We start from the raw sequence: 70,157 nt of genomic DNA, 5'->3' as shown, positions 1-70,157 counted from the left end.
AGGTCAGACTCCCTTTAATATTTTTCTTTGTTAACTTTTATATGTAGCTTTTATGTGTCGTTGTACTAAAGTCAAAATAAATTATCTGATGTATCTAACATCTTCTATTCAATTACATTTATAAGTATAGCACTTTTTATAAAAAAACAACAAAGAAAACACGAACAAGCTAGACATTTTGTATTAAATTTTTTTTTTCTCAAATTTACCACGGACCCCATTGCACCCCCTGGACCCCAGTTTGAAGGCCCCAGAATTAGTTTTCTTTTTCGTTTCTTTTTTAACAAGCTCTAATGTGCATGAAAAGTTGTATTAAAGTTATTGGATGTCTATTTATGTCTTTCTTAGAGTATAAGCACCCAAAGAGTTTTTCTTGGGAAAAGTACCTTGAAGAAACTGGAACCCAAGCTGCACCAGCTAGAGCCTTTAAACAGGTACGGTTTAAATCATTGCAATGAACCATGAGAGGTGTAGGTAAATCATTTACTATAATTTATAATTGCTAAAATGTCATTTGAAAGGTCCTAGTAGTTGGTGTGGTGCAAAAGTGCAGAGTCAGCCTGAACAACATATCATTTTTTTTTACAAAGAATAAAACACATTTGATCTGGTTCAAAGTAGTGGGCAGTTTGATAAATAAAAAAAAAAACACAGAATTAATGATATTATAATATAAAAGACATGTGTTCTGTTTTATACATATTTTGTGTTTAAACAATTTAATTTAATCTTCTACACAATTCAGATTTATTAGTATAGCTCTCTTCATAATAAATCTAAACAAATAAATGTAGAAAGATAGCAAACAAGCTAAAGGTGACAGTGGTGAGAAACACTCCCTAAAAGGATATTAATTACATATTGATCCTTGGCCATCCAGAGACCACCACATGGCTTCCAAGTTGGGATGAAGCTAGAGGCAGTGGACAAACGTAATGCCGTACTCATCCGTGTCTCCACCATCTCTGATACAGAAGACCACAGAATCAAGGTTTACACACAAATATATCCGTTTTGTCTAATTAGCTTACTCTAATTAGAAGCCAACATGGACATATAGTATTTAATACGCTTGTACAGCTAGTATATCTTCACTAAATCTTTGTGTTTACATATATATAGATCCATTTTGATGGCTGGAGTGACGAGTATGATTATTGGCTAGATGCCGATAGCCCAGAACTGCACCCAGTAGGCTGGTGTCAGAAAACAGGTCATCCTCTACAACACCCCAACGGTAACATACTGTACTACACACAAATGTAAAGTATTTCAGCACATGGCCACACCAGACTCATAATCTAATTCGTAATGGTAATATTATCAGGTCCCAGAGATTCTCCAGTCCCCCCAGGACAAGGCTGCCCAACCCAAGGATGCAACGGAGTCGGACACATTCGAGGACCTCGGTATGGGACACATTACACGTAAGTTATACATATGTTGTTACAAACACAACTCATAATGCGCATTCAAATGCAAACGAGTTTCTCTCCCATTGTTAGGGCGGTGAGTTGTCCATACTCAGATCTGAATTTGAATAAAGACGGGTTGGTTCCAGACAGACTGAGCGGGGAGAGGCCAGTAACGCTCAGTGGACCCCCGCGCCACCGCCGTGCTGAAACACTCACTCAGGCGCAGCCTCCCACACCCACGCCCACGCCCACACCCAGCGCCAGCACCCCAGACCCCCCTGACACCACCACAGACACCTGTCCACAAGCTCGGGCAGTGCGTGAGCACATTGTGTGAGTGTCAGCAGTGATGTACAGTTTAACTTTTCTCTGTCACACACACACACACACGCTCACTTTTTATCTCTTTCTCATTCCTTCAGGTCTGGCAGCGCTCCTAAATGTGTCAAGCCACCCCAGGTGAAGCAGGAAGGTGATGGGAAAGGTATAGATCCTTCAAATATTGTGATATTTTGGCTTAATTTGCTTTTTTGTGGATAATCCATAACCTCTGAGTATTTTGTACATGGGTCAATGAAGCGATGCTTGTTTTTTTGCCTGGATGTGTAATAAGAATACAAAAATTCATAGATATAATGACTTCAATACACTTCATCTATGAAGTGCATATTTTTTATGATATTGAAGTGATATTTTTGGGAGAAATAAAGTAAAAGGAAAGAAAAAAAAAGCTTATTTTTTTATTTTTTTAATTCAAGACATATTTAATAAGTAGTTTGACAGTCAATAATTGTTATTTCTTAGAACACAAAAAAAATCTTAACAAAACTGCTTTACTCACTTTTGTCCACCAAATCAAAGCCATGACAACTAACATGACCAGAAAATGATATCAGAAATGCATGCTGTCATGACTGTCATGGTCAATAAGGTAATTTGACCTTTTTATAACAAGACAAGCTTAGTTCATTATATGTAAAATAACATGTTTTGTGAAATATTTATGAATTAAAAACAAAAACAAAACGTTTTGCCTCGAAATTATACTTGAATTTTTTTGTGAAAATAATGATTAAGATGTATAGACTCGCATGTATTCAGGGTGTAAGAATTTTTTTTATACATTTACTGATGGTTATACTACATTTAAACTTTTCAAAAAATTTCAACCATATAAGAAGCTACCTGAATACAAAAAGCACATTTCTAAGAACTTGGCACCTGTATTTTTAACTAGTAACCTTTTCTTTATCTTGGACACCCTTATTTGCCAATGACTGACATATGAGAACGTTTGCAAGGCATGTCATGAATAAATTCTATTTGTGTTGTAGATTCTCTTCAGCAGTTCCTGCATGAGTCTGTGTTTTGTGGATGGGAGCCACCGAGGTTTCAGTTGTGTTGGGAAAAGCATGGCAAACTGCTACCTGAAGCTTTGGGCCTCACCGCCAAGAGAGTGGCAAAGTGGAACACTGAAGAGGTGGCATTTGATAATTCTAGAAAAGAGGTCTTCTAAACGTATTTAATTTTATTGCATCTTATTTGACAATGTTGTTCTTTCAGGTTTCAAGTTTTGTACGAGGCCTGCCTGGCTGCAGAGAGCATGCTGCCACCTTCAGGAAGGAGGTAAATAACTAAAACATCAACTTTACTTGTGAATATTAATGTAAAACGTACCTTCCCTAAATACACTACCATTCAAAAGTTTGGGGTCGGACCAGGCTGCATTTATTTGTTCAAAAATACAGTAATATTGTACAAATATTATTACAATGTATTAAAATGTCATTTATTCCTGTGCTGGCAAAGGGTTCGTATGGTCATGAAAACCTGGCAAAGTATTTAAAAATAGCAATTTCGTGGCCTGGAAACCCCAAAAGTTTAGGAAAAGTCATGGAACTTTTTTCCCCACAAATATCTGTATAATAGAATATATGCTTAATCAGTGCCTGAATTTCGAGAGGAGTAAATTAATACACACAGAATATCAGATCAAATCATTTGTCATCAGTCATTTGAAAAGAGCGTGAGTGATTCAGTGGTTCCAAGTCTTCTCTCCCTCGCTCTCGCTCTTATATATGGCTTTACAGCAACACATTGCGTCTGAAAAAAACGTTTTAATTATATTTAATTGTATTTATTTGTGCTATTGCTTTTAATGTATTTGTTCTTATTTTACTGATGGTTAGTAAATTAAATTCAAAGTTTGAAATCAAGATTCCTTGTGCTGTGTGTAAGCTATATTGCAGAACAAAATGACCTCATTGTAAAAGCACAAATACATAGAGTGAGCAAACAATTAGTTGAGATAATTGTAATAAAAAAAAATTCTAAAAAATCCCCCCCATAAGAGTAATCCAAGGGGGATTCCCCCCTATTTTCCAAACCGAAATTCAGGGCCTGGTTTAATTGATAATGTTGGTTGAACAATTAGCATTCGAGTATTTTTGTTCTCAGACTAAGTGAATGTTTTTTTTTCCCATTCTTTTTCCTACAGCAAATTGATGGCGAGGCCTTCCTGCTCCTTACTCAGTCAGACATTGTAAAGATTCTGAGCATCAAGCTCGGCCCCGCTCTCAAGATTTATAACTCTATCCTCATGCTGAAGAGCGCAGATGAAGAGTAGACACCTCATGGCAACTGCTGTTCCATCAAACAACACGTTTGAAAGTTGCTCTTGTCTCCACCGATGTGTCCAGCGGACTGACAAATGCTCAATCATTGGTCTCATTTTTGATTGACGGACATTGAAAATCAGCCGATCCAACAAGAACTGTATGTGATCAGAAAAATCACATCTCTTAAGGCTGATAAATATTTGATGTCTCCCCTTCCAACCCTGCACTCGCTCTAAATTAGGTCTGATGTTCTCTTTTGAAATAGATAATTTGATTCATATTAGACTCTTGGAGGGGTGAGTACACTATACTGAGGCACCTTAAAATGTTGAAAGCTTAAAATGGACTGTGTCATTGTTGATATTTATGCTTTTACAGTTGCTAAAATGACGGCTAATTGCATTTGGTGCCAGAGCACGATTGAAAGGCATGATGGTGGAGCTTTTACTTGAAATGTAATTTTTTTTTTTTTATGCAAAAAGACCTTTGTTTGTAATTGAACACACATCCAAAATAATCCAAATGATCCTGTTTGAGACCACTAGAGGGCAGCAGGATTCTTTGTGTGTGTGTGTGTGTGTGTGCGCGCGTGTGTGTGAGAGACTTTTGCAAGCGTGTTTGTGAGAGAAAAATGTATAAATGTGTGCTTGCATCTAATGTCAGGGAATTCTTGCTCTGGGCAAATCTGGAATTGAATGTCTCTTGTATTTACTTCAGATGAAATGTGTGATCTTGTAAAATGCATTTGTAAATTGAAGAAATTGTACATTTGTTGAAGTGAATTGGACAGTGTGACTGACTCACTAGACACTGAAAATAGAATTAGAAATGAGCGGGTGTGTTTGAGTGTGTATTTTAAGCTTCTGAGACCCTGACATTTTGCCTTGTACAAGCATTCCTGAGTACTAAGACATTTTGTTCTGTCATTCACCGAGCAAAAGCTTTTTGTACATCCGTGACCTTCTGTATAATACAGCTGTAATTCTCAGCTCTGCTGCAACTGATTTTACTCAGCCATGTTGGAATCACTACACTTTCATGCATTGGTTGGGCTTTTGCAGTGCTTCTCAAAGTTGTCATTATACACACATGCATATGCAGGTTCTTCTTATAGCATTAGGTCAGGATAATAGATCCAGTTAGGGTCGAAACTGGAGAAGCTGAAGACTCGGAAAATGGTTGTACAAAAGCTAAAATACTAAATAAAATAGATATTAGTCTGTAGATTATTGACTTGATTTCAAGTAGGCATTTGGATGGTGATGGAAAATCAAGATTTAAGGAAATCCTAATCACAGTGGTTTGCGTCAAGGATGAGTTCGTATCAGATTTTGATTGTTTTCTTTGGTGTGTGTGTGTGTGTGTTTGCAGATTAAATGTCTCTCTAAGCAGACTGTTTATGTGTGACAGATTGTGTGTTTCTGAGTTTCAGTCCCGAATGGATGAATGAATAGAGCGAAGGACAATAAATAAGGATTTCAAACAGAACTCTTGTTTATTTTTTGTTTTCATTCATAATGATCTTAAAGGGGTGGTATAATGCCCTTTTCACAAGATGTAAAATAAGTGTGTATGTGAAGTTTTAGCTCAAAATACCCCACAGATATTTTTATATAGCATGTTAAAATTGTCCCTTTTTGAGGGTGAGCAAAAACGCACCGTTTTTGTGTCTGTCCCTTTAAATGCAAATTAGCTGCTGCTCCCAGCACAGGGGGCGGAGCTTCAACAACTTGTGTCCTTTTACCTCACACAGACATGCACTGAAAATTTCTAAACTTTTAGCCTTTTATGTTCAAACCGGAATCAGACAATGATGGAGAGACTCAAGAAGTGACAACATGTAGAAAGCAACAGGACATCTCTGAATGGTTAGTTGAAGAATTTATGCAGCTGATGTGGAGTGATCTTCTAGTCATTAATTAGCATATTGTGTCATAATAATCTAAATCGCGTTCCCGGGGCCAGGGTTTATGTAAATTTTAGGGTTGGTGATGTCACTAACCCGGGAGGAATGTCGTGTAGTCCCTACCAGCTGTTTGTTGTACTCCTTAAAAAACTATTTCTTTAAAAGCAAATATCTTCCTTTGCTTTGAACTTTGAGCTTTGTAACTTTGCAGATGTTGTTTATGCTCAAACAGCAACATTACACACTAACTAAAGTTAGAAAAGTGAAATCATAATCAACCACCCCTTTAACGGTTGCATAAAACTGAAATTTAAGTTCATGCTTATAAACAGAGGCTCAAGCATGGAGTTACTTTTGTGTCTTTTTTATGCAATTATGCATATTGGGTTTGAGAGCAAAAATAATGAAGATTGCAAATGAAATTTAATGAAATTAAATAAAAAGATTGCAAATAAAAAGTCTTCTTAAAGCTGTTTTAAATTACAAAAATAAAGCAACTGCTAAAAATAAAAACTGAACTATGAATAAACTTCCTTTTTCTTTATGCAGTTCCCACACTTTTCATTACGCACCCATATATTTTCTGCTCTGTTCTGCTGTTTTTGTTTGCAGGTCTAAAACTTTTGTTTATTTAGCATAGTATCAATTATTTTTGTAATAAAAAAGCTTGTTTTTTTTTATTATAAAATATAATTATATACAATTACAATATCATTACATTTGCATAATGAAAACGCCAAAGTAACTCCATAAACTGGCCACTTCATAACTTAAAGAATCTTGCATACTGAACTTCCATGATGGCCCACAGTTATCTGGTCATAGAACTATGAATACATATTTAAATAACTAAATATAATACAAAATAACAGTCTGAGTTAGTGAGAAAAAACCCTTGAATTTGGGCCTAAAGACTCCCTATAGACTCTAAGAATAGGTTATTCTGCTCACCGTGGGACCCAAAGGGCTTGCCCACATGTTCCCATGACCCTAACCACAGTATCTCTCTCGCTCGCTCACTCCCACGTCACTGGCCGGTTTAAAGTAAATGCGCCTCCCCTCACGCTCATGATACGCGCGTTTGCTAAGGCTGGAGACTGATGGATTTGCGCGTCTTCATCGACATGGTTATTAGACTCGTTGCAAGGCGCGCGCTCTCACGTCACTGAAGCAATTAAAACGGACCAAAGCCAATCATGTGTTTCCGGTGGAGAAGCAACTGAGGTGAGTTTAAGTGGTACTAACTTCAGGTGCTGATGTCCCGACTTGGTATAGCTCAACGTTCACGATGAGTATGAAACAGTGTGTTCTGAAACAGACATGCTTCACGTACTGCGTTGTACTGCTTGGATACATCATTTTGAAGACACACCCATAAAGTTTGTTACCTTAAAGGTGAAGTGTTTTACAGGAAAACTATAAATAAGCCATTTTCTTGTTGATTTCCCTGCAAAAGTGTAAATGTTGTGGCGCTATTGTAAGATTATACTGTTTGAGAATCTAATCAGCCCAATTCTAGCAACATTGGCCCAACCAATGGCATGTGTTTAGGGCGGGACTATCTGTATGTCTGACCAATGGAAGACAAACTCCACCTTTATTTATTTTTTTTACAAAACGAGGGCCACTTTAAAGTCACCATGATATCGAAATTGACTTTTCTTATTGATTTTATTCAGAATTTCATTATTTATTGTAAATGATTTATCCAGGCACATATTTGTTTTATTTATTCACGTGCATTCGTAATCTTGAATTAATATGACTTTCCCTACCTCTTGCAAAGACATCTCTTCTCTTCTCTGATGAAGTTTACTGGCGTGAGGGCGGGTCTGTTGCACTTTATTCCAATTTAAATGGTTAAAATCAAATCCTGCCCTACATTTTTTCTTGTTCATTCAGATTTACATTCGTCGTAGGTAAGAAAAGACTATCGCAAATGTTGCGGTACACAGAGGAGACCAGAGGCCTTTTTGTCAGTTGAGGAGAGTCTTCACTGTGCTGAATGAACTGTTTTTGTGGAAAAACTGCTTATCATTTAATTAATCGACTGCCTATCAACTTAACATATTTGCCATTATTAGTTTTAGATTAACATATTTTTAGAGTTTACACAAAAAAAAAAAACGTTTTCACTTCTCATTCATTGGTATTCACAAACAGTATACGGAGCCCTCTCTCTGCTTTCTAATCGCTCTTGCGGTACTTGATACACCGCTCGGTCTGCGCAGCGCCGCTTCAAGTCAAACACACTAATGACTGTAGATATGCAAGGCTGTAATGTGATTGGTTGTCAAGGCACACGTGACCAAGTTAAAGCTGGTATCTCCCAATAGAGTGGTGCAGGTATGACGTCACTTTGTAGGCCAACCGGCAGTTCACTGAGCCGGCATCACACTGGTTCCCTCGACAAAAACCCAATAGGATTTTCCAATAGTCTTTTGGATTATCGCTAAAAACAAGCTCTGTGATCAACAAAAGTTTATGATACTTGCATATTTTGTCCATCAAGATAATTATCACAGATGAACACAACTTTTATGAATTTTGAAGCCTAAATGCAGTCGCCAGAAGTAAAAAGCTAAAGGAAGACTATAAACGAACTACACCACGGTCCTACAAATTCAACGTCACCATCACTAAGCTTCCGACAACTCTCAGTTTTTAAAACATTTCCCCAGAACGTTTGAGTTAGAATAGTTTGCAAGAGCACAATTATAACCATAACGATTCTGTAATAGCCTACCTGTACGGCGTGATAATAATAATAATAATAATAAACATTTATTTATATAGCACTTTTCATACATGGAATGCAACGCAAAGTGCTTCACAAACATAAAAACAAATTCACACAATGTCAATATAAAAAGAAAATACATATAAATAACAGTTTAAAATAAAAGACATTATACACAACTTCACATAATATTATTGTACTCATAAGCAACTTTAAAAAGGTGTGTCTTAACCTGACTTTTAAAAATATGAATGCTAGTAGCCTCTTTCACTTCATTTGGTAAAGAATTCCAAATTTTTGGAGCATAGTGGCTAAAAGAAGCACCACCTGATCGTTTATAATTAACTGTATAATGTGCTAGAAGATTAGCATTAGAGGATCTTAATCTACGGTTAGGAGCATATCTTGACAAACAGTCAGAAATGTATAAAGGTGCCAAATTGTGCTGAGTTTTATAAACAAATAAAAGAACCTTAAAATCGATCCTTTGGTGAACTGGTAACCAATGTAATTCCATTAAAACCGGCGTAATATGTTCTCTCCTTTTTAATTTCATTAGTACTCTGGCTGCTGCATTTTGTATCAACTGTAACTTTGCTATAGAGCCCTTAGGTAGGCCAGTGTACATAGCATTACAATAATCAAGATGAGAGAAGATAAAAGCATGAATGAGTCTCTTAGCATCATCCAAAGACAAAAAAGGACGAATCTTGGCTATATTTCTCAGATGATAAAAACACATTTTTGTCACTTGATTGATATGAGACTTAAAATTCATGTCACAGTCCAAAATGACACCTAGGCTTTTTACTTCTTTCTTAGATTGCATGGCCAAGGGACCCAATCCAGCTTCTATCCTCTCCCGCTCATGTTTTGGGCCCACAATAAGAATTTCAGTTTTGTCTTCATTCAATTTCAAAAAATGTTTGTTCATCCACTTTACAATGCTGGACAGGCAATCAGCCAGCCTCTCTAATACAACAGTATCTCTTAGCTCAACTGAGATGTATAACTGTATATCATCAGCATAAAGATGATAATTCATGTCATATTCCTGAATTATGCTGCCCAAAGGGAGCATGTATAATGAAAATAAAACAGGCCCAAGAATTGATCCTTGTGGAACACCATGTGTTATTTCATGCGTCTTTGATATACAGTCACCTATATTAACTAAAAACATCCTTTCTGTTATGTATGTTATGATGACGTTTAATGTCCCAGACAGCCTCTGTAGTTCCATTTAGCCACTTAGCAACCGCATTTTTCAAGACACATAACAGCTTAAAAAAATCTCGAGTGATGTATTTTATGTTGTAGAGTAAAACGTGAAAGTGTCTTGAGCTTGTGTTCCCCACAGACCTTATTTCAGGTCAAAACCCCATTATTTAACCAAAACCCCATTCAAAAAACCCATTGACTGGAAGTGCTAAAATGCTAACTCGCTTGCGTGTTTTGCCCTACAAAGTGAACATGCCTGCACCACTCTATAATAAGACCTGCCATGGTAACAGAATTGTCACACAAAAAAAACACACACACACACACACACACACACACATTTGCGGTATGTTTTTAATTTATGATTTGAAACAGACTGTGAAAGTCTCTTAAAGTAATGTTAATTACTGACCTTATTTTACTGTCTGAGGGAACCTATATGATGAGTTAGGCCTCTGGTTGACCTACAAATGAACCTTATATCAATGAGCGCAGTGGAAAAGATAAATGTAAAATATTGTATCGTAAAAATATGTTTATAAATGCTATCGTCAAAATTTCTATTGTTAAACTGAAGTTGGATTTGTTGTATATCTTGCATGACTAGATGTGTTGGTGGTAGTAAAAACAACCTCCTTCTTAAGAAATTGTTTCCATCGGTTCCACATCCTGATAGCTAAAATGTGCTACCCATGATTTTAACACTTATATTTCAGTAGTAGGCCTACATCTAAAAATGTTTGCCTGTTGACAATATGTGTTACCCATGTGTCTATTTATAGGCTGTAGAGCAGCATAGAAAATGCTTAAACTAGATTATCAGTAGTTCCTGAGCGGACAGCTCTAATTTTTAGAGCAGCAGCTTTCAAATTGGAAACATTTAATAAAGTGGTATTGTAGCCTATTACTCGTTGATTTCAGTTATTGTGCCTATAGAACAGTTCAAATATAAAAAGAAAACAGCTAAAACAAGTAAAGATGAAACTACACAGATTGCCTTACTGAGCAGAGCTGAAATGTCAAACAGCATTTGCAGTAAACCTGTGAGAACTTAAAAAAAGGATTATAAAAGGATTGTCAAGGATTAGTTGTCTTCCCCACAAATAAATGCTTCTGAGTAACTGCTAGGATTACTATAATAACGCATGCATTCAATATGCAAAGACTCTCAGTGTTGTCATTTAAAATGTTTTTTTTTTTTTAACATATATGATTTGCAGGAGATTTGCTTGAGTATTTGGAGTCCATTAGCCTATTTTGCCTTTATTCCCAGGAGAATGTCTGAGGTAAATCCCACAGAAAAAGTCGCTGTAACGGTCCCAGAGTCAAAGAGTCCACCGCCATGGACGGATCCAGGGCCTGCGATTGGTGGACTGCGCCTGCGATCTGCACCAGGGGCTTGTTTGTTGTTTGCTGGTGTTTTGCTGATGGTAGGAATCGGCATCGCTGTGGTGGGGTATTGGAACAGTCAACCCCGCCGACAACAAACACCACATCATGTTTCAACTGGACGCACTTCTTCAGAGAAACTGAAACTGATTGGTCCTGTCATCATGGGGGTGGGGCTTTTCATATTTATTTGTGCCAATACAGTTCTCTATGAAAATCGTGACCAAGAAAAACGTTATGAACAAGACAGAGATAAAGACGACCAGGGGATCCTGCCACTACAAACTAATAGGAATAATCATTCAAAAGGATTCTCACAAATAGAAATGAACACCAACATGCGTACATTGGACTTGTCTGAAATCAACATTCATTGCTTAGAAGAAGGGGTGGGAATTCCCACTCTAAAGTGCTCTTCCCCATCCTCTGGCTCATGTAGCTCCAGTCAGATTAACTTGGAGAATGGATCACCCCTCGGAGATCACAGAAACATGGAAACATTGGCCTTGCCAGTCATTAAACTCAATGACTGCCTGATTGGCGCCTCAGACCCAGAGCCTCCACCTCTCCCTGAACGGACATACCGGAAAAATATAGCAGAGGAAAATATAACAAATGTGGAGCTAACACAAGTTAATCCTGCAGATTCATCTCTTATTACACTGAGCAAAGAAGAGCTAAAGGATCGGTAGTCTTTTACATCTGCTGTCCTCACTAAAGGTCTACATGTGAATATCTATTCAAGTCAAACTAATAAAGATATAAGGGCTGAGAATAGATAGATTTCCAAATTTGATTCTGATTCACAAATTCTCCTATTTTTTAATTCAATTCTAATTCTTTTGGGTATATTTCCATTGTAATAGGCCTATGCATTTTTCTTACATTTCTTTCTGTGCTAATTCTGTCTATTACTGGGCAGTTTCTCAAATGTATTCAACCTGGTAACGTTTTTTGAACACGCTGCAGGGTTTTGATTTACTAAAACCGGCTCACAAGGGTCATTTGTTCGTATATCGTCACCTCCGTCTGTTTATAGAGGCAGTCGCTTCATGCCGTCATGTTATATCATATATATGTTTTTTTTTACTATGGCTCTAAAATTCTTGAGTAAAAGATCAATCAAGATTTTAAGAATCATTAAAAAAAGATCACAATTATTCAGAAACTCTATTTTACCCAGACATAGGCTTCTTGTCACATAAATTTGAAAACTCTTTCTTGTTTTACCTTGTACTGGGGATCAGTTAAGTTGCTAATCTCAAATAGAGATTTTATTTTTTAAGTTTTGAATGAACTGTTTTTATAAAACGCTTATGCAGTGCTGTTGCTATCACGTGCATTTATTTTAATTTTTTATTTTATTGATAGATTGTAATCTGACTTGTGAAAGTGACATAAGGCTTTGTTTGTAGGTTTTTGTTCACATGGATTTTAAGTAGGCCTAATCAATTATATATGATCCTATTTTTTGTGTTCCCACCCACACAAGCTCAAAAGAATAGAGACTGCACTATGTGACATTGTGTTTGTTGTGCTGGTCTTTATAGTTCACATAAATGTCAGATCAAATATGAAAGGCGGCCACCTGTGAGACACATAAATAGATATGTGAGCACACAGACAGATTCTCCTAGTCCTGCTCTTACAAAAAACAAGTTTATTCAAGTGTACTATTTGTATACTTCTTTTAAACTAAAAATAAGCAAGTATAAGTTCAGACTAATTTTTATTTACTCAGAAATATACTTAAAATTACACTTAAGTATACTTACACTGACGGAAAAGTCTAAGTATTTTTGGCATATACTTGTACTCAATCTTTTGATTGAGATACTTAAAAGTATAATTAAGTATTCTAAGTAGCCTTATACTTGGCTAGTGTGTTTGATTAAACAGCCTACTTTTTTTCACATAGTTTTGCATACTATCTTATAAGCTTACATGTCTTGGCATCCAGTACAATAGATTAGTTTGAAAATATTGATTTATAAAGAAAACGGATGTGTTCCTAATTCTGAGCATGTGAATTTTTGTGTAGTCCACTGGTAGTGTACATAAGAATTTACTTAAAATCTACTTAAAGGTGCAATAGGTGATTCTCTACATAATCTGTTTTTGTTATACTGAAATTCTCCTCATATTGTGATAGCAATCATGTTAAACGCTCTAAATGTATTTTTATAAATATATATTGTCTGTGGAAGGCGTAGGACCATAAAATGAAAATCCAAGAATCATATTCGGTCTGAATGAAACAAAACAATATCATACCTGCCTATCAACGTTTGTTTTTACATACCGCAATGCACCCTGTTCGCGCAGACATCATACGTCATCAGCGCATTTCATGCTATGCAGAGTACAGACAGACGTCGGTCACGGAGCACCGCAAACAAACAACAGCCACCATTTTCAGTTCCTCCAAAACACAGAGCTTATTCTTCGTTTATGCCATAACTACCGTAATTAAGAGATGGCAACCTGTGGCGTTCCAACCGGAGCTGTTCTCAGACTTGGAATTATGCGTTTCCATGTCAACAGTATCAAAACCGCAATGAATCTGCAGCAGTCAGGTACAAGTTGTTTGCATTCATTATTATTGTAATGTTATGTGCTTTGAGACATGAGGTAGTTTAACGCCGTCTTTTGTGACGCTTTGCCGAGAGCAGATGTTTGTGTGTGCCTTCATGTGTTTTGGAGGCGTGACTTTGAACGGTGATATGAAGGGAGGGTGGGATTGTATGCTTTCAATGCTAGCAGGCTAACGTTAGCCTTTCCCAGATCACCAACTGCACCTTTAAAAATGTATAAACCTTTATAAATCAGAACTGCCAAACAATACCTAATGAAATGTTGACTTGGGAAGAAGTATAGGACTGACTGTTCAAAATGTTGCTTTTTTATGAAACTTTTACCACATTCAAGTGTTGATAAAAAAAAAAAAAAAAATTTGATCTGATCTTTCTTTTGATATATTATATGTTCAGATATTCGTACAACAAAATATTCTCGGAGCCATGAAAATGATTAAAAAATGCTGCCGCTGACTAGCAACTTTTTAAAAAACCCTGGTGGGGAAAGAGTTAAAATACAATTAAAGGTATATTTCAAGTATAAAAATTAATACCTAAATAGGAATATAGTTGTACCCTTAAAGTGCAAAAATAATCTATAAAAAGTAAACTATAAGTATGATGTTAATTTCACTTTAAGAAAACTTACAAGTATACTTTCAGTATAAAACTACTAATCTGGAGTATACTTCAAAGGGTACTTTCATAAACTAAAACATGTGCTACAAGTATGTAAATAGTAAACTCAGTATACCTATAAGTTCACTTGTATAGTTGCAGTACAAATGAAAAACGTAGTTGTAAACTAGTTGTGTACTCAAAGTATACTACTGTTACACTTAAAGTATACTTAAAGGGATACTCCACTTTTGTTGGAAATACTAAGACCGACGGAAAATGTAAAGTTGCGATTTTCTAGGCTGATATGGCTAGGAACTATACTCTCATTCCTGCGTAATAATCAAGAAACTTTGCTGCAGTACCATGAGTCCAGCAGGCGTAATGATATGACGCAGCGCCTGAAAATAGTCCCCAGCTCGGTAACTTCCAACGTGACCGGGACTAAGTTTGTCTAACCTATTAGACCTATTTTCAGGCGCTGCGTCATATCATTACGCCTGCTGCACTCATGGTACGGCAGCAAAGTTTCTTGATTATTACGCAGGAATGAGAGTATAGTTCCTAGCCATATCAGCCTAGAAAATCGCAACTTTACATTTTCCGTCGGTCTTAGTACACGATGTAACTACAGAAGAGTCAAGTTTTAAATAGGAAAAATATCAAAACTCTTTGGTCATTTTTTTTTAGAGAGATGCTAATGGCCCAGTCCGATTCAATGATCTATGCTAAGCTATGCTAAAAGTGGTACCGCCAGACCCGGAGATCGGCTGAATGGATTCGAAAACGGTAAAACTCAACTGTTTAACTCTGGGGGAGTTGTAAAATGAGCCTATTTCCAAAAAAGTGTAGTAACCCTTTAAATACACTCATGTATACACTCATTAGGGGGGAGGTTCCTGTATTGCATAGCATATTCCTGTATCTGGGGGCGGAGCTATCAAGATGATCCTTTTGGTTAGGGGCGTGATTGTTTTGGTGAATTCAAATCACCAATATTTCTCAGAAATTGCTTACTGCACCTTTAATTGTTCTGCATATGACATGCCTAAATTGTTAGAGACAGCCTGAAAGACAAGCTTCTAGAAGTCACAGCACACAGTGGGTATCAGTCACATGCAGTCATACAGCAGTGAGTAATGCTCTGTTTTGATTAGTGTGGGTTAATCCCAAACTGTACGACTGCTGCAAAACCAGTACAGCTGTCTGGTACAGCATCAGAGCTTAGAAGCATGGATTAACAGACTTTTCAATATCTCAATAGTCAGTAAGAATACAATGAGGGATGATGGTTTGGTTGGTTATCATGATTTAATGAGTCCCTGCTCTGTGGATGATGTAACTGCAGTATTTTGGAGGCAAAAAAAAAAGTACATTCAGATTAAATACATTTTTTGCAAGGAACTTATAAAATCACAAACATCAAAGGGAACAGAAACAATGTTTTAAGAGGTATTCACGTTAGCCACCAAATAATCACAAATTTCATTAGAGCTCAGAGTGTAGACTAAAATGTGCTAGAAAAAAGTTTTTTCTTATTAGTAATTTAGTCTTGTTTTACAGTAAAATATCTAAACATCCTTAAAACAAGATAAATTAACTTTGTTGAATTCTTTTCAGACACTTGAATTATGCTTATTTTTCATATTTCTCTATTATTTTCTTAGATTTATGCCTAAAAAAATGTACAAAAAATTGCTGACCATGCTTAGAAATTGACAGTGTACCACATACTGAACATACTCAGAATAAACACATCTCAAATTTGGCAGTACATATGACAGCTTTTATTCCTTTTGATTATAATTAAATAGGTGTAAGCAGTTAAAATAAACTAAATTGAAGCTTGAGATTTGAATTGATTTTCAGCTTGAAGGTCTATAAAAATTAAATTATGTCAAATGATACACTATTGTGGACATGATTACCAGTGTACAAGTAAACTACTATCAACAATGTTAAATTACACTGATCAAATTGATGAAAACTGCAAAAGAGGATTCTATTCTATAAAACATGCAAAGCATTTGTTTTTTTCCACATATTCACATCCTTGAATGTTTCAGCCGTGATTATATGCAAGTGTGTAGAAATGAAATGTTCAGGCAGTTTGAATTCAAACATATATTGTTTCTTGTTGGCGAAGAAAGACTGTTTTTTCATCATCTTCAATCTGCAAAAGAAGATTTTACAGTCACAACTGGTTCACAGTCTTATCCAAAAAGCATTTAAAAGGGTTCATTATGGAAAGTCTTTAAAGACAGGAGTGTGTTTTAATATGAAAGGTGGAACAATAAAGCTGTTTGAGGTTGGATCCGTCCCTAAATCCCTGTGTTTCTCTCACATCTAGATACTGTAGATTTGACTCCAAGCCCCCTTTGTTCAAGACAATATACAAGCCCTCCTGTCTAAGCTGATATGTACCACTGGTACTTCTGTTGTAATAATAATAATAATAAAAAACACCACATAATGTTGTACATGTATAGAATTTTTTTAATTAGAATTCAATTTAAATAAATTATACTTAATGGGCCCACCTGATGGGCCCCGGTCCTCTGGTTGAGAGCCACTGCTATTTTTTAACAATTCCTTGTTAAGCACATTATAACTATATGTTGTTGTGTGTGTATACATGTATGTATGTAACTCACTAAGCCCATTCTGACGAGTATCTCGCCGTTGAAATGGGGGAGCTGAGCTTTGCCAGAAGGTGAGTATGACGAGAGACGTCTGTCCCATTCAGTGGGTTCGAAATCTTCCTTGACCGCCATAAAGACACGCTTAAGTTCAGTAATGCTGGCGTGGTGCTTTAAAATAATCTCCTGGGACACATCCAAGTCCTAAAGAGAGCATATATTATGATTAATTTAGTATAGGATTACCATTTAAGTAGACAAGCCAAAATAAATTTCACACACTTCACAAACCTCCAGCATCAGAATGCTGTGACGAACGTAAATGCTCTCTCCTTCAATTTTCTTTGCCCATATCTGTGACTAAGAAAAAAAAAAAAAACACGATTATGGATTAATATGCTCTGGATAAGAAGGAACATGACAAAGATGATAGAAATAGATGAGTGTCTCACCTTCCTCATGAGCATGGACTCAGTCTCAGCCTGTTAGTGTTAAGAGAGAGAAAGATGATTTTTAGAGGATTGAAACTTTCACATGTTCTTTTGTGTGTATGTGAAGTTTACAGTATGAGTGTGTGTGTAACCTCAGACTCCAGTGTGATGTTCAGGATGTCTTTTGTCTTCTCCTGACGGGTTTTTGTAATGGACACAGGTTGTGCGGTCGGAGTGGAAGTCAGTGGTTGGTCAGCTGGGATCTGTGGGCGGGGTTTGGGCGGAGCCACTGGGGAAATAACAGGTGTGTGTGGAAGAGTGGGAACTAGAGAAAGAGAGATGTTCAGGAATACATGGTAACAGGTTTGTCAGACATTATAAACTATTAATTTCTTATAATCAAGTGTTTTTGATTCTGTTTGTGATACATACCATAATGTTTAGGGGAACTGCCAATAAGGGTAAACCAATCGTCCTCCAATTCTGTCTGCAGCTGTACTGGTCTTTTCTCTGGTACCGATGGCCTTATTGGTCTTTCCTCAACTCTTATCTGTTTCCTCCTCTTCTCTTCCTCAGCCCTCCTGTCCACTTTAAGGTAATCTGCGGCAACTTTAAAGAAAGTAGAGAATAATCATTTTTTTGACAAAGACTGCCAACTGTGCAATAGTGAAATCTGTCCCAAATACAGTATATGTTGTTATTTTGAATGTAAATGGGACATATTTTTAAAAAGATTATATATTCAAAATGTAGTATTCAGTAAGATATAAGCAGACACATTCAATTGATCAAAAGTGATTTTTATATTGTTGCAAAAGATTGAAATAGAATATTGTTCTTTTGAACTTTCTATTCATCAAAGAATCCTGAAAAATGTATCACTATTTCTATAAAATATTACGGCAACACCACTGTTTTCAACATTAATAATAATAATAAATAATGCATCTTCAGAACCAAATCAGTATATTAGACTGATTTCTGAAGGATCATGTGACACTGAAGTAATGATGCTGAAAATTCACAGAAATAAACAACATTTTAAAATATATTTAAATAAAACCTGTATTTCTAAATTACAATAATATCTCAAAATATTACTGTTTTACTGTATCTTTAATCAAATAATTGCAACTTTGGTAAGCTTAATAGACTTTCAAAAACAGTAAAAATCTTACCAACACCAAACTTTTGAACAGTAGTGTGTGTGTGTGTGTATATATATATATATATATATATATAAAGTGTGTATGTACCTGTTTCTTCTGGTGAAACATCAAAAAGAATGAACCAGTCGTCTTCTGCTTTAATCTGAGGCTGTACTTCTGTTGCCAGAGTAATAGATGGTTGAGCTCTTCTGGATTCCAGTTCCTGTTTTCGCTTTTCTTGTTCTAAGTGTTCTCTAAGTCTCCTCTTCTCCTCCTCTCTCACTCTCATCTCCTGCTGTCTGTCTCTGTCCTCCTGTTCTTTAATCCTACGCTCTTCAGTGGCCACTGAAACAACTGATCAAACATATTCTGATTACAATATGCCTCTCACTTGAAGCAATACCAGGATAGAACAAGAGAATAAGACATGCAGTTAGTGTTCCCACCTGAAGGGACGCTCCTCTTCTCAGAAGGTGTTGTGTCCACCCCTTCAAACCAATCATCATCAACTTCCTGAACCCCGGTGGGAATCATCTGCAGAACAACGTCAGCTCTCTTTCTGTGCTCATCAATGACCACTCTCTTTTCTTCAGTGATCAGTCTTTTCTCTCTCTTCTGCTCCTCCACCACCCTCTGAACTCTCTGGTCTTTGGTGATTTCATAGACCTCAAAATCTGTGCTTCTGACATCTAAAAAAAAAAAAAAAAGCACAGTAAACAATAGAGTTTGTGTGCACTTTTGTAGCGGGTTTGCTTCATGAGAAGCTTGTTAAATTATTTGTACCACAGATTCATAAAAAAAAACACATAAAACTCATCTTTATGAAAAGCATGTAATAATGATACTTGATACTAGTCTTGAGTAAAAACATTATTTAGTAACCCTTTACAATAAGTTAACAAATTAACACTGGTTAATGCATTAACTAACATTAAATAACAATGACCAATACATTTATAATGCTTGTTAACAAAAATACAACTGTCCATTGTTAGTTTATGTTAAAAATGAACATTACCTAAGGTTAATAAAGGCTTTAGAAGCATTTTTTATTGTTAGTTCATGTTATCTGATGTAGTTAATATTAACATTATGGAACCTTGTTGTAAAATGTTACCCATTATTTTAATTACACAGTTTACAGTAAAGTTGTATATATTAACATTACTATAGTATGTATCATGTTTTTTAAAGCATTTAATAATATTTGTTAAATGTTATTGTATACAATGTTTCATGTTAAAATGTATTGGTATGTGGTTTTCCATTACCTTTCATTGAGTTTATTATCTTTTTTTGTTATTATTGCTATACATCTATGATAGTGTTTAAAGGCATGTGTTGTGCTGTACCTGATGGAAAACTCGTCTGCTCATAAGGCACTTTGTCAAAAAGCTGAAACCAGTCATCATCAACTTCCCTGGGCACCACTGGAAACTGTGGGGTTTGTACGACGCTCGTCCTCTTCTTCTCTGGTACTGTTATTTGTTCTTTAATGCTCACGGTCATCACCTCAATCACTTTCTCCTCTGTCCTCACTCTGCTCTGAATCTTCTCCTCTCTGGTCTCCTCATAAAGCTCAACAGTTGTGCCTCGCAGCTGTGGAGACGAGGGCACTGAAACAAACAACGTATGATGAATGTTTCGATGTGTTTTTCATGTGTGCATTTGTGGTTGTGTGTGAGTGTGTGTACCTGATTCTATAGGAGAAACATCAAAAATGATGAACCAGTCGTCCTCTATGTCTCTTTCAGGCTCTGCAAGTGGCTCTGGCCTTCTATAATTCACTGTCACCTGCTCCTGTTGTTTTATCTGCACCTCTTCTTTTCTCCTCTCAACAGCTCTCTTCTCTTCAGCCTCCAAAGGAGCCACAGACACAACACGAGTCTCTGGAGTGACAGACACTAAAAAATAAAAATGACCTGTTATCAATTAAATTTACCACAACGATCTTGAAGTGTGTCAGTAATCGCAAAAATCCATTAGCTTTCTCACAATATAAAACACTTAAAATGCAAATTCTATCATTATCTACTCACCCCCATCATGGTAGCCTACTCAAAGATTATTTTTCTTAACTCACTGGCAATTATTTTATTTTTTTTCTTGTTTGAAGCCCAAATCTCACGAAAGGTTGTTAGATTTACGCTTACAATGACAAAAAATTGGTTTGAAAAAAATGATTGTCATTAAAAATACTGATTAATAATTTAAATATTTTTAATAATTTAATAATAATTTATTTATTTATTATTTTGTAGTATAATTGAATTGTATCAGTGTTATTTAAGTATTATTTATATATTTAATAATATTTTATAATTAGCTTGTGTTTTTATATTTTCATATAAAATAAATGTAATGTTATAGTCATTTTATGTGCTTTTGTAAATATTTCTGTATAGCTTTAATAAAAAAAAAAATCTGTTTTATTTTTAGTAATTGTAATACTTAAACTTGAACCTATTTCATTTAGTTGCCAGTGCAACATTTCTAATACATCTCTAATGATTTTTAATAATCTTAGTTTTAGTTAACATTATCAAAAATCATCATTCTACTTAATAACATCTTATTTGTTACATGGAAGAAAAAAAAATCATAGCGGTTTATAAAAAAAATCATACAGTGTGAATAACTGATGACAGAATTTTTGGGTGAACTGTCTTACAACTGAATCTTTATCACACAAATCTCAGAATTGTGAAATGTGAATTTGATTGTGATTATGCTTGCAGAAAGAAGTACTTCACCTGATGGAAAACTCGTCTCCTCATAAGGCACTTTGTCAAAAAGCTGAAAACAGTCATCATCAACTTCCCTGGGCACCACTAGAAACTGTGGGGTTTGTACGATGCTCGTCCTCTTCTTCTCTGGTACTGTTATTTGTTCTTTAGTGCTCACGGTCATCACCTCAATCACTTTCTCCTCTGTCCTCACTATGCTCTGAATCTTCTCCTCTCTGGTCTCCTCATAAAGCTCAACAGATGGACCTTGCAGCTGTGGATACAAGGGCTCTGCAACAAACACAACCCATGATGTATGTTTGGATATATGTGCTTATGTGTGTGTGTGTGTGTATGTGTGATTGTTGTTGTACAACATGTAAATGTTTGTACCTGATTCTTCAGGAGAAACATCGAAAATGAACCAGTCGTCCTCCACGTCTCTTTGAGGTTGTGCTGCTCTCTGCTCAAGAATAACTGGCTGTGGTCTCCTATCTTTCAGTGTTACCTGCTCCTGTTTTATCTGCACCTCCTCTGTTCTTAATCTGCTCTGGATCACCTCCTCCCTGATCTCCTCATTCAGGTCTGCAGATGGGCTTTGTAGATGTGGAAAAGTCAAGGGCTCTAAAAAACAAAATGCATAATGTATGGTTTGATTTGTGTGATTTTGTGTTTGCATTATATGGGCAATGATGCTTGAAATGCCATCAATATAAATGTGTTTTTAATTCATATATTACATTGTACATATATATATATATATATATATATACATACATACATACATACATACATACTGTATATGTATAAACATTTTAATGCCTATATGTATATGGTTGTCTGGAACAATATGGTGGACATTTAGTAATGCTGTGTGTCGAAAATACAATCTGTTAATTGTTTTAAATAATATATTTAACTTATTGAGAAATACGTATTCATATCATGGAATAATGAGACATAATTAGAATGTATTAATTGAGCAATTATTAATAATTTGTCTTAAAAAGAATGTGGGACGAATAAGTCTAATAAATGTGGATGTTATGAATTTCTTTCAGTTCAGTAAAAGCCCAACTTCCTGTGATGTATGGCCAGTTGAATTCAAGTTTCAACTAATGAAATGTGTCAAATCATAAATAATGAATTTGGCCCAAACCTGATGTGGTATAGATGTGCTCCTGAATCAACACCTATCCTAACCATAAACTACACTTGTCATTGTTGATAGGAATATTGTTATATGATGTTCTAGGATGATGACACTGAGGAAATACACACTAAAGCCCCTTTCACACAGAGATTCCGGAAAATACACGGATAAAGTGACCCGGGATTTGACCCGGGTTCATTTGATTTTGGTTCATTCACACTGCCAGTGATTTTCCGGAATCAGAGAGCGGGTTCACACACAACCCGTGTATGTCCCGGAAAGACACGTGACATCGATGTGACTTGTAATGTCTCAGCAGCGTCTTCAGTTTGCTTATGAGCTGCGATTTCTCTCTCGAGAAACCACGCTTGTGCATTTATTTCTCTGATTCGATCATAAAATTGCGCATTTCGTACCGTTTCACAGCTGGCGAACGATCCCGGCTTCAGCGTCATCACTACGACACGGCATTATTACGGCTTTTGTTCACACAGCGCGCGTCCCGGGACTGAACACGGCAATGTTACTAGGTCCCCAACCCGGCATTGATCCCGGCATTAAACCCGGGTCGTGTTTGGGTTCACACAGAAGGCGTTCCGGCAATTTGCCGGCAATTTCCCGGGTTCAATGCGCTGTGTGAAAGGGGCTTAAGCAACATGTACCTGATTCTTTAGGAGAAACATCACAAATGATGAACCAGTCGTCCTCCACGTTTCTTTGAGGTTGTGCCGCTCTCTGCTCAAGAATAAGTATCTGTGGTCTCCCATAATCCTCTGCCACCTGCTCCTGTTGTTTTATCTGCTCTGTTTTCACTCCGCTCCGGATCACGTCCTCGCTGGTCTCTTCGTACAGCTCAACAGAGGGCACTGAAACAAACACAATCCATCACACACATATCGATTTCTTGTTTGTTTTACATGAGTGCATGATAGTGATTGTGTGAGAGCTTGTACCTGAAACCACAAACCAGTCGTCGTCTTCATCTGTTTGAGGCTCTGCTGCTCTCTGCTCAAGAACAACTGTCTTTGGTCTCTCATAATCCACTGTCACCGGCTCCTGTTGTTCTTTCTGTACCTCCTCTGTTTCCACTCCGCTCGGAATCACCTCCTCTGTAGTCTGTGTTTTAGGCTTCTCTAGTGGCACCAGCTCTTGCTGTATTTTCCTTTCTACCTCTCTCTTCTCTTCTTCAGCCTGATATTCTTCAGGAACGGAGCTGCTCACATCTGCTAGCAGAAATCCATTTGAGTGGTTTGTTGACATTTGTTGAGAAGCATTATTAAAAAAATCCATTATTTTCTTCCACTATGAGCTCATTGTCTTTAATTCTGATTGGTTGTCAATTATTTTATCGTTCATCAACTGTAAAAAGTTGTTCTGAAAAAGATATTGTTCCTCTGTGTCATTATTGTTAGTGCTGTGGTGTGGACTTTACTATTCTCATTTAAATTAGAACGATTATTAAAACTTTATTGCTATAGTTATTGTTCTTGGTGTGAACGGGCCTTAAAGTCAGCATGAAATCATAATTGACAATTCTTGTTTTTTAGGAAATATTGCAGTATTTATTATACATTATTTAGATGGTGCAAACGACCAATCAGAATAGAGTATTTCAGAAAGCCGTGTAATTAAACCAGAAAAGTATTTTATAGATACCTGAAAGAAGATGCGATATCTCCATGGTTTGTGGGAGCACATCCAATAGAATGTACCAATCATCGTCTTTCTTCATTAGTTTGGGGGGGATATATACTATCTGTTGCAACTCTTCCTGGACTCTTCCTAAAAAAATATGATGTTTCCACCTTAGGCACTTCAATTAGCTTTTCAATTTAACTTAGAAATATATTTAATGAAAAAGCAATGGACAAAATTTCATAACATATGACATGAGACAAAATCACATGACATACCTATGGGAGTAGGCGTAAGCATCAATGGCCTGCGATCTAGTAAAATGTACCAATCATCTGTCTCCACGCGTTGAAGCTCCTCCTTTTCAACTCGCTGCAACCTTTGTTCCAAACTTTCCACTTCCTGTAATCCAACCCTCATTTCTTCCACCTCAGCTAGCTTTCGTTCGATAGCCTCAACCTCCTCCAGTCTCTGCTCCATGATTTCCAGTCTCTCAAAAGTGTCCCCAGAACCAAATTTCCTCTCTTCAGTGACCATAACACGTCTTTCTACCATCTCCATCGTCTCTATCTTTTTCTCTACATCTACTTGTGATTCCACCAAAGAGTTGACCTCCTGTGTCCATTGTTTAGTGATTACTACCCTCTGTATTCTTTCTCCATTGACTTCTAGTACTTCCTCTCTTAGTGTCTCCTTTAGAGGTTTCATTACTTCCTGGTGTTCTTTCTCGATAACATCAGACCCCTCCTGGACCACCTGAACTTTATATGATTGTTTTATCACAAGCTCATCTGTGAGCCTCTCGTCTGACCCCTCCACAACTTCCACGTCCTCTCTCAGTTCTTCCGTCTGAAGAGGCTGCTGGACGCCTGATAGTGAAACTGGAACAAAATAAACCAAAATGACAACCAATCACAGCTCTTTCAATGTCAAGATTTAATGGAAACTACAATATTTATTTACGCAGTGCAGTCCAGAGGGACTTGTGCGTTTTTTCTTGAATGTTATGGAAAATGTAAGCCCAGGCTGCCCTTTTATCCTTATGTCAACAAATTTGGTTGATTACCAGAGCTTGACTTTTTGGCATGTGGATGGAAGTGAAAAAGCATAAGTTAGGTGCAAGCTCCAAAAATATGATAAAGCCTATACCAAAATCACATTTAACAATTATCGATATTTGAAAATCTTTTTATTGATAAAGGGTTAGTTCACTCAAAAATGAAATTTCAGTCATTAATTACACCCCCTCATGTCGTTCCAAACCTGTAAGACATTTGTTCATCTTTGGAACACACATGAATATCTTTTTAATGAAATCTGTCCCTCCATTGACAGCAACGCAACTACCACTTTCAAGCCCCAGAAAGGTTGTAAAGACATCATTAAAATAATTTGTGTGACTCCAGTGGTTTAACTTCAATTTTATGAAGTGACGCGAGTGCTTTGTGTGCACCAAAAAAAAAAAAAAAAAAAAAAAAAACATAATTTACCACTTTATAGTAAAGATCTTCAATTTATGATCTTCATTTGTGTTCCAAAGATAAACAAATGTCGTATAGGTTTGGAACAACATGAGGGTGAGTATTTTTGGGTGAATAATTTGGGTTATAATAATTCATCATTTAATATTTAATAATTATTCATTTTCCCCAAATGATATCACTATATATTCTAGAGTATGTGCATGCTCAGTTAGGCATGGGTTAATGCTCAGTTAGGCATTGCAGGCTTTTCAATAGATGTACACAGTGGTGTATTTGAAAGCATTAGAAAAGACTTACATGAGCTGCTGTCAAGGAGGACACACCAATCATCTGCATGATGCTTCCACTCCTGCAGCTTTTGACTTTCCAGCGTCCCATCATCTGTACAGGATGTTTGCAGTTCATCAGAAAATATTTTTAATGGTATAACGAACAAAGATTCAAAAAGGAACCAAAAATCATATAGTGAAATGTATTTGTTCAAACAAGAATTATTAATTAAAATAGGCTAATATGTGTTTGACACATATATTTATTTTTTTGTGGTCAAATGGCAAGAGCAAGACTATTTATTTACTATTCTTTGATCATAAAGGTGATAAGATCTGAGAGACTGAGAGTAGATAAATATGTATAATGCAGTCAGTTATTTCAGTCAGATTACATTATTTCAATTTGCCATAGGACTTTACCTGATGTAGAAATGTGCCATTTGTCTGGACCATAAACCAGGAACCAGTCGTCAAACTCAGCTCGAACTGGTTGCGTTAGAATATCAAGAATTTCTTCATTTGCTGAAAACAAACAAACATTTAAAGTCAATCATTTGTATCCATAAATATGTATCCATAACTAAATAGCCTAAAAAACTATAGAAAAGGAAACTAAATTAACTACATATCAAATCAAACAAACTACAACTAAAACTAACTAACTAAATAAATAAAAGGTTGCCTTTTCTCGTGATGATATAACGTGTGAATCGTGGAGGAGCTCGCGTGATGTTGCCACTGGCCTCCAGACACTCAGACTGAGTGCGTCCATGGTGGCGGAACCTTGAACCTAAGGTCAAGAGCCGTTTTGCTTTTGTGTCTTGAAGTCTGTTTCTGAAAAACACATTAAGAGGTATGGACGTATTTCTTAAAATATCCCAAAGAGGTTGGAAAAAGCATGTTTTACTTCGAATAATTGTTTCAAAGAATGTATACTTTTGACTGGAGCGCCCCCTTGTGTTTATTGTGGTCACATGGACACACACAAAAAATGGCTGAAACTTATGTACATCTGACTGTAAGCCTTGGTTAGGTAATTAACATACAAACATGGGCTGGCTTACCTGAAGAAGCTATGATGTTCTACAGAGCATTTCCACAGTTGTTTGCAGGCTCGATAGGTGGCCAGACTAAAGCTGACGTCACCCTCAGACCCATCCTGCTAAATCAGGTCAAATGGAAAAAGTTAACCACATTAGCGTGTCACTACTCCAAAAGAGTTTATGAAGAATAAAGCTAGTGTGCATGAATACCTCAGAAGGACGCATCTTGAGAAGGAAGGTGCTGCGTTTGTGGGAGATTTTAAGAACTCTGGGCCAAAGGAAAACATTTGTTTTTATCTCATCCTCATAAACCATCAGTCCCTCAGAGCACACGCCGAGCATCACATCTGCACCGCTGACATCCTATCAACAAATCAAACATTATACTAAAGATGTGCACTGTTCATGCCCTGTTAAGGGCTAGTTCATCCAAAAATGAAAATTCTGCTATCACTCAATGTTGTTTCAAGCCGTATGACTTTCTGTCTTCTGTGGAACACGAACTGCTGCTTTAATACATTCCAAATACTGTTTAAGCACAAGTTGAGTTGACAAATTAAAATTACTTTGGCAGGATGCAGGTCCACTCCATACATGGGAAGCCCCATGGCGTTCTCAAGGAAAAGCATATCTGCCTGGGCAGGACTCATGAATCTGTGTAGTACACAAAGAAATTGTACAAAAGTGTTTTTGTGTGTGAGTTAGGGTTACATATATGTGTGTATGATTGTTGGTACAGGATACCTGTATGTGGAATGCAGCTCCATCACTCTCTCCTCCAGCTCTTCACTCTGATTGGGTGCAAGAACGATTTCACTGACATAGTTGTTCTTGTGGAGATTTGGGTCGTAATCTCCAAGTGTTGACTGAACTGTGTATGAACCCAACAGAGCCAAGATGTCTGACGGACAGGGCAGTCGCCCAATCAGAATATCTTTCCTCAGCTGAAGACACAGGAGATATCTGAAAGAATTACATGGAGTAGTAAGTGTTCAGTCAAAACATGCACAAATGTATCAACACAACTAAAGGAGTTCAATGTGTATGTTTTATATGTGTGCATTTGTCTCTTGTTGTACCTAGTGATGTCCTCAGCCAGAACTGAGGGATCGGGTGGGTAAAACTTGATGCTGAAAAAGAATTCAGTTACTGGACCTGAAACCAAACAAACAGGGAACAAATGTAGAGCTGAAAACGCAAGCATGTGTGAATCTGCACCGTCCACTAATAATGTATATGTGAAAATCTCATACTTTTGATCTGTTTTCGGATCTCTTTAGCACAGTCCAGCCAAACCTGAATCAATAAACACAGAATAATGCTTAAAACAAATGAGTTTTTATTTGTCAAATGAAATGAATCTCTATATGCCAGTGTGATATAAAATGAAATAAATACCCTGGTACTAGGAGAATCCCACATAACCAGACCATAATAATCCCTCTCCAGCAGGTCAAGGTGTTCACAAACTTTACTGAAGAGACCCTGTCCCACTGCATTTCTCTGTGCAAGAAGAAATTGAGTTTTAATAATAACATCTATATCTGTCTTTTAATTATATTTTTTTACAGTAAAAATATCTACAAATCTTTAAACCAAGATGAATTTACTTAACTGAGTTAGATAATAATAAATGTTTTCAGGTAATATGACTGAATTATTTTTTAATTTCTTAGTTATTTTTTAAATATTATTTATATAGTTTTCTTCTTCTTGTATACATAAACTTAATTAAATATTATTATAATTCAATATATTCTCAAGAAAAAAAAAATCTTGTTTGAAGGATCCTGATTAAGAATGTGATTTTTCGCAATGTGAAAGAAAGGACAGAGAGTCTTTGTTCAGATACCTCCAGTTCCCACACAAAGTGGGTGTCATCCAGGAAATTCACTCGACACTGCAACATGTCTCTCAAAGTACTCTCTTCTCTTCTGTTTACTCCTCTGGTGGTGGAGTTTAGGCGGTCTCGTCAGGCGATGAGCTGCAAAAGTTGCAAGGCTTTACAATTTTCTTTCGAACTGCACTTCAGTTCACATTCATGTTCCCGTGGTTCTAAAGCAGCACACGTCTGTATGAGGCATCATAAGACGCCCTGCCCTCCTGCACTGTCCTGTTGTGTGATATTGATATGAGTGTTTTAGAAAGATATGACCCCCCCCTTCACCCACTCACACACAAACACATAAATACATCAACATGCCTGTGATAAGTAAGGGGGTCAGTCATAAACATATTTATTTGTCCATCATGACTTGAGAAAGAGGAGACAAGAAGGAATTACTACAGTATAAATGGATTATTTATTTAATATTATGTTACCCGGTCTTTTCTGACTAAGATAAGCTGATAAGAATGGGTGGGGTAGCCAAAGATCTTCATGCAACTCTTCCCCCACGTAACATTATATTCATATTACAAAATATGGGCAAAAATGACTAAACAAGAGAGATACTATAAGCTTTCCATACTGTTTATATGTCAAATGGTATTCAGGGTTTAAACTTTTCAACCACATGGTTTAAATATAATGTTGTGGTTCATGAAAAATAGTATGCAGGCCTATTACATTAATATTTTCTATGAACGTCTTGTGAGAGTGAAAATAGCCTTAGTAAATGGGAATATTCTTTTATATTCACAGTGTTACTTAGACACTATTAACAACAATAGCATTTTTTTTTAGCTATAGCCAATTTTTCAGTTAACTAACTTAAATTAAGTCCTAAAATAACATGAATGATCAGCCTACCTGTGCTTGTGAGGTCTTCATCCGTCTTCTCATGTAGCAGCTCCCAGCAGTCTATGATGAGGGTGGAGGATCAACACTATTTCCATGACGTTAGTACTGAGATAATGAACCGTGCAGATGAAACCAGACCTAGCATTGAACAAAACTGAAAACATTTCAAACACAATTTTTTAAATAATGAGTATCCCGCCATAACATAGCCGACAACAGCTTTATTTTTAAAGTTGCAAACTCCAAAGTGAAGAGCTAAACCACATTTACTGATCTGATGGACACTTGGGTGTAAATATTAAACTAAGCCTTTACATTCATCTTTTCACTCTCCCATCCTCTTCTTCAGTGTAGGGTCAAGGGAATGGTGGAGTCTTTCTAAGCAAGCCTTTCTATTTAACACTATATTTCAGAGTAAACGGAAACGCAGTGTGATATTGTTATATAAATGTGTGTCTTGGGCAATTGAATCCTAGAGCAGTCCTCTGTCTGTTATCTGTCTCAGTGCAGAGGAAAGCATGAGACTTAGATAACACTGTAACTGTCAAACTTCTACACATGTATGGTCTAGACATTTAAGACCAGTGGACACTTGCATAAACTGCTAGTCTTACAAGTTATTTTTTTTTTTTCCTTTAAGACTGGTCTTTTTTTTAAAAGCTACTTACATAAAATGTAGATTGGACTAATTTGAAGCTGAAAAGCAAAACTGATTATGCCTAGGTCAAGCTAGTTCTTAATTAGTTCTTAATGACACGATAATTTGGACATCAATTTTAGCTAATCTAAATGAGTAGTGCAATCTGAGATTTTTCTGTTATTAACCAATGTGGGTGTTCCTTTTTCTTGATGGGAGGACGCAAAACTGAAATAACGTTTGAGGCATAAGAAACACATTCAGTCTGATAAGTGAGATCCTTTATTGTCGTTTAATAAATTTTCTTTAACTTTCACCTGCTGATAGCACACATTGTACAGCATATCTGTAAATAAACATACCTGACACAATTGAGTGGCAAATAAAAACGGAAAGAGTTATTGTTAACTACATTTAACTGAAAAAAACTTGAGAAAATTCTTGCTATTGAGTCACATGACCATAAATGCAACACCATTTGTTATAAGTTCAAATAACAGTGTAGCTGATTTAATGTTGACTTTTGTCATTTAGACAGATTGATGAAACTGTAAAATTGGATATAACAGAAAATGTTAGTAATTTTTCCCACACTGAAATTATGTTAGTACATATTGTTTGTCTAGTGGCTATACTATTAAAACAGTATTTTAAAGTTTATACATTTGTTGTAAGATTCTTACAGCAATTCAGATTTTAAAGAAAAAGGAGAATCATGGTGCAATGCATTTCTGTGGTAATCATTAAAACATAATGCCACAATGCTGTTGCGTGGCTTAACTTGTACTGGATCCAAAAGCTCAATATAATTCAAACTGTATATCAACTTTAGAAGAGGTTTTAGACTCTTCAGCCTCACCAGGCTTAGATGTTAGCATGTTAACTTATTGTTTGTTTATGCTCACTTTAGCAGGCAAGATAGTGATGGGTGTGCTCTGGAGCCCTGGGCCAAAGATGGGAAACAGCTTTTCATTGAACTTATCATTATACGTGCAAAGGTGCTTGTTGTTGCCTGTATCCCAGAACGACACTTCTCCCTTCTCCATATTGACCTTTACCCTGATGGTTTCGGGCCTTCTCTCTAGATTCAGCACAGTGCGTGGAGTGGTCAGAGCATTGTAGACCCCTTTACTCAGGCCGATGGTCCACACTCCTGCTTTTGTTGTCACTGTGAACTTCCTCTTCCGAACTACTGACTCCTTGCATACTCCCAAGATCCATTTGGGGTGGTCAGCCACTCGGACCTCCCAACGGTGGCGCCCTGAGGAGAAACCTTCTGAACCAAGAACAAAAACACAGGGATCGAACCTCTCAGGGTTGTCTGGGAAAGACTGCCTCTCCTGACTCTCTTGCACACTGGAAAAATCAGGAGATATAGAGAGCCAAGGCGAGACTGTGTTGGGATCCAGGATTACAGGCACTGCAGACACAAACATTTTAAGGTAACCCACAAAGTTCTCTGAGTTAGTATTACACATATTGTATACAAGATGAAATGTGCACTCACAACATTTGATATGAGATTGCATATTTTCCCAGATTTTGTAACCCAAAGCGCCTACATGCTTGGCCATGTTAATGAGAGCACCTTCAACCTTCCTTGGTTCATCACCAGTCCACTGGGTTCTGTGACAGACATCAAGTGGCGTTTACACACAGCAGAATTAAAGTCACAATGAAATGGACTGAAACAGATTGTTGAAAAATGAAAAAATGTAGGACAGGGACTTGGTTATATGAGTTGTTGATTGGATTTTGAGATGTGCATTGCACTTCTGCATACGTCTGTCGTTTTCACTGGAAGATCCAGTTACGACATTTTTATTACATTTTGAGGTAAAAAAAAAAAAGAAAGAAAGAAACATTATGTTCACAATTGTTTGTCAAAATCAAGCTATTTTAATAGGAATCCGAGCGATCAAGAATTTTGAGAGGGTGAAAGAATTCCCCATGAAAATTTGGCTACAGGTTCAGCTGGTCATGCGAATTAACCAACAGAAACCTCTTGACTTTAAAATGACTTCTTTGTGAACTGTGCTTATACATCACAACACTCATAGACAGTGAGAATTTTGCTAATGTGACCATACCTTAAAGATACAGTACACCCAAAAAGAAATTAAGTCATTATTTACTAGTGTTTTTGTTGTTGTGTTTTTATTAATATTGATTTCTCAAAGTGTTGCGCTTGTGTGCTACACAGTGAACGTGCAGTCATACACAGCAGACCAACGGACGAGGTAAGGATTTAATTAAATAATAAATTACATTTTTGTTTGCTTTTCACCAAATCCTTGTATGCCCTCAGAGCACTTAGAATATATGGCACAAGTCACCAGGGATCATTCCTGTGACCAGGTTTGAAGCCAATCGCTATTCACTGCCATTATATGGATGAGCATGAGCAGGACATTTTGTGATCCGAAAAGCAAAGAAGGACATATGGCATTAGAACACTAATGCCAAAGTAAATAATGACTTGATTTTCATTTTTGGGTGAACTAACCCTTTAAGATCTATAACATGCATTTAGAAACTAGATAGAGGGAAGTTTCATTTCATGTCAACTTTAAAGCATATCAGATGGAAAAAAGGGCAAAAGGGCATCAGTGTAAGCAAATATGACATATCTAGACCAATTCATAGCATAACAGAACTAAGAAATATATGAAAAAAAATTGAGAGGCACATACCGTCTTTTTAGCTTCTGGAAATTCTGAGAAAGAAAATGTGAAAAGTTCACTTAAAAGAGCTGAATGAAGGATTCATGTATAATTTAGTTATTAGTTATGTTACAGTGTGAGGAAACCCTTTATAAATGTAAGGGGTCAATGAACTAATGCTCGATTTCTATATCTTGTTTAGTTACTGGGTTTAATAAAAGATTTTGCTGTATGTTTTAAGGCCTTGCGTGGCTTAGCCCTACAGTACATTGGTGATCTCCTCCTCCTTCCGCTTCCACAATATTTACAGGTTGAAGGTCATTTTTCCCCGTTGACTGATTTTTTTGAGATTTAGGCCTTTGTCCTGCAGAGTTTAGCTTCAACACCAACTAAACAGGCCTGATCCAGCTAAATCAAGGTCTTACTTCCAGGCAGATGTGTTGAGGCAAGTTGGAGCTAAACTCTGCCGGACAGAATGGGGCAGGTTTGGATATCCCAGTTTTATTAATCTGTTCTTTTTTATTGTTACATTTTGTATTTATTGAAGTTTTGTTGATTGTACAGCACTTAAGGTACAACATTTGTTGCTTTATAATGTGCTTTATAAATAAACTTGAACTTGAATCTATTAATTTATTGAAAAGTGCAATTCATACAATAACTTTAATATACATCTGCTGAGCATGTTTAAGTAAGTCTAATCAAAATGTATGAATGCATATGTGTGTCCCGTTTACAATTGGTAAACTGAGAGTAAGTTTTAATCATTATCTGGTACACAAAAAGTTATTACCCCCCTCCAATAAAATCTTACCTGAAGGAAAGTCAATTCCTCGGCTCCCATTTCCCTCTTTACCGATTGAATCAATTCTGCAAGAGCTGAAATATCACGAGTGATGCTTTCAATCCTCTCAGTCATCATCAGCTTCTTCTCATTTTCTTCTCTATGCAAAGCATTTATTCTAATTGTCTCCTCATCATTTAAGACTTGATGGAGTCTCTCAAACTCCTGCTTGATTTGCGTTTCTGCCTCTTTAGTCTGGCCCTGTAACAAAACAGAGAAGTGAAATGAGCATATGGTTTAAATGATCAAGACTTTGTTGAAGTTTTTGGCCTTTAAAACATTTTCAGAAACTGTTTACCTCAATAAAGGAGATTGTGTCTCTATATCTTTTTTTCGTTCTTTTGAAGGAGTCCTGCTTGCTTTCCAGGATTTTTATTTTCATGTTAAGCTCCTCCTTTAAAAAAAAATTGCAAGTCAGAAATGTGCATTTATGCATTTCCACACACACAAAAAAAGTCAGTATTCATTTTAGCTGTAACATGAAGGATGTTTCTTTTGGTTCACTACTTATCATGGTGAGGGGAAATGTAATGAGATCACCTGGCAGAAAGGCACTCCCTGATCTATCGGCACCAGCTCGTGTCCTGGGTGAAGAGTCACGCATTCCACACACACAGGTTCCTCGTCTTTAATGCAGAAGAGCTGGAAGGGGCGCTGGTGCAAACCACAGCTGGCCTCCTCGAAAGGACCTCCTGGTCTCCAGTTCCTCTCCTTTTTATAGGATACGCAGGTGTTGTTCAGTGCGCGGTTGGGGATCGGTGTCTCTCCGTCGCAGCATTTTCGGCACATCGGGCACTGCTTTTTCGTCTGGTTCTTCCAGCTGCTCTCCAGGCATCGCTGACAGAAACTATGGCTACACGAGAGCAACACGGGGTCCCTAAAAATGTCTTTACACACAGGACACGTTAAGTCTGATTCGAGAAGAGATTGTCTGTCTGTGATGTCCTCGTCACTGCATTCTGCCATGTTAGACTCGAGCTGTACGTTACTTTCACTTTCGCAAAACGGAAATATTTTCTTATGGGTGTTTAAAAGATGCTTAAAAATCGCTGAGCTGTTTAAAACAGCAAACCTTTAGCGCATAAAATGTGTTGTTTAAAAAGAAAAGAAAAGTAGTAAGCAATTTTTTAAGGACGAGGCGTTTCTCGTACCTGTTTTCGTCGTATTTCTGCCACTGCAACTTCCGCGTGTGTGAGAGAGAGTGAGAGTGGGCGGGGATAGAAAATCAGGAATATATAATAAAAGTGCAAACAGTCAAACAAGTTTGTCTACATTTTCATACAGAATTGGTTTGAAATCTCTCAACAACACCACTAGTTAATTGGCTTTTGATATATATAATTACAGATATGTGAATTTCTGTCAGGAATTTCCGGGGCATGATCGGTTGAAGTTTTCTAGCACAGTTATCTTAAAGTCTTTTTTTGTCGTTTGTGATATTTATTAATTATTAATTAATAATTGATAATACGTGATAAATAATAAATGGTGTAATGTTTTGTCAATATACATTGTTGAATATAAAGAAAAGTATTTGAACAACATTTATGAACAAAAATTAAATAAATATAATTAAATGTAAGCATAAGTATTTTTTTTCAGTCATTTATTTTTTAATATATTAAATAACAAAAGGTGAGTAAAAATAAATGTAAATGTATTTATTTATTTATGTATGTATGTAACATGAAACTGACATATAGGCTGATATATAGCCTATAACCTACGGCGTGAAATAACAAAACGAAAATTGTATAATTTCGCTATAAGGTAAATTGTTTATTTTAGTCTGTTAAATCACTCCATACGTTGTCTTAATATCTATATCAAGCTTGCTATTGTTTTGACACATCAATGGTTCTCGCCAGGCGATCGTCTTGTCCTAAGCATTAAAAGTAAAAAAAAAAAAAAAAAAAACCTGACATGTAAGATTGCAATGCAATACTATCAAAAGACCAGCAGAGAACCCGTTCAGCATGCTCACGGTTATAAGGCTTTGTGTTGTTGACAACCATCTGGAAGTGCGCACACACACAATCCCCAGTTAACAAACATTAGCGCACAGCTGCACGATTCAAGACGCGTCCTGGCCATCAGGAAAAACTTAGGCACACGGTTGATGTTGGAGCAGTTATTTCTTGGATTTTTAGCCAGAAGTTAAACCAAAGAGGAAGCGCACATTCTTCTTAATAACATCTGGATATGTTTGGTAAATAAAGCCATCCTGTGAGCAGAGCTCAAGGCCTTTGATTCCAGCAGCTCTCACACATCATCATCATCCGCGGTGGTCTCGCGCTTTAAACCGCCGCTGGGCTCAGCAACAACACCACCACTATAGCCGCAGCGATACTGCTGGGGCGTCGCGTCGCGTCGCTCAGCGCGTCTATTTATTTATCTAGCAGCTACCTGACACAGGATGTAAGTTACGAATACATCAATGCTTTAGAAACATGGAGACCAAGACTCGGGAATTGGTGAGTAAATGAGCGGAGGACGGTTTGCTTTTTCCCGAGAGCTAGCGGGATAGACATGGCTAACGTTAGTCGGTTAAGTTAGCTTGTTCAGCTAAAGCGCTGGCTCAATTGTCGGTTTTAACAGTCTCTTTGATTGATACGAGTCAGTAAATGCTTAATTGACAATGGACAGATGTACATTGCTATATACATTTTTGTTTCACAGGGGACAGTCTGTTAAATGTCATGACAGAACAGCTAACGTTAAGTAAACCGTTAGCCCAGCATTGCTGTTACAATGATACCTGTGTCAGCTAAACCACCAGACAATACATACTAGTTTAAAAGCACAAATTAGAAAAAAAAGAGTGGAAAATTAATCAAATTCCAAATGCACTCCTTCCTAGATTTTATGTTGGGTCATTTTCTGTGTGTATGTCACAGTTTCGTTTTGAAAGTGCTTTTTTTACTCATAAGGTTTGTGCTACTTTTGCAGCAAATATGGGTGATTCTGGTCTATTGCATAGTTTTTCCAAAGACAGCTTAGGGGTTTTGCAAGCATCCCTTTTGCATCAGATGTTGTCTTTTTGATTAGATAAGAATGCTTTGATTATCCAGGACAACCAATTTACAGTTTCTACTGTGTCAGTGACAAGACAAAAACAAAAAAACAACCATATTTAATTATATATATATATATATATATATATATATATATATATATATATATATATATATATAATGCAAATAAGTATTAAGGATAGTATCTGATATAAGGATTAACCTTCTAAAGCCTAATATTTTTCTATAATAAAAAAAGAAAGGAAACTTTTGAAAAAAGAAAAGAAAAAAAAGTTTACTTTCATGGTTTGTATCATGTTTGATACATCAGGCTTTTTGGCTAATATGCTATTGTTAGAATATTACAATCATTCCATTAATTAATTAATTAATTAATTAATTAATTAATTGTAGGGCCAAAATATGGTTAATGCAAAGCAATAAAATTATTGAGAGATGTACATCACAAACATAAACAAACATATTCTTATGTTTACTTAAAAAAAAACCTAAAAACTAAAGATTTCACAGAAAAAAAGTGTACACATGTAGCTGTTTTACTTGATTTGTGCAGTGTCTGGTCTGTTCTGTGTTGTAATTTATTTATTTGTATATGGTTTAAATGTTGATGGTGTTTGATATAGCGTGCAGCACCTTGGTCAACAATTGTTAACCTGTTAAGCTGCAAAACAGCTATTGTTAAACAGCTATTGTTAATGGTGCTATATAAATAAAGTTGACATTGACATGTACTAGAACTTGAAGGTGGACATTTCTAGAATTATAATAAAAGGCCTTTTACTTGCTAAAAAAGTATGAAATATCAGTCAGAAGGCATGTAGATGATTTTCAGCAGAGGTTTTTCTGCAAGTGTTGATTGAGTTGATAATTTAGAGGTCTAATATACAGTAGGCTATTTGGGTATGCCATATTATAGAGTTAATTTCACTGTTGTGTTATTTGTGGATAATTCATATATATAATTTGATGTTTTTTCTCTATAGGTCTCCATACTGTGAGCAAGTCCAACTTCCCACCCTCGAGCAGTTTCTCCATCTTTTTCTCACTTTGCCCTTTGCGGCTGGAGGAGAGGATGATTTCCCACACCCCGACTCTCCTGCTGCCTGTCTTGGTGGTTCTGATCCCTGTTATCTGGGCAGGAGACTGTAAGGGCCAAAGACAGGTTCTCCGGGGTGTCCCAGGATATGTCACAGATGGGCCGGGAAACTACTCTGTGAATGGGAACTGCGAGTGGCTCATCAAGGGTTGGTGTCAAAAACTACAAAAACAAAGGGCTGATGAATGAAAGAAGCTTTATTAGCATATAGTAGAAATGAAAGGGATGATCGTTTTTTTTTATATATTTTTTTTACTTGTTTAAAATGAGAATTCATCCAATCTTTTTTCTAAATAAGCTACATCTTATTGATCTTATTGTGAGCGATTTGTCCATGCATCAATGTTTATTTTGTTTTTATTTTTCATAATTTGGTCAATCCTGATATTCTGTTTTCTTCAAACTACAGACCTCTCTGTGGTGATGTATGACAGACTTCTCCAAATAATTAGTCAGTCTAAAGTCTAAAGTCTGCCCCTTTCTGCAAGCTTGCATTCAGATCTGCCTCCATCCAATCAGCAACCAATAGATAAAACCTGTTTCACTTGGATGCACATCACAATATGGAAGAAAAGATCTGTCACTACTTTTGTTTTATTGCATCTTGAATTCTTTCGTCACTTGATTAAGTTTCAGTAATTGCTGCTTTAAAAAAATGAGAGCTGAAGGAAATCTTCTGCAGACTCATCATGTTACTAAGGATGGCTTACTTAATAATTATTACAACTACCAATATCAGTAGCTAAGTGACCGTGACCCTTCACTCTCTCAATTGTTATAGTTGTATGTTTGTTCTATTTGTAATTGGAACTCTTCCCGAATTACTTCTTCAGCTCCCAGCAGAAACCATCGCATTGTGCTTAACTTCACGTTTATGGAGACGGAGTGCACCTATGACTATCTGTTTGTCTACGATGGAGATTCCTACCAGAGCCCCTTACTGGCAAGTTTAAGTGGCACCACCCTACCACAACCAATTGAAGCCAAGTCTGGTAAGGTAAGCCCAAAAGTATCAGTTTACATCCTCTGTTCAACTCTAGTCTGAGTCTGTGTGCTTTCCTTTTCAAGGAGTCAAAATGCACTCCCTTTCTTTTTTTTTGCTTAATGCTTTTTATTCTGCTTTGAGAAGTTCCATCTTAGGTATTTCCATTTGTGTCAGCGTGTGTCCGTTTTATAAGACCATGAGTCATAAGAAACTATGCCAGAGCTTGACTGCTAGACTGGTTTCTTGCTCACTTTCTGCCTGTGCATAGTCATTATAATTTGTTCATCTTTTTGTTATGTTCTTTACAAGATGCTGCTCCACCTCTTCAGTGATGCCAACTACAACCTGCTGGGCTTCAATGCCACCTACACGTTTTCGGTTTGCCCTGGGGACTGCGGTGGTCATGGGCGCTGTGACGTAGCTACTGCCCGCTGTCAGTGCCATCAGGGGTGGGGAGGAGTGGACTGCAGTACCCCTCTCTGCTCCCAGGTCTGCACACAACATGACCATGGTCGCTGTGATAAGGTAAGCAAAAGGGAACCTCTTAATCATACATAAATTAAGTAAAAAAGTATTTTAAGTATTGTTCTCCAGGTAACCCATCCTTAATAACATGAGTTTGCAGAAGATATCCTTCAGCTCTCATGTTATTAAAGCAGCAAACACTGAAATATCAACAGAATTTTTTGACTAAAGAGTTATTGAATCCCTCTCTTGATTACAGACGGGTGAGCATTGTATCTGCAACCCTGGCTTTGTGGGACAGAACTGTCAGCTGGGTCTCCGTGACAACAGTGGGGCAGGACAGTGGTGGGAGGTGAGCTCAGGTGACATTCAAGCAGCCCCTCGCACCGCCTCTGCTGGAGTTTACCTGGCTTCCGCTGGAGCCATGTACATGTTCGGAGGTAAGACGGAGTGAGAAAGAAATGAAAGGCAGCCATGTATCTTCAAGTATAAAAACTTTATACGTATGAGAAACATATTAATCTTGATATATTAAATTATTATTTAACTGTATTTTATATCATCAGTCTACTAAAGCAATATTTACTTTTTTTTTATACAGACATTAAAATGTTATATACAAACTATATACAGACTATCTTCCAGTAGAATAAATTGATCACAATTGTAGAAAATCAAAATGGAACATCAATATAATTTTTTTACCTTTTTTTATTTAATATCTTATTTGTGGACGTTAACTTGAACATGAACTTTGATTTTATTTTACTCTCAATTTGAAAACCCTTGCTTTAAAGTACAGCTGTGATTTATTTAAATTCTTTCTTTATTTCAGGGTTTGATCTGAATAGAGCACTGGGGGACCTTCTTGTTTACAACTTTTTGACCAATAATTGGGAACAGATGTCACATTCATATAGTCCAGTGAGAAACTTCTTCTATTAAGAATTTTTTTATCTTATGTATTTCTAATAACATATTTTCATTTTAATGATCCCATAAATAATATCACCTCTGTATCAGGCTCCTCGACATTCCCACATAGCAGTAGAATGGCAAGGCAACATGGTCATCTATGGTGGTGAGCTTTCCAACCACTCATTGGCTAGTGATGTATGGGTGTACCGTGCACAGCAAGAAGAATGGCAGCAGCTAGGCCAATCAAACTCTTCAGGGGCACCCAGGCTGGCAAATCACGCTGCAGCGATAGTAGACAACTATCTCTATATTTTTGGGGGTGAGTAAACCATATTCCTATTCTTAAATGGAGGATTCTAAAAAAGACCAACATGAGCATTAATGTGATTTTGTTGAAAACGCATGCAAAAATTACATGCTTCATCTCTTTTTTTCCTTTCCTGCCATCTGTCCCCACAAATGTCTGTCTGTGTATCCTCGCTTCTTCTTTTTTATATATATTTATATTTTTTGTTACTTGGACTTAGGAGAAATTGTACCTATCCTTAAGAATAATTGATCGACCTGTGTTTTCAGGGAGGACAGAGGAGGACATGTTCTCCTCATCACTGTACCGGTTTCGGTTGTGGGATGGAGTGTGGGAGGCAGTTCAGCCTACGGGCGGAAAACCACCTGCTACCGCGGGACACAGCATGGTTTATCATGCCCATTCCAAAACTCTGCTGGTGTACGGGGGGCACAGACCTACCACTGCTAGGTATGACAACACCAGCTTTCCACTGTATCGCACACTTTTGTGTTTGTAGTATAAGCTGATTATATAACACACACACACACACACACAAACACACACACACATATATATATATATATATATATATATATATATATATATATATATATATATATAATATATAATATATATATATATATGTGTATATGTGTATATATATATGTGTATGTGTATGTGTATGTGTGTGTGTCTGCTATATAATCAGCTTATACTACAAACACAAAAGTGTGCGATGGTCACACCAGATACTGACTGGTTATTCATGTATAACTTTGATGAAAGGTTTTGATCCACTTCAAATGTTGACTACTGTGTGTGTGTGTGTGTGTGTAAATATATATATATATAATATACACATATAGTAGTCAGCATTTAAACATGTGACACACATGTGACACATTATATACACACACAGACAACAGGTGTGTGTATATCATATTTATAAAAAAATATAAATATATCCGGTCTTGGCTGCATGATTGTTTATATCATAAGCTGTTATCACACAGATCTATATATAAAGTTGGACATATAATATCTACACATTTATCCACATACAGTACACTCACGTTCACGTAGGGTGATATATACTATATAGAAAATCTCAACTGCTTGATTGCTTATATCATCACAAAATGTAAATATTTTCTCCCAACTCTGCTAAATGCAACTATTAGGTATGAAGATATTAAGGCATCATAAACATTAATATCACGATTTTCTGTAAACTGCTTTAAAGCAATGTCTATTGTGAAAAGTGAAAATTTGACTGACAGCTGGACAATGCTGTTCAAATCACATTGAAAGGCCCTAAAGCATACACAAAAGTTTGGCTGGAAATGTGTGTAGTTCATAAGTTCTCTATTAAATGTTATTTTATATCGCTATTCAGAAAACAAAATGGGGGAATATCGCATGAGTAAATGGTAAAATTGTAAACTAGTACTTGAAATCTGACAATGTGCATTGTTTCGTTGCTTTTGTTTCATGCTTAAAGTTACAGTCTACTCCTGTCTCAACCAGGTTCAGTGTGCGTGTGAACTCAACTGATGCTTTCCATGTTGAGAAACGATTTTGGACTTCCTTCCGCTCACGTTTTCCTGCCAGTGGCCCAAGGGAGAGAGCATTCCACACCGCCACCGTCATCGGCAACTACATGGTAGTGTACGGTAAGTAGAGATGAGTTGTAGAGCTACACCGAGCCTTATTGTTTCTGTGGTTTCAATGAGTGGAAATCAAATAAATTAAGGGAGATCTGTTTCTGTTTTTACCTCAGGAGGGAATGTGCATATTCACTACATGGAAGAGAAGTGCTACGATGAGGAGATCTTTTTTTATCATCTTGGTTGCCATCAGTGGGTGTCTGTTGGCGAAAGCCTCAGTCAGCGTAAGTGTAATTTTAATGGTCAGGGAGAGAGTCAGTTTGATACGTTGTTTAGAGAGGAGATGAAGTATGATGATGCATGTGATTGATAATCCATGCCTCCCTGAGGACTCTTTGCAAAAAATAACAGGAGAGCCTGTAAGGACTCGTGTGCAAGATGCTTCAGTCTGACTGGGGGCTTGTTATGACCTACTCTTGAGAGGTCATTTGTTTTGTAAATGCCCTTGTGTCTGATGCAGATTTACTGGCCTTCAGCTTTTAAACAAAATGGATTCATAAGAAATAAAAAACTGCCCTCAGATAAAACAGTGTTTTCTGTTTATTTATTTTTTTGTTGTAACTTAACCAGAGAAAGCTCACATAGGTTTGGTACCCTTCCTAGTGCCTGTCAGGATTTTTGCAAGTGTAATTTTGTTTGCGAGACGTTTTTTTCTGAAAGGTGGTATTAGTCCATAATGATGCTTCAGTTCAGCCCTCTAGGATATTGGGATTCTTGTAACTCTGTAATTGTACTACATCATTTTATTGTTTCCTTACTTTAGTTATTTTCAATAGGCAATTTATAGAAGAATGTACATCTATTAAAAGGAATGCTCCAAGTTAAAGGGATAGTTCACCCAAAAATGAAAATTCTGTGATCATTTACTCACCCGGCCTCAAGTTGTTCCAGTTGTTGTACTGTTTTTCCTTCTTCTGCTGAACACAAAAGAAGATATTTTTAAGAATGTGGGAAGTCAATGGCTGCTGTCAACTGTTTGGTTACCCACATTCTTCAAAATATATATTCTTTAAAAACTATTTTTTGAGAACTTATATAATTTTTTCTGTGACATGCTGTTTAACACTGTTTCCTCTTTGCTCCTATAAGGAGGTGCATCAGTGAGAGGCCGATATTCCCATGTTGCTGCTGTCATGGAGGGACGCGTGCTGCTAGTTGCTGGCGGTTACAGTGGGGTTGCTCGTGGTGACCTCTTGGCATATAAAGTACCGCTGTTTGTAAGCAGTGACCCAGGAGACAGGGTAAAGACTTTAGATTACACTTTTTGCAGGGTTTGTTTTTCTGTAAGTGTTTGTTTTTAAAAGAGTCTCTTAGATTAATTTATTTTGATAAAAAACACAGTAAAACAGTAATATTTTGAACTATTATTACAATTGAAAATCTTATGTTTTTTTAAATATAATTTATTCCAGTGATTGCAAAGCTGAATTTTCAGCAGCCATTACTCCAATCTTCAGTGTCACATGACCCTTCAGAAATTGTTTTAATATGCTGATTTGGTACTCAAGTAACATTTATTACTATTACTCAATGTTGAAAACATTTGTGCTGCTTAATATTTTTGTGGAAACTGTTTTTTTTTTTTTTTTTGATCAATAGAAAGTTCAAAAATAGGATTACATTTATTTGTAGCTAAAATCTTTTGTAACATTATAAATGTCTTAACTGTCACTTTTGATCAATTTAATGTGTCCTTTTTGAATAAATGTGTGAATTTGAGTACATGTTTTTGTATAACAGGACACAGTATGCGCCGAAGCTCCAGATGAAAGCTTGTGCCTAAAGAATCCAGAGTGCAGTTGGTGTGAGGGTCGTTGTCGGGAATACCAGCCCACCAACCCGGTAATACTTCTCTAGTTTTTTTCATTTGCATTCAGCTCATCTCATGAGCTTTTGATCACTCATGCCTTTCTAATGCCAACAATCATTTTTCACTTGTGTGTCTCACTGCTTCATCTGATATATGTGTGTGATTTACACAGTGTGGCAGCACCGGATGTCTGGGCCTGGCTCGTTTCTTGTCGGACTGCCAGTCATGTCTGGTGTTCAGTGGGGTGCCAAACTCTCTACCACAAGTCTCTGGGGAATTTGGCTGGTGTGTGCAAAATGAGTCCTGCTTGCCTGTTTCAGGTAAAGAGAGAGGAGAGAGCAGACCACAACATGACTTAAAACATTGTAGATATGCGACCACACACTGCTCAGTAAATCTTTATTTCTGGACACTTTTTACAGTCTGTGAAATAATGTGTTACTGAGTGCCATGTGTTTGTAGATCAGTTTTAGTTGTGCTGTGTTAACATACTGTGCCTTTCACTGGTTTTTAAGCTCATGTAGACAATATCCGTTAATGTCAAGTGACCTGTGTGTGTATGTAATCCTTTGGCATATCATGTGTATATTTTGTACACTTTGACCCCTGGCAGAGCGCAGTGCATGCCGCGTGGACCAGATCTCTGGGGCGTACGGCTGGTGGGGGGAGCGCACGCGTTTCCTCACCTCCCTCCCCTTCTGTCGCACCGAGAACTATGTCCCGGGACTGCACCTGCTCACCTTCCAGCATCCACGCAATCAATCACAGCCTGACAAGGTATGACAGGTTCAATCCTGAGCTCTCATGACCCTAGCTCTGCACCCATATATGGTTCTCACCTCTGTTTTTTCTGTTTATGCACTCCTCTTGTGCTATCACTTTTTTTATTATTTTATCTCTCTATTTTCTTCTTCCAAGTTTTTTCTTAAATTGATGTTATTCTTCCCCTGAGCACCCTCCACCTCTGCTCTTCTCTCTCACACTCATGTGTGCTTCTTTGTAGGTATCTATCCTGCGCAGTACCTCCATCATCCTCAATCCCTCTACAGAGATGGATGTAACTCTGCAGTTTCGGGGATTTATTCATCCCCTATGGAGCGCCCCTCCTCCTGCAGCTCCACCTCAGGAAACTGTTGCCATGTGGGCTCGAATTCAGAAGCTCCACTTCACTGCTCAAATGGCTGCCGTACCCAACTCTCTTCAACTGGTATGGAATAACACAAAATCAGGTTTCCTCTTTTAGACAAGAAAGTCGTGTCATGGGTTACAGTCTCTTGAGGCTTTTAAACCTCTCTTTCGTGCAGACGGATGTGCTGGGACGGTGGTCTGCTCAGGAGGAGAAGGAGATCCGTATGCTATCCCGGCCGGATGGTTCCCGTCTGTTCCAGAATCTTACACGAGGAAACTGGTACCTGATCCAGGCGGAGGGCTACCTAAATAACTCTGCGTCGGGACAGACTAGTGAGATGGCTCTTACCTGGAACCGCACAGCTTTACCTGGAGGCAGTGTAAGTGCATATTACCTAACAGAGCAGCTTAAAATAAGTCTCATATTATATCAGACTTGCAAAATATGCTAGATTTAACTTTTTAACATTTTAATTTTTAGCGCTGCAACTATTGCAATACCAATTACATTTCATTATTCTTGATAAATTAAGTGTTTGCAGAAACACTTTTCACAGTTTGAAAAACGCAGAACTGTAGTTATCTTTATTTTTATTCAATGTTTTATTCATGTTTATTCAAAAATTTTATATTTATATATAATTGTTCATATAAAATATTGTTTCAACTTTCTTATACATGTTGCATATAGGATTTCAGATTTCAATCCCGATAAGTTTATTATGATTTGATCTCTTTTTGAGTTTATTATCCCCTTTGATTTGAAAAATATTATTATATAATGAATGTTGTTTTTGATCAAAGTGATTATGACCTGTCTTAATTATTTGTATTATATTTTTACATATATATATATCAGTGGGGATTTCTTTAAGACTGCAAGGGAAGCTTGGCTTCCCCTATCATGTAAAAAAAATAATGGTCAAATATGTACTATTGTGTTAACATTTTATTAACTAAAAATGCGTTAGAACACGTTCATCTCGAAGACTCAGCTACATATAGCAGGTCGGCTGACTCGATTTCCTTCTCATACATTCCCGAAGCGTCACAGTGGATTTCCCTGTTGAAGCCTAGCGTCCATCGACTTCAATGGGGCTCCTTTGAACAGGTTTTTTCAGTGCTTCGAAACTAGACGGTCATTGGATAAATGCTGCGATTATGTCCCGCCCACAGACGCTCAGCGTCTCATTCGGCTAGGCTAGCATCGTAGGGGTGAATTTACGTATAAATAAATGGACAATTTTTATGATGTAGGCCAAAAATGAGCTTCCCCTCTTTGAAAGACCAGCAGCCGCCACTGATTTACTATATAGTAAACTTTTAAAATATGCTTTAATATTTATGTAGTATCATATAATGGGATTTACTTTTTACATCCTGTCCTTAATTTCCAACATTTTCCAGGAGATCTCTTTCCTGTTCCTCGAACCCTTCCGTTCCAATTCGTGTTCAGAGTACCGCTCATGCTCGGCCTGCCTGTCTGATCAGTCTTGTGGCTGGTGTCCCACCATGAACCTGTGTTTTCTGCGCTCTGACATCAGTCAGCAGCCTTGCATTGACCCCCAGGGAGAGGAGCGCCATCTACTGCTCAACCCTCAGCATTGCACACTATGTGAGGAGTATAGAGACTGTGCCTCCTGCACTCAGGTACTGCATCTACATCATCGTGTCTGAGAGTCTGCCACGAGTGTTTTGATCCAGAGCAGCATGCAGTCTGTTTACCAACTTTAGTTTTCTGTTTGACTGCAGTGGAGTTCAGTCTCATGTCTGAATGTTTGTAGGACCCCTACTGTGAGTGGCAGATCAACTCCAGCAAGAAGGGAGATTATCTGTGCAGTCGCCGTGGGAGATTAGAGGGGTCTATCCGGGAACCAGGAGGGTGTCCTAAAGTTTGCAACCAGTAAGTTTGAAGTGATAAACTTGTCTATGAATTATTTGTTTGGTGAATTTAATATCTGATGAGACTGAAGGACCTCAAAAAGATATCGACCTAGGTTCTCTTTTCATATTCCATCCTCTCTCTCTGTCTCTCTGTCTCTCTCTCTTTTACAGGAGGTTGACGTGTGGAGAATGTTTGTCTAACTCCAGTCAGTGTGCATGGTGTGAATCTGCTCAGACCTGTTTCTACTTTGCTGCGTACCTCACAAAGTTCCCATATGGAGAGTGCAGGGACTGGTATGACAGGTAGGATTTTGCAGCTTCTGTGGGACTTTAAACTGCTGGGACTTTATTATAATAATAATAATAATAATAATAATAATAATACAAATAAAATAATAATAATAATAATAAAAATATGAAATAAATATAAACAATGTGATTTATATCAATAACTATTAGTGTAATAATAATATTGTATAATATTATTAGTATTATAACTCTTAAAATGTAGAAATGTAAAAATCTCTTAAAATAAGATTAATTTGAATTTTGAATGATTTATCATTATACTGTAAAATAAAATATATTCAACAATAAATATCTTTTTGTTGTTAATATTAAAGATGATGATAATAATAACAATAATGAGAAAAATAATATAAATTAAAGTACAGTAGTAGTAATAGTTCTCTCATAATTTCTCCCTCTTCACTTGTGCTTGCTGTACTGAACTACACAGCTTGTCGTTGCTTTTGCTGAAAATCTTCCTCTCTGATCTTCTCTCTCCAGTGTTCACTCTGTCCCTCAGTGTAAGCAGTGCTCTGCTCTCGCCACCTGTTCAGAGTGTCTGCAGACCTTTCAGTGCGGCTGGTGTGGAGACTACAACAACCCAACCATTGGCAGGTAGGATAGAAGCATATATCAGTGAATTAACCTCATAGAAAACTTCTCTTCATCTCTCTTTTATCCTCTTTACATTACTTCCTGTCCTTCTGGTTTTTCCTTAGGTGTTTGAGAGGTGACTGGGGTGGGATGGATGATCCCTCTGCTGTTAACTGCAGTATGGCTGTAGCTGAGGTGAAAGCCAGCAGGTGAGATTAAAACACTTTATACCTTAGTGGATGAGCAAATGTCTTGTGATAATTATTTGATTTTATTTTCCATCAGCCCTGAGCCTCAAACTTTATCGCCCCCTCGGCTGATGGAGCTTGAGATGGAGATGGAATTGGAGCTAGAGCTGCTAGAAGGAATGGAAGGAGATGGAGATGCTGTTTGGTCCTATCCATCCTGTCCAGATGTGGAGGAGTGTCGCTTGGGCTTGCATACCTGCCATCCCTCCGCTACCTGCGTCAACACTCCAACCTCCTATGAGTGTCACTGTGAGAGGGGCTTCACAGGAGATGGAGTGCACCACTGCAACCAGACGTGAGACTTTCTGTTACACTGTTTGCAGGGGTGGATGTTTTTTTCTTTTCTAGAGCCATTAGTTATTACAGCTCATAGTTCTGCCTTGTAATTTGTAATAATGTTCATGCTCTCTCTCAGATGTTATAACGAGTGCCGTCAGGGCCGGTGCAGTGGGAGTCCACGGTTTGAGTGCGAGTGCTCTTTGGGTTGGACCTCGGACCCGGCCACTCTGGTGCTGAGTGGAGTGGAGTGTGATGTGGATTGTGGATGTAACTTCCACAGCACGTGTATTACGGCTCCAGGGATCTGTGACCAATGCCAAGGTAAGAACCCTTCTGAGTTTAAAACATCCATTTCTCCATCTTTTAGCAAGTTCTAAGCCCTTACCTACTATATTTTTCTTTTCCTCCTCAGATTGGACAACAGGGCCACACTGTGAGCACTGCAAGCCTGGTAGTTTTGGTTCTGCTTTGGCAGGGGGTGAAGGCTGCATTGCCTGTCAGTGTAACGGCCATGGTGATGCTCTACAAGGGTTCTGCCATAACCAGACCGGCCAGTGCTATTGTACCCACCACACCCAAGGCCCACACTGTGAGTCTTGCCTGCCTGGATATTATGGAGACCCCAGGTGAGTATCACACTTAGGACGAGCTCTGATTAGGTGAGAAAGGTGTCTTCAAATGTGAGGATAGATGAAAATGTGACGTAAACCATGGGTTTTCAGCAGGGGGTCTGCAGATTTTTGTTTGACCTCAAAGTTAATGTCATAGTCCAACCAAAAATGTAAATCTTGTCATCAATTACTTGCCTTCGTGTCGTTCAAAAGGCACAAGTTTTAATGAAACTTGAGAAATTTCTCTGTTCCCTTCATTGAAAGTATTTTCCACCAAAACTTTGACACTTTAAAAAGTACCTAAAAGGAGTGTAAAAGTAATGCATATGAATCAAGCAGTTTAATCCAAGTCTTCTTAAGAAACAATAACTTTCTACGATGAACAGATTTAATTTAGGATTATATATATATAGTATAATAGTATAATATAATATAATAATATAATAGTTTTTCTATATAAAATTTCTATATAGTTTTTCTTAGTTACAAACCCGAACTCGACCTTAACCTGTGGGGCACTGAAGAGCTGGAAAGGACTCAGGCAACCCCTGCAACACTTAAGTATCATAATAGACGCCTGCTGAAGCCATACGTTAAATTTTAATATATCCTGCTCACTTTACAACTTAACATAGTCTAGAAAATCTGAAAGAAAATTTGTTTCACAATTCTGAACACATTTACAATTTATTACTTGTATATCAGTTTATATAGAAGTCTATGTTGTGGATGAATATGTTGGTGGGGCACTGCCCCACCTGTCCTTACAGATGAGCCGCAGCTGTTCCGTTTTATACAATATGTAACATTGAAATTCACATTTTCCCCACAGGAACAACGGTACCTGTTTCAGGCAGTGTCAGGGTCGCTCTGTTCTGCTTTCCTCCTCCTCTTCTGTACCCCTGTCCCTCTCCTCCTCTCTGGGGTGGCATGGAGCAGTCGGTGGCCATGGTGGGCTGTCTCATTGCCTGTGGGTCCTCTCTGTGTCCCAGGATTTGGCTCCATGCATGCCAGGGCAATCATGCCCACCTGTGGCCCTGACCTGGCACCCAGATTCACACACCCAGTGCACAGTGAGTAGATTATTCCACATCAATAGTCTGCATTCATTACTGTCAAAACAGCATTTGTGGCATGTAAATATAGTTACCAGCTAATACTGTGGCCGGAAATGTTTGCATTTATTTATCCGACAGAACTCCTATGTTTATGTATTTGATGGGTTGCCACGATTCCTCAGCAACGGTGTTGTGCACTCCGACCGCAACCTCATTGGAGCATTCTGCGGCACAACAAGAATGGAGCCAATTACTGTTGAGGCTACATCAGGTAAATGACAAAAATAAGGACCGAATAATTGTGTTAGAATTGTGTAGAATTTACGTCATAGTGAAATACACTAATGAAACAATAATATAATAATTTTACACTAATATATATTTTTTCCTGTGATGGCAAAGCTGAATTTTTTTTTAGCAGCCATTACTCAAGTCTTCAGTGTCACATTATGCTTCAGAAATCATTCTAAATCATTCTGATTTGGTGCTCAAGAAACATGTCTTATTATTATCAATGTTGAAAACCGTTGTGCTTTTTATTTTTGTGTACATTTGTGATGCATTATTTTTAGGATTCTTTGATGGATAAGAAGATTCTGTTTCAAAAGAACAGCTTTTATTTGAAGCCAAAATTTGTTAACATTATAAATGTTTTTACTGTTGCGGCCTTGCTGAATAAAATGATCTATTTCTTAAAAAAAAACTTACTGACCCCAAACCTTTGAACAGTCATGTAGTTTTATATATTGTCATGATAACTTTCTTAATTTCTTCTCCTCTAGGGGTGGTATCTGTGTATTTTGAGGCAAATGTCACCTCAGGACGTGCTCAGGGTTTTAATGCCTCGTTCTGGGTGAAGCGATGTGGAAATGGAAGTTCTGGAGAGGGTACAGCTGAGTGCCAAGCAGGAGCTCAGTGCGTAAACGGCCTTTGTGAGTGTCCCCATGGTTTTGGGGGTCCACAATGTGACCGTCCTGTCTGCCCAGGGAATTGTGGGGCAGAGGAAAGCAGAGGCACCTGCAACATGGTGTGTAACACTCCTACTGTGGCCAATTGTGATGCTCAATAACATAAGATGTGTACTAAAGTGCATTTAAGACATGTCCCACAGTTCTCAACTTACATGTTTGCATATACTTTTACAGACCCTTGGCCTGTGTGTGTGTACAGAAGGCTGGACTGGATCAGACTGTTCTTCTATCTCAGACCCAGACAGTCTGGTTTGGGAAACGTTACTCGATACTCAGCTCTCTGCGGTTAGATTAACTCTTTCCTTCAAGACTATAGAAAAGAGATTCTGTTCTTACAATCTCTCTGAATGTTGGTCTGTTTATTTTCCTCCCACAGAATAAGGCACACAGGTTCCTCCAGAGGATGGGCCACTCCTTGGTGTCTGGGTCACAGGGCACTCTTTGGATGTATGGAGGCCTCTCACTCTCCGAGGGTGTTCTAGGAAATGTTTACAGGTATAATCTTGTGCATTTTACTTGATAACTGATGATAATGTGTATTAAAAAAATTGATAATAAATGTTTATATATATTGGTCCAGGTACTCTGTGGCTGATCGTCGCTGGACTCAGATGTTGACCAGTTCAGTGGAGGAAAGTTCAGAGCCCCTGCCCCGCTACCATCACGCCTCTGCTCTGGTGTATAATCATGACCTATTTTCTGGCTCCCAGACAGCCACTCACAGTTTGATGCTGGTGGTTGGTGGGGTCACAAAGAAGGGTGTTGCCAATGACACATGGTGCCTGAACCTCAGCAGTCTGGTGTGGAAGCAGTATAAGGTATTGCATGTTGAATATGCTTATAGTGCTCTGAGGGTTCTCTTCAGTTGTGTTAAGCCTAGTTCACACTACATGATTTTAAGCCCGATTTAAGCCCGATTTGCAAATCGTTGAGCTCGCCGACAGGTCGGGGTGTTATCGCGTGCAAATCGCGGGGGATTAGCGGGCGATGAACGCTCGCCAATCTGTTAGTATGAAAGAGCCAACAACACATCAAAGACGCTCGCAGACGCCTCGCAGACGCGTCGCCGAGCCCAGAAAAATATCTAGCATGCTAGATATCCAGAGCTGTCGGCCGACTCAACCTCACTGATGTCATTAACTACAGCCAATCAGAGCAAGGCATGGGTTGAGGTCACCGGGTAAATACGCGGTTTTCAAAGACACAATGCTTAATCATAAAACAGATATAACACTACGATGTCCAGCAATCTATTTAAATAGTACATTGATGCCTATTATATGTTGATCCGACGAAATTAAGCGTGTATTTAAGTGGTCCAGGGGTAGAATTTTTGCCACGCGTGTCAGAGGTTTTGGTTTCTAATCCGCACTCATCTAGAGTTTTTTTTTTTTTTTTTTTATCAAAACCGATTATGTTTTTCAGTGGTTGTATATCAGGCAGGGACACTTTTTTGTGCTTTTTGTTTTCTAATTGCACCGGAACGAGTCTCTCCACAACGGATTGAAGAAGTGCACGTCTTGAGTGAAGGCTGTGCGCGAGACAGAAACAAACACAGTATCCGCGCCACTGATCGCAGCGCGGCAGCGGCAACGAGCACTTTGATCAGTTGATTTAAAAAAAAAAAAAACACACATTTCAGCGCTAGATCGCGTCTTATTTAAAAAACGAACGAAATGAATGCTCTGCTAGTTAACTGAAGATGTTTTGTTTATTTGTATTGGTACATTCGTGTCGCGACTCGTTTCAATAGTGGTGGGGACAATATCGACCTTAGAAAATAGTGGTGGGGACATGTCCCACCCGCAAATTACGCCTATGGTTGGGTGACAGAGTTGTTGTCAACTCGTGTAGTGCGTTACCTCCTGTTGCGGATCAATCACGTTGTGTCCTGTGGTGTGAACAGCTCAACAACTTGAACACTCCTGATTTCACAGAGAGCAAGTCATGTAGTGTGAACCGCACAGTTCAGCCTGACGTTTTAAAGTCATGTAGTGTGAACTAGGCTTTAAAAGTGCAAACTGACTCTGACTTCTGTGTTTAGAGCTCAATGCTGCCCCCTGTGGCTGGACACACTCTAACCGTGCGAAGAGGCTCATCTGTGCTGCTGATTGGTGGTTACTCGCCAGAGAATGGCTTTAACCATCATTTGCTGGAGTTCAGCCCTCAGTCTGGGAACTGGACTATAGCTCCACATACTGGCACACCCCCTACAGGTAGAGATAGAGCACTATACTTTTTCCTGTACCTAGGACTGGCATAATTGAGAAATTTTGTCATAAATAATTACACATAACAATTTAGTTGCCTGTTTAGTTCACTGAGAGTGTAAGCTTAATACTCTTACACATTAAGAGGAAAACATTTATTCACATAATTTAAAATAAAATATTCATTTAGGCTTTATAAACAACTATGCTCAACAATTTGGGGTCAGTGAGATTTTATTTGAAAGATATTAATTCTATTCAGCAAGGACACATTAAATTGATCAAAAGTGACAGTAAAGGCATTTATAATGTGTCAGGATTTCTGTCTTAAATAAGGGCTTTTTTCCAGCTTTCTATTCATCAAATAATCCTGAAAATATTTTATCACGATGTCTACAAAATATTAAGGAACATGACTGTTTTCAACATTCATGTTGAAGAAATGTTTCTTAAGCACCAGATCAGCATATTAGACTGATTTCTGAAGGATCATGTAACACTGAAAACTGGAGTAATGATGCTGAAAATTCAGCTTTGCCATCACAGGAATAAATTACATTGTAAAATATATTAAAATAAAAAAGTTATTTTGAATTGTAGTACTGTTTTCACTGTATTTATTTATTTTTTATCAAATAAATGCAGCCTTTTGTGAGACACATTAAAAAAATCTTACCGACCCCAAACTGTTGAATGTTGGCGTAACTAGTAAGATTTTAAAATCTTTACAAATGTCTCTAATGGGTCCACTTAAGAGATTTCCTTTCACCTGAATATAATAATAATAATAATAATAATAGTAATATTAATAATTGTTGTTGTTATGAATATTAGAATACTAATAAATGGTATCATATTTCTATCCTAACCCATAGCGGGCAAACAGTATTTGCCATTATTACACCAGTATTAAAATGAAAAGTGAAACCGCTTTATATTGATTCAATAATTTTTCCTTCCTTCATCTTTTCAGGTCTTTATGGCCACTCAGCTGTGTATCATGAACAGACTGATGCTGTGTACGTGTTTGGCGGTTACCGTTTTCACGTTGAAGCTGTAGAACCTTCTGGAGAACTCTACAGTCTTTATTACCCCAATCTTACTTGGTCCTTACTGGTCCCCTCTCAGGGAAACAAGGTAACTGTAAAATAAAGCCAAATTGAGGTCAGAATGATGTATGTAAAAGCAGTTGGTAGATAACACTTAGATTAGCAGTTGGTAGATTACACTTAGAAATGTTAGATGACACTAATCTTTTTTTCTTTTTTTTTTCAGCCTCTCTCTCGTTTCTTCCATGCTGCGGCCTTAATGAAGGACACCATGGTAATTGTAGGAGGCAGGACAGGGGAAGAGGATTACAGTAACACGGTTTCTCTCTATCAGATCAACTGTAACACATGGATACAGCCAGGTAACAGTTACAAGTATCTGGATCCAGTATATTAATTATACACTCGTTAGCACTAGTTCAAATGGTGTGGGAAGGTTTCACTTTGTTTTTTAAGGCCTTTTCTTGTCCCATTTCTCTAGTGTCCTCGGTGGGAGAACCTGTAAACCGTTCAGTTTCCTTGGCGATGACTGGGTGGGGTGGTCGCCTGTTCCTGTCTGGAGGTTTTAACGGAGTGACTCTAGGGCGGCTTTTGACTCTTTCCCTGCCCACTGACCCTTGCATCCTTTTGCCTACTCCTGAGGCCTGTAACAGCAGTACTGGCAGCTGTGTGTGGTGCCGAGGCACCTGTGCTTCATCGGACACTGCAGAGAGGTATTAAAGGAACTAGTAATATCTTAATTTACAGTAGGCCATTATGGGCACCAGAACTTTTTTCTAAATGACGATGTCTTTCTTTCTCTTTTTAACAGATTGGGTTGTACCATTGGTCAGTCTACCTGTTTTCCTACTCCTCGTTCTCCTGATCAGTGTCGCAGACTTAAGACTTGCAGTGAGTGTCTGGCCCGCCACCCTAAAACATTTTCCAGCCCGATGCAGGTAAGATCATCACATCACAAGCCAAAGTATTTTTACAAAGTAAAAATAAATCATATAGTGTACACTGCCATTCAAAAGTTTGGGGTGGGTTTTTGTCTTTTATGCTCACCATCGCATTTATTCCTGTCTTTTGCAAGGCACTGTATTTGTGCATAATAGGATGTTTGTTTATAAAGCCTAAAGGAAACGTATATTACTTACTGACCTAACACTTTTGAATTGTAGTGTACATATGGTCACAATTTCAAAGATCAAGAAGAAAAATTCAAAACATTTAGAGTTAAAGCCAGTCTTAGAATTGGAAAAATGGCATGAAATTCTCTCCATCTTTTAGCCTGCTCTGCAGTGTAAGTGGTGCACAAACTGTCCTGAGGGAGCATGTATCAGCAGCTTAGTAAGTTGCACATCAGAGCATGACTGCAGGATAAACCAGAGAGAGATCTTCCTGTCCAGTAACTGCACTGAGACCAGCTGTGAGGCGTCAGACTGCCCCAAATGCACAGCTTCTGGGAAATGCATGTGGACACGCCAGTTCAAACGCACAGGTGAGAGTGACCACACAATGAGCAGAAGTGATTCTACGGAGCCCCTAAGGGGACATGCTGATGGAAAAAATATGAGATGGGAGGAACAATTATTATATAACTTTATTATTATGTTATGTAACCCAATATATATTTCTAAAATAAAAGTTTTGCATTCCCCCAACAAACAAGCCAATGCAAAGTTTATCTTGGCAACTCCAGATTTAAATGTCTCTTTATACAAATATCAGCAAAACCGCTTGTAGTTAAAGGGTTAGTTCACCCAAAAAGGAAAATTCTGTCAGTAATTACTCACCCTCATGTTGTTCCAACCCCGTAAGACTTTCATTCATCTTCGGAACACAAATTAAGATATTTTTTTATGAAATCTGAGAGCTGGTTCACTCCTTCATAGGCTGCTAGGTAATTTCATCTGCTGGCCCAGAAAATGTAGTAAAGACATCGTTAAAATAGTCCAAGTGACTACAGTGGCTCAACCTTAAGTTTATCAAGCGACGAGAATACTTTTTGTGCGCAAAACCCCCCCAAAAGAACTACTTTATTCAACTATTAATTTTCTTCTGTGTGAGTTCACGAGAGCGCCACGATGCATGCGCGAGAACTGAGAAGATGACGCTCGCAAACATTTGATGGGAAAGTGTGAAAGGTAAGCCATTCATTTTGTGGCATTGGTAAGGCACTTTTACGTTTTCTCGTTGGTTCCTCACGATTCGGAAATCCAGGAAATGCACACTTTAGAACCATTTTAAACACTACATCGAGACCCATCTGCGTCATCTTCTCAGTTCTCGCGCATGCATCGTGGCGCTCTCATGAACTCGCATCAGAGGCCCACACGGAAGAAAATGAACAGTTGAATAAAGTCGTTTTTTTTGGGGGGGGTGGGGGGTGAACTAACTATTGAATATTTTTTACTTTTGGTTTAACCGTCCAGGTGAGACCAGACGTATCCTGAGCGTAAATCCAACGTACGACTGGACGTGTTTCAGCTACGCCTTGCTTAACGTGTCTCCCATGCAAGTGGAGTCCTCTCCACCAATGCCTTGTCCTGAACCCTGCCATGAAATCAAAACCTGCAACCATTGTTTAAGCTCCCGTGGCTCTGATGGAGGCTGGCAGCGCTGTGTATGGAGCATGGCACTGCAGCAGGTAATGTTTTCGCAGAGTTATTTCTAACTTGATGATTTTCTAAAAGGAATTCGACCCGTAACCTTGTCATCTGTCATCTTTTTTCTCCAGTGCATGAGTCCCTCCTTTGTTCCGTTGCGCTGTGAGGCGGGTCAGTGCGGCCGTTTGCTCACTGATGAAGATTCCTGCTCTCCCCAGTGCTTCCAGCTTACGCAGTGCTCCCAATGCATTTCCAGGCCACAGTGTGGCTGGTGTGCTGCCCGTGGTGGTAACGGGGCAGGACGCTGTCTTCAGGGAGGGCTAAATGGTACATGTCTTTATGTCTTTCTGCAGATTCAGCTTGTGAATCATGTAAAAATGGATGACACTGAATTTATTCATAAGTTATAAACCTTTTAGAGGCCTGCTGTATTCAGTTTATCAAAATATCCCTGCCAGGGTATGGAAAGGGAGAGACCTGGTTTTGCTGTCATTGTACAAAAGTATTGGAGCACTCATTGTCGTGATTGACCTGGAAGACTCAAGTATTCCAGAGAAATCTGTAGAGTTCAATAGTTGCCCACTTTTTCAGCAGCCTTGGTATTTTTATTTTATTTTAAGAGTTAGAAGCTACAAACCAAACCAAACAGCTAAGAGCTGAACCATAACATTTGGGGCAACTGTGACTTTTACTTCCAGAAACTGACTTTTGCACTATATTTAGACTCAACATCCCTCTCTAGACAACTTCTGAATTGTTACACCCCACCTATTTCACTCGTTTATCTATTTTTCTATGGGATTAAAACTTAATTGTCTTCCTACTCTGCAGGCGTGAGTGAGCCTCTGTGCCCACAGTGGAACAGTAGCTGGTCCTTCCTGCACTGCCCAGAGGAGGACGAGTGTGCCAATGGACATCACCACTGTAATATCACTCAAGACTGCCATGATCAGCCTGAAGGCTACCACTGCACATGCAGACAGGGCTACGTACTAAGCAGGTATTTTCAACAGCTTTCATTCTCAAACAGTATCATTGACCTTCCAGCGGTTGAGTAGTTAATGTATGTTTTCCTCTCTCTCTTTTTCTCAGTGTGTCGGGTCAGTGTGAGCCAGTGTGCGCTCAAGGCTGTGTTAATGGGACCTGTGTGTTTCCAGGAGTCTGTCAGTGTCACTTTGGGTTTGTCGGGGAAAACTGCTCCTCTCAGTGCCGCTGTAACAAACACAGTAACTGTAAAAGCATATCTCAGCTGGACACCTGTCTAGAGTGCAAGAATAACACAAAGGTAATAAGAAGGTTCAAGTGGGTTTTTGTTGTTGGTGTTTTTTTTTGTTGTTGCCATGAATAGATCCTTATAAGAATTATTGCCTTTCGTTTTACATAATCTTACAAAAGTTTGGGGTTGGTAAGGTTTTTTATTTTTTCATGTTGAAAGAACGCTTATAGTCATCAATGCTGCATTTATTTGATCAAAAATACTGTAAAGCAGTAATATTATGAAATATTATTACAATTTAAAATATTTTCTAATTGAATATATTTTAAAATGTATAATTTATTCCTGTGTTGGCAAAACTATGTTTTTAGCAGTCATTACTCCAGTGTCACATGATCCTTCAGAAATAATTCTAATACACTGATTTACAGTTAAAAGTAGTTGTGCTGCTTAATATTTTTGAGGAAACCGTGATAACTTTTTTTTTTAAGGGTTCTTTAATTAATAGAAATCATTTGTAACAATTTAAATGTCTTTACTGTTACTTTTTTATCAATTTAATTTGCCATTGCTGAATAAAAGTATTTTTTTTCTTATTAGGGTCAGCACTGTGAAAAGTGTAAGCCCTTGTTTGTGGGCTCAGCAGTGGGAGGTGGGATGTGTCGCCCATGTCGCGAGTTCTGCAGAGGGAACAGTGATGTATGTCTGTCCAAAGACGAGCATCGGAGGGCAGTGGAAAATCCCAAAGACTATCCACTGGACCGTGACAGCGTAAGCAGTGTTTAGGAGATCTGTTCTCTCTGTATGCAGTTGATAAAGTTTTGTTGCAGGGCCTGAGTCCTTCTTTGTATACTTATGCTTTTTAGATTGAACAATGGGCAACAGAGGGCCCTACTGAGGACAATGCCGTGTGTGTGAGCTGTCAGAACAACAGTGTCGGGGATAAGTGTGAGAGCTGCCTCAGTGGCTACTTCCTGCTGCAAGGGAAGTGTGAGAAGTGAGTGGATCAGAAAATTAGCATTGTCTGTTATTGTTCTCTTATATTTCATTAGATATTTGTCATGCTTGTATTCTTGTGAGAAAGTAGAATGCACTATATATAATGTGCAATGTATGCAGATTTTTTGTAAACTGTTGCAATGCTCTCGACTTGGAAGCATTGTCTTTTATGATTTTTAAGCATATTCCTTGACTCATTAGCCCCTTTCACACAGCAATCCCAGTAAATTACAGAACAATTTCCCCATTAAATACACAAATATGCTGTTCACACAAGCAATGGCATTCAGTCTTTTTACTGGTAAGATACCATTCACACATCAGTACTAAAATACCGGTAAACTCTTGATGTCAATCATGGGAAATTACCTTTAAATACTGAGGTGTTTTCTTCATCCACCAGAGCTTTATGATTGGCCTAAAGCAACCTTTTTACGTCAGCGCATTCTGACCTCATGTGCTCATACTGGTAATCTTCATTCTTTGTTCACACACAGCATCATACCAGCAATTTACTGGTAATGTTACAAATTCTCATACCGGGAAATTGCCAGAACTGATTTACCGGTATTTTTGAAAAGGTTCTGTTCACACAATCTCTTAATGGTAATTTACTGGTAATTTACCAATTTGCTATTATTTCATTTGACAGCCAAAAGTTAGTGCATGTTTACAGAGAATTAAAAAAAAAGTTGGCAGTTGTCTACCATGTTAGAGATAAGAGAATGACTCAATCTTAAGGTTTTTAAAAGTCACTTTGTAAAAAATACTAAGTTTCTGATCCAGTTAGACTTCCATTCTTTTCTATTGCTTGCTTGTAGATGCCAGTGTAACGCCCATGCAGACACCTGTAATGAACATGATGGCACTGGCTGTCCTTGTCAGAACAACACAGAAACTTCATCCTGTCTGAGCAGCCCACAGAATGACCGCAAAGAGTGTTACAGACAACAGGTAATGGCCAATTCATTACAACCAATGACATTTTATTCTGTATTTCACAAATAAGACCTTGCATGCATTAATCCTATTTGTGCTTATAGTGCGCCAAGTGCAAAGATTCATTCAATGGCAATCCAGTAAATGGGCGGCAGTGCTACCGGCAGTTCAACGTGGACAGTGAGTGCTGCTTCGATCCCACGTCACAGGTCAACTGCTTCCATGAGCCCAACATCCGCAATCTGCTCATGGGCCGCACAGTGTTCTTTTCTGCCCAGCCCAAGTTCACTAACGTGGATATCCGTGTCACCATTGACGTTACATTTGGAGAGGTCGAGGTCTACGTATCCAACTCGCATGACACCTTCATTGTGGAGGTAGACCGCCAGACCGGCGTGCATACCATCAAGATTGAGGACGAGGCTACCTCTGCGACCGCTTCACGGGGAGAAAAGGAGGTTCCTCTCGCCCCACCGTCGCCCATGAAGGTGTTTGCGAACTCCTCGTCGGCATTACTCGGCACTCTGCAGTCTACAAAGTCACAAGGTACAGATCGTGAGGTGCGGGAAGAACGAACCGAAGGTCTCATAACCTACATCACCGTGCGTAAGCCACAGATGGTATTAATCGTACGCAGTGTACGGGACCGCGTGGTCATCACCTTCCCGCACGAAGTGCACTCGCTCAAGTCCAGCCGTTTCTATATCGCCCTACGCGGCGTGGGCACGGAGGCCCATAACGGAGAGTCTCAAGGCCTCCTCTTTCTACGACAGGACCAGGCCCACATTGACCTCTTTGTCTTTTTCTCTGTCTTCTTCTCCTGCTTCTTCCTCTTCCTGTCCGTCTGCGTGCTACTCTGGAAAGTCAAGCAGTTCTTAGACTTCCGCCGAGAGCAGCGACGCCACATTCAAGAGATGACCAAGATGGCCTCTCGCCCGTTCGCCAAACTCACCGTCTTTCTGGAGCCCGAGGAGCCACAGCTGGTTTACTTGCCCTCTGCCGGAGGGGGCAGCGCCGTATCCCTGGCCCAGGTCCGGACAGGCAAGCTTGGTGGCATGGTGATGGGCCAGAGGGGACGACCTGGGGCTTTGTCCTACAAACACGACCCCAGCACAGGCACTACCATTCACCTCCACCACCACCACCATCTCGCTTTGAGTGGAGGCACCAATGGACAGCACCTTCCCCTGCACTACCTGAACGCTCACCACTATGCGCCCAGCTCTACGGCCAACCCGACCTCGCATCACCACCACCATCATCCGTCCTCGCATGGCAGCTACCAGCATTTCTGCCGCTCCGACCCCTTCCTTTCTCAACTCATGGGTTTTTCGTACTCGTCCTTCAAAGTCGGACCAATCACTCTGGAACCCACAGACGACGGGATGGCAGGGGTGGCCACTGTGCTCATACAGCTGCCAGGAGGCATCCTTGCACCCAACCGGGCCTGCTTGGGTTCGGCGCTCGTCACTTTGCGACAGAATTTGCAGGAGTACTGTGGACATGGTGGAGCAGGAACGCACCCTGGTGCTGGGGGGGGCCGAAAAGGCTTGCTGGGCCACCAGCATCTAACCACCATGGCCATGTGAGGAGAATGTAATGAGATGAGAAATGAATGGGAGAAAGATATTGAAAAGAAAAAAGAAAAAAAACAATCAAGGGAATTTTCATGAGCAAGAAAAGGAAGGACAAAGGAAGTTGCAGAGATTTCAAAGGGACCGTTTACCCCAAAAATTTAAATTCTGTCAGCATTTGCTCACCCTTATGTTGTTACAGGAATGACTTTTTTGTCCAAGCAATGAAAGTCAAAAACAGAAAGACAGCAAAAGAAAATGAAATTGTACCCCATTTACTTTCATTGTATGGACAAAAAACACTCCAGAATATCTTCTGTTGTGTTCCACTGAAGAAAACATACAAGGTTTGAATGACATGAGGGTGAGTAAATTAGCATTTTCAAGGTAAACTATCCCTTTAGTTTTGGTTTGCTTTGCTTTGTTAGGGCTACAAAAGGGATGTATTTATTACAGGAGAGAAAAAAGGTATATCATTGGAAATGTGATTTGTACATATACTGTAATTAATTAAGTGTTGTTTACTTGTTTATCACTCCTAACAAGCTCCTATATTGACTTAAGGCAGCAACCTTTATGCAATGCCCTACTTTTATCTCCATGCTTTACTGCGTCCTATATATACACTACTGAAATTAGCTCTACAAGACGATGACAACGGCATGACATATCAACCGGTGAAAAAGTTGTCTTTGCAGCTGAACCAATGTGCTTTATATTTTCATGTGACAATCTGAACTGCCATCCAAACCAAGAGACGGTGCAACATGTCCGCTTGAATGTGCAAAACTTTGATTGTCTGCAAAAAACGTGGACAGATGTTGTAAAAAATGTAATTGTAATGCTTTTGTTACTGGTATTTTGTCATGGCTGTGATTGATTGATGCTTCCTGTAATATAGCAGATTTGAATCTTGTCAATAGGTCAATAGTTTCATGGTGAGCCATTGGCTTTTTTATATACATATTGATTCAGACTGAAGATGCATTTCAGACTGTCAATCAACAGCTTACATGTCCTTTTTGTTTGCATTGATGAAATGCCTTTACTCACTTTGCCTTGACAAGACGTTTTGTATTAAATTTAGGACTGAATTTCTAATTGAGTTTAGGCCATTTATCTTTAGTGCTGCAATTGTGAGTTTTATGAAGGAATAAACTGATTAACCAAGGGCCCATGCAGAAAAGTACAAAAAATAAAAAAAAATCACATTGTGTAGGAAATGAAGGATACAATTTTTTTTCTGTTCCCTCCTTACACTACTTCGGTTTCAACAACTGTTGAATATTTTATATTACTTTAATCTTTGTAGGACAGTGGGATGATCAATTAAATTGTATTGCCCAATCTGCGTTGCTGCAGCATTCTGATGGGTCATGTTTTAGCCTGATGTATGAGATCTGTTGAACAAAAAGTGCAATGGAAATTTTAAACCTAAAATATAGTATGCTCCTGGTGAGAAACTACAAGGTAATAAAATAAAGAGAAGAAAATACAACAGTTAGCTCTTTACATGTATGGTGGTTCTTGGCGTTTGTATTGCCATTTATATGTCATCATTGTTTTGCTTATTTGTTGTTTTATTGTTTTGAGGATGGACTGTTATTTTCCACTGTGTTCTGACTGGTATTTATGTAGGTTGATGTAGAAAGTTACATTTTGTCTTTGTCTTTTTTTTTTCTTTTGAGAATTGAAGCATCCTGGTAAATTATAAGATACTATGAAAAGTGTTCATTTGACATAATGGTTATTTAATGTAAATAATATAAACATAACAGGAGAAGCCATATGTTTATCTCAGATGCTGCAGCACGAGATAAAGCAATCTTCAGCTGACAATTGGTTATTTTGTTATTTGGTCATTAAATCAGGTTTGAATAGGGTAAAGAAAGTTTTGTGTTCTATTCAGTCATTTCCAAATGCTTTTGCAGCTTTTTCTGTGGTTGATGCACATGCCTTTGATGCTTAACAGCAGTTTGTCCATAATAAAATATCATCCATTAATTAACAGGGTTTGTTGTGTTGGTTTTATTCCTGACTTAAAACGTTCTTCTTATAAAAATTTGATGACTCGCTGTGTGGAAGAAAAAACAGTAACTGCACATCTGATACAAGTTTAGGTATGATTAAAATCGGGTCTCTTACACAGTGATCTTTACTGTAATATATTGATATATATATTGGTTATATTATGATTAGATGCGTAGTACGGTGTGAAAATTGACCTCAAAGCATTTTTTTTATCCTAATTTTTTATTTTATTAAGTTTAAAACGCATTTTATTTGGGAATAAGTCTTTTAAATGTCTTTTTTTTATTTAAAGAGAATAAATACAAAAGAAGTGTTGACGAACTTTTATTTTGAAAACCGCTACAGCGTTTACCTTATTTTGAAATGTATCATCGTTGCTGGCTTTACATTGATATTATCTATAACCAGTATCGTTTTAACGCATTTCAGACCTGGACTCAATAGCAAACTGCGTTATGTCCCTGAGAGCTAAACTCCTAATCTCCTAGTATAATTAGACGTGTTGTTGGTGTCATTTTAGGGGTGGATGGATGTACAAAGCGCCTGTTTAAGGTGTAGGATGCTGTACACTAAAGGCTGTCAGTGTCCAAATCCTTTAGACAACCAACACAATCGGATTTTCATTGCCGCCTAAATGCGACCGATTAACTAAAGGTTTAGTATTTGCGGTAAGATGATTTTGTGCTTTACTTGAGTCAATACGACCCTCATGTTTACATCTGCATGTCTGCAACCAGCTAATACTGTCACTGTCACATTAGCTATATGAACCTCCATGATTAAATATGCCTGCTAATAAACATAAACTAGCCTGAGGTGGTTTCCTGGTTTTAGTAGGTGTCCCAGCCTGGTCTTCCAGGCCAACCAGTCTTCTTGGCTGGTTTTAGAGGAGTCTTGCACACTTTTCAGCTGGTCTGACTGAGAGACCAGTAAACACATGCTTGGCCATATGGGAAACCAGACAGACCAGTTTGTACAGACTGTTAGACCACCTTTAACCAGCTACCATGTTCCAAAACATAGATTTCTCAGCTAAATTTTGTTCAAATCCAGATGCTTTACTTCCTACTGGAATTTGAGATTGGAGAACAGAAACATCAACCTATCAGTTTGGGTGATAATTTAAAAGAAGAAATTGTACTTAGTATTTATGCTATTCCAGGTATTTCTTGTAAGTAAAACTATAGACTATATTATTGTCCTTCCCAAATATTTCTTTAGGTTGTGCACAAGAAGATGAAAGCTAACATGTTAAAGAAAAGAATGTTATCCAGACAAAAGAAAATAGCCAAACAGCCGCAAAATGTTGATAAAGAGCCATTGCCATCAAATAGTGATGGCATCAGTATCGACACGGATAAAACCAAAACGTCTAATGACACTCAGGACTGTGTTATGGACGCCTGTCCTGAGGTCACACAGATGAGACCAGAACAAGAAGAGCTGGAGGCTTTGGGAGTCCTAACGGTGTCATCTGAACAACAGAAGCAACAGCCTCATCCTCCTGCTTTCAGAGCATTCGTTCCAAAGGCAGAACCAGACTATGTCCCCTTAAACCCACCCAGTTTTCAGGTCAAAACTGAGCCTGGCATTTATGAAGTGCTGCAGAGAGAGTCTGCCTTGATTGTGAAGGAGGAAAATGAGAGTTGGAAGGAAGTGAAGCTTGAGACACCAGATGAAATCTCTGTGGGTGCTTCTGGCCTGGAGAAAAACACAGGTAACTGACTTATTTAATAAGCCTTGGTCTTATAATTTACAAAATGTTACAAAATGTGGAGATATGCATCTTTTTTTTTTCATTTTAGTTTAGTTTGGGTGATAGTATAGTTTAATGTTCTTCAAGTGTTTTTTAGAGCTTATCTAGTTTTTTATTTAGTATTTTAATTTTAATAGTAATTATTTTAGTATTTTTATGCTGCCAAAGTTAGTGTGTTGTAAATTGTATCATTTACATAGTGTTATCTGGTGACATATTCGTGTTTGATGAAGGCTGGTTATACAATTTGCCCATAAATAAGTAATAAACTAATAATGTAAATATTTAATTTGATATAATGAAATTAAATAGCAATTGATTATTACTGAAATTTACATTTTATTTAGATTTTATTTTTTAAATAAAAGTTAATGGATGTATTTTAATTTATTTTCAGTTCCTTCAATCATGCAAGTTTCTATTTCAATCTACATTTTCATTGAGTTTCTGACAGTGAACCCTTCCTGTTAGTGACATATGGTTTAATGAAGGTGGGTTATACAATTTGCCCCGTATCAAAAATGGATACCGACTGTATAAACTTTTTATAATGAAGTTAAACAGTAATTGGATAATGATGAATAAAAATAAATAAATGTAACATTTATTTAAAAAATATAGACAAAAAATGTAGTGCTGTTTTTGAGTTAAGAAAATGTATTGGATTTAGTTTCAGTTCTTCCAGTTATGCGTTGATTTCAGTCTATGTTTTTGTTGTTTTCATTGATATTAATAACACTGCCTGTTAATTGATTTGAGATCATAACTTGACATTTGACTTTCGAGTTCTTTTTTCTGTCTCTTTTTCCCTTCACAGCTTCTTCCTCTCTGATTTTTCCTTGCCCCCATTGCACTGTGACTTTCACTGAGTTTACCTACCTGGACAAACACCTCAAATGGTGCCATCAAGGTGAATATCTGGCTTGGGTAAAAAAACACAAAGTCTACAACTGCTCTAAAATATCCTCTGGGATGCTCAGCTGCTCGTCATGTCACTATCGGTTCTTCTCTCAGAGGCAGCTGGAGACCCACATGCGCAAGGCTCACCTTCCCACGCCCAAACCCACCCGAAAGCGTTACACCTGCCCGCAGTGCGATCGCAGCTTCGATTACATCGGTAACCTGCAAAACCACTGCCGCCGATGCCATGGCTTAGCCACGGTGTGTAAAGATGGACATATCAGCTGTGCCGCATGCGGTAAAAGCTTTGCCGGAGTCTGGGGTCTCGGACCGCATCACTGCCACGAAGAGGACGAGAAGAAACCCACGGTGGGTGTCGACGAACCCGTTTGCATGGACCGTGGCTACTTGTGCCGAGATTGTGGAAAGAACTGCTCCACGCTTCAATGTCTGACGATACACAAACGTACTCACACGGGCGAGAAGCCGTGCGTCTGCGGAGACTGCGGCCGTAGGTTCATCGACATGGGGAGCCTGCGGAAGCACAAGGTAATCCACACAGGGATCCGGCCGTTCAAGTGCCCCGAATGCGGTAAAGAGTTCGCCAGGATGGGCCACCTTAGATGCCATCTGCGAACCCACACGGGGGAAAGGCCGTACCAGTGCCCCCAATGCGGGATGAGTTTCAGCCACCGATCGACGCTTCGTATCCACCAAGACGTTCACACCAAAGAAAAGGCATTTCCGTGCCCCGACTGCGGCAAAACATTCTCTGCTCTGAGGTACGTGAAGGTCCACCAAAGAGCGCACAACTCCGAGCGAATGCTGCAGTGCAGAGAGTGCACAAAGACATTTACACGGGAGGACGTGCTCAAGAAACACCTGCGCATTCACACGGGCGAGCGGCCGTACTACTGTAACGTCTGCAGCAAGCGTTTCGTCCGCATCCAACACCTGAAGAACCACATGCGCACGCACACTGGCGAGAAACCATACCGCTGCGAGCAGTGCGGCTCCAGCTACGCCCAGTCCGGCGATTTGACCAAACACATGAGGAGACACACGGGGGAAAAACCCTACGCCTGTTCTGACTGCGACCGTCGCTTCAACAACTCAGGCGACCTCAGCAAGCACAGGCGCAGCCACACGGGCCACAGACCCTACAAGTGTACGGAGTGCGGGAAAAGTTTTCTTCTGCCCCAGCACCTGAAGTTACACAAGCAAACGCACACGGGCGAGAGGCCTTACAGCTGCCCGCGGTGTCTCCGCACCTTCACTCGCTCACACCATCTTTCTCAACACATGGGAAAGCATATATGAGGATAAGGAGTCTGCACCATTTGGGGAAATGGATTGGGTGTTTATTAATTAATTGGAAATTAGTTTACTTCTTAAAAGTATCTGAATCCAGGTGCATAGTCTTCCTTTCTGGATTTCCCCTTTAAAGGGATAGTTCACCCAAAAATGAATCATTCACTCACCCTCAAGTTGTTCCAAACCTGTATGAATTTCTATTTCTGCTGAACACAAAAGTAGATATTTTGAAGATCATATGTAACCAAACAGCTGATGGGCTCCATTGATTATGGATGTCATTGGGACCCATCAACTGTTTGGTTACTGACATTCTTCAAAATATCTACTTTTGTGTTCAGCAGAAGAAAGACATTCATACAGGTTTGGAATGGCATGAGGGTGAGTAAAGGAAGAATTTTCATTTTTGGGTGAATATAGTTATTTTGCATGCTCAACTCCATTGGAGACATTAAATGAATAGAATTAATGCCGTACATTGATTTTTGTTAGTTTGGGAATTCAATCTTGAAAAAAAAAAAGAACCAGAAAAACAGTGCTTTGGTTTCAATGTATCTATTTAAAGGTGTTGGCAGCACTGTAGATTCAATTGTAAAATTATTTAAAGTTCATATTTAACCATTTGAAGACACTGTTGGTTCATAATAATGAACAAGAATATATATATAAAAAAAACTGCTGTGGCATAATAATAATGAGCTTTATGATGGAAGCATTTAAAGGCTGCATCATCTGTAAATTGAGATCAAAATGACTCTTTTTGCTCAACGCTCGAGTCATCTGAAAATATGATTAAAAGATGAATGAGGTGCATGTTGTTGCCAACTGTGTAAAAGCGGTTGTGTTAATATAAAAGTGACATTATGCACTTTTGCCTCGTATTCATCTTTTAATATGTTCAGATGCCTTGTGTAAAGCAAATTTGTCTTTACTATCCTAATGCTTTATGGAGGGCACTGTATATCTACCTTTGTGTGTTGAATTTTCATCAAGTAAATACTGTAATGAGTTGGTTATTTTACAGTTTATTGTTGTAGTTGATCCTAAAATCCTTTCATTTATTGTTACTGTTCAATGCCAAAGTATTTCAAATGTAAGATAATTTAATAATTATTATTGTGGCTTATCAAGATTAGTTTATGGCCTGAAGCACTGATAACTTGGTCATACTGATGTAATATAAAAATCTATGATATAAGTTCATGATTTTTCTGCTAATTTAGAAATATATGACTTGTGACTGTTCGCTAAAATTTACTCAGTGGTTTCGTCATTGTATTGGCTTGAACTGTGCATCTGAAACTGTATTCGTCTTATCTTAAATAAAGAGTAAAATACAATATACTAACCATGGCCATTTTGTCTAAAACATTGTCTTTTTGTCTTTCCCTCTCAGCTTGTGCAGAAACTACCAAAGCATTGTCGCAGTCTGTGCAAACGCTTAAAGCCAATAGATGGATCACTTGGTCAAAGGGCCCGAACAGGTCTGCTTCAGTCAATGTTGGGGGAATAGCCCTATTATTTTTATGTCTGCGATTACGAGGACAACAGCGTGACTGGTGCACCAACACAGATAACAAAGATGTATTTAGGGCTAAATAATATTGAGTCTACCTTTGTTTAAAGCTGGAATCAATACTTCTTAAAGCATGTCCATTTTTCATTTAGCAAGCCTCTTGTCTGAGAGGAGGGTCAGGGAGATGTATGGAAGGGAGCGTGTTTTAATTCTCTCTGTTGCTGTAGTATAATAATAGTTGTCAGAACAAGCACGGCTCCTAAAGATCGGGTGATTGGGAGGTGAGCCACGCACAAAATTAATAGATTTTGAAAATTGAGACAGATTATGTGACAGGTTTTTCCCCCCCCTCACATGATTTTCTTGTTTTACAGGGTACGGAGAGAAATGACCATTGGAGACTGTAACATGGGTAACATTTTTGAGTTTTTGAATACACTCTCCAAAAATACTGTTTTTGAATGGTAATGGCTATGTAAGTCCCTCAATAGAAACTGTACATTTTTATAAATTGCAACAAACATTTCAATTTGGTAGCAGTTCCTCCTTTGGGGCACCAGGGGGAAACAGATATCTGTCAATGTGTGCTTTTGGGAATTAGGATGTGCTTTGGTGCCATCTGTCTCCTGTGTTTCTCACTCTTCACACAGCGAGACAGCCTCCTGGGTTATTTCACACAAACATGTGAAAAAGCATAACGGCTTCTAATGCGTAACATGTGATTCTGTTTGCGCTACTCCCTTTTCTCCGTGTCAAATTGTGATGATAAAATCAAACTTTTTCCACACAGAATTTGTGTTCAGCTGTGCTGCTTTTACATATTTGTTTGTATGTA

At 38.2% G+C, this 70,157-nt stretch overlaps 5 protein-coding genes across 17 annotated transcripts in view; 3 read left to right on the top strand and 2 right to left on the bottom strand.

Annotated features, from left to right (window-relative positions):
• The window catches only part of l3mbtl1b (L3MBTL histone methyl-lysine binding protein 1b), an 11,828-nt gene extending 6,309 nt beyond the window's left edge, over positions 1 to 5,519 (top strand). For 2 of the 3 annotated variants that reach the window (XM_084385033.1, XM_084385032.1), the window contains 10 exons: positions 1 to 2; positions 349 to 434; positions 881 to 991; positions 1,123 to 1,237; positions 1,328 to 1,427; positions 1,506 to 1,748; positions 1,838 to 1,899; positions 2,750 to 2,895; positions 2,979 to 3,041; positions 3,913 to 5,519. The exon at positions 1 to 2 is cut by the window's left edge and continues 75 nt beyond it. In XM_084385033.1, coding sequence (XP_084241159.1) covers positions 1 to 2; positions 349 to 434; positions 881 to 991; positions 1,123 to 1,237; positions 1,328 to 1,427; positions 1,506 to 1,748; positions 1,838 to 1,899; positions 2,750 to 2,895; positions 2,979 to 3,041; positions 3,913 to 4,041 — 1,057 coding nt within the window. In that variant the 3' untranslated portion in view covers positions 4,042 to 5,519. The remainder of the gene's footprint in view (positions 3 to 348; positions 435 to 880; positions 992 to 1,122; positions 1,238 to 1,327; positions 1,428 to 1,505; positions 1,749 to 1,837; positions 1,900 to 2,749; positions 2,896 to 2,978; positions 3,042 to 3,912) is intronic. The other variant, XM_084385034.1, reaches the window with a different exon arrangement.
• Positions 5,520 to 15,775: 10,256 nt separating this feature from the next.
• On the bottom strand, positions 15,776 to 30,263 carry epb41b (erythrocyte membrane protein band 4.1b). 10 transcript variants are annotated; one of them, XM_084435471.1, is made up of 29 exons: positions 30,073 to 30,181; positions 29,767 to 29,895; positions 28,867 to 28,998; positions 28,413 to 28,517; positions 28,268 to 28,310; positions 28,094 to 28,169; positions 27,759 to 27,977; positions 27,581 to 27,668; positions 27,225 to 27,377; positions 27,036 to 27,133; positions 26,654 to 26,805; positions 26,392 to 26,493; positions 25,997 to 26,080; positions 24,494 to 25,096; positions 24,237 to 24,362; positions 23,534 to 23,806; positions 23,243 to 23,446; positions 21,821 to 22,051; positions 21,455 to 21,718; positions 20,396 to 20,605; positions 20,054 to 20,317; positions 19,148 to 19,390; positions 18,810 to 19,055; positions 17,986 to 18,162; positions 17,706 to 17,878; positions 17,575 to 17,604; positions 17,405 to 17,482; positions 17,138 to 17,326; positions 15,776 to 16,656 (listed from the first exon to the last, which is right to left on the bottom strand). In XM_084435471.1, exons 3-29 carry the CDS (start codon positions 28,921 to 28,923, stop codon positions 16,600 to 16,602), a joined length of 4,545 nt encoding a protein of 1,514 aa, XP_084291597.1. In that variant the 5' UTR covers positions 28,924 to 28,998; positions 29,767 to 29,895; positions 30,073 to 30,181; the 3' UTR covers positions 15,776 to 16,599. The 10 variants fall into 10 exon arrangements, with proteins under 10 accessions (XP_084291597.1, XP_084291603.1, XP_084291598.1 ...); XM_084435477.1 differs by having other exon boundaries at positions 17,414 to 17,482; positions 29,767 to 29,817; positions 30,073 to 30,173; XM_084435472.1 differs by having other exon boundaries at positions 29,767 to 29,911; positions 30,073 to 30,168.
• Positions 30,264 to 30,653: 390 nt separating this feature from the next.
• trim35-28 (tripartite motif containing 35-28) lies at positions 30,654 to 35,314 on the bottom strand. The gene is made up of 6 exons (XM_084435485.1): positions 34,442 to 35,314; positions 34,200 to 34,295; positions 33,872 to 34,102; positions 33,088 to 33,110; positions 31,902 to 32,020; positions 30,654 to 31,814 (listed from the first exon to the last, which is right to left on the bottom strand). Exons 1-6 carry the CDS (start codon positions 34,865 to 34,867, stop codon positions 31,279 to 31,281), a joined length of 1,431 nt encoding a protein of 476 aa, XP_084291611.1. The 5' UTR covers positions 34,868 to 35,314; the 3' UTR covers positions 30,654 to 31,278.
• Positions 35,315 to 36,242: 928 nt separating this feature from the next.
• On the top strand, positions 36,243 to 63,813 carry megf8 (multiple EGF-like-domains 8). Its single transcript, XM_084435468.1, has 44 exons — positions 36,243 to 36,375; positions 37,920 to 38,180; positions 38,866 to 39,029; positions 39,327 to 39,542; positions 39,742 to 39,922; positions 40,318 to 40,406; positions 40,506 to 40,719; positions 40,977 to 41,157; positions 42,217 to 42,362; positions 42,470 to 42,580; positions 43,446 to 43,597; positions 44,097 to 44,198; positions 44,339 to 44,486; positions 44,780 to 44,943; positions 45,170 to 45,373; positions 45,471 to 45,674; positions 46,702 to 46,944; positions 47,079 to 47,197; positions 47,350 to 47,481; positions 47,968 to 48,081; positions 48,186 to 48,269; positions 48,346 to 48,603; positions 48,724 to 48,908; positions 49,000 to 49,213; positions 50,031 to 50,271; positions 50,395 to 50,527; positions 51,039 to 51,283; positions 51,402 to 51,512; positions 51,604 to 51,722; positions 51,808 to 52,045; positions 53,272 to 53,443; positions 54,411 to 54,574; positions 54,713 to 54,848; positions 54,968 to 55,199; positions 55,298 to 55,424; positions 55,759 to 55,969; positions 56,904 to 57,118; positions 57,209 to 57,404; positions 57,909 to 58,077; positions 58,170 to 58,362; positions 58,894 to 59,064; positions 59,160 to 59,290; positions 60,114 to 60,246; positions 60,336 to 63,813. Exons 2-44 carry the CDS (start codon positions 38,009 to 38,011, stop codon positions 61,818 to 61,820), a joined length of 8,619 nt encoding a protein of 2,872 aa, XP_084291594.1. The 5' UTR covers positions 36,243 to 36,375; positions 37,920 to 38,008; the 3' UTR covers positions 61,821 to 63,813.
• A 399-nt stretch (positions 63,814 to 64,212) lies between these two features.
• On the top strand, positions 64,213 to 69,159 carry LOC311306760 (uncharacterized protein). 2 transcript variants are annotated; one of them, XM_084435319.1, is made up of 3 exons: positions 64,213 to 64,504; positions 65,058 to 65,553; positions 66,410 to 69,159. In XM_084435319.1, the coding sequence occupies exons 2-3, from the start codon at positions 65,073 to 65,075 to the stop codon at positions 67,810 to 67,812; spliced, it is 1,884 nt and encodes a 627-aa protein (XP_084291445.1). In that variant the 5' UTR covers positions 64,213 to 64,504; positions 65,058 to 65,072; the 3' UTR covers positions 67,813 to 69,159. The 2 variants fall into 2 exon arrangements, with proteins under 2 accessions (XP_084291445.1, XP_084291444.1); XM_084435318.1 differs by having other exon boundaries at positions 64,216 to 65,553; positions 66,410 to 69,150.
• The last annotated feature ends 998 nt before the right edge of the window (positions 69,160 to 70,157 follow it).

The sequence above is a fragment of the Rutilus rutilus genome, assembly GCF_951802725.1.
Source record: "Rutilus rutilus genome assembly, chromosome: 17".
Lineage (NCBI taxonomy): Eukaryota > Metazoa > Chordata > Actinopteri > Cypriniformes > Leuciscidae > Rutilus > Rutilus rutilus.
This window is presented reverse-complemented; position numbering and strand designations above follow the sequence as displayed.

What these genes read in the sequence shown, in the direction of transcription:
- megf8 (XM_084435468.1), top strand. Translation starts at nt 38,009, where the DNA reads ATGATTTCCCACACCCCGACTCTCCTGCTGCCTGTCTTGGTGGTTCTG. An exon ending in ACCATGGTCGCTGTGATAAG is followed by an intron (nt 39,543 to 39,741) that starts GTAAGCAAAAGG and finishes TCTTGATTACAG; the next exon opens with ACGGGTGAGCATTGTATCTG. An exon ending in GGATATTATGGAGACCCCAG is followed by an intron (nt 49,214 to 50,030) that starts GTGAGTATCACA and finishes TTTTCCCCACAG; the next exon opens with GAACAACGGTACCTGTTTCA.
- LOC311306760 (XM_084435319.1), top strand. Translation starts at nt 65,073, where the DNA reads ATGAAAGCTAACATGTTAAAGAAAAGAATGTTATCCAGACAAAAGAAA. An exon ending in TGGCCTGGAGAAAAACACAG is followed by an intron (nt 65,554 to 66,409) that starts GTAACTGACTTA and finishes TTCCCTTCACAG; the next exon opens with CTTCTTCCTCTCTGATTTTT.
- epb41b (XM_084435469.1), bottom strand. Translation starts at nt 28,923, where the DNA reads ATGTTGCAGTGTCGAGTGAATTTCCTGGATGACACCCACTTTGTGTGG. An exon ending in GCTTACGCCTACTCCCATAG is followed by an intron (nt 24,363 to 24,493) that starts GTATGTCATGTG and finishes ATATTTTTTTAG; the next exon opens with GAAGAGTCCAGGAAGAGTTG. An exon ending in GATATCGCATCTTCTTTCAG is followed by an intron (nt 23,807 to 24,236) that starts GTATCTATAAAA and finishes GATTTCTGCTAG; the next exon opens with CAGATGTGAGCAGCTCCGTT.
- trim35-28 (XM_084435485.1), bottom strand. Translation starts at nt 34,867, where the DNA reads ATGGCAGAATGCAGTGACGAGGACATCACAGACAGACAATCTCTTCTC. An exon ending in AGGGAGTGCCTTTCTGCCAG is followed by an intron (nt 34,296 to 34,441) that starts GTGATCTCATTA and finishes TTTTTTTTAAAG; the next exon opens with GAGGAGCTTAACATGAAAAT. An exon ending in ACACAATCTCCTTTATTGAG is followed by an intron (nt 34,103 to 34,199) that starts GTAAACAGTTTC and finishes GTTTTGTTACAG; the next exon opens with GGCCAGACTAAAGAGGCAGA.